General features: G+C 44.6%; 2 protein-coding genes and 1 pseudogene across 2 annotated transcripts; all 3 read right to left on the bottom strand.

Annotated features, from left to right (window-relative positions):
• Nucleotides 1-18159: 18159 nt before the first annotated feature.
• On the bottom strand, nucleotides 18160-19182 carry LOC132251765 (olfactory receptor 6B1-like). Its single transcript, XM_059731695.1, has one exon. It carries the CDS (start codon nucleotides 19180-19182, stop codon nucleotides 18160-18162), a length of 1023 nt encoding a protein of 340 aa, XP_059587678.1.
• An 11869-nt stretch (nucleotides 19183-31051) lies between these two features.
• LOC132251764 (olfactory receptor 14A16-like) lies at nucleotides 31052-38459 on the bottom strand (annotated as a pseudogene).
• A 9759-nt stretch (nucleotides 38460-48218) lies between these two features.
• Nucleotides 48219-49075, bottom strand: LOC132251664 (olfactory receptor 14C36-like). Its single transcript, XM_059731617.1, has one exon. The coding sequence runs from the start codon at nucleotides 49067-49069 to the stop codon at nucleotides 48458-48460; it is 612 nt and encodes a 203-aa protein (XP_059587600.1). The 5' UTR covers nucleotides 49070-49075; the 3' UTR covers nucleotides 48219-48457.
• Nucleotides 49076-57115: the final 8040 nt, after the last annotated feature.

Here is a 57115-nt window from a genome sequence, read left to right as displayed (position 1 = left end):
TTATGCCAATTTTCAGGCTTTTTATTCTGTTTTTCTCAACTTCTCTGACTAATGGAATATAGATCAGTATTGAAAAGAAAATATTTGTGTGTTCAAATAAATTAATCATCATATATTAAAATGGCCAAATGTTGGTGTTTTAAAATATGAATATTGATTTTTTTGCATATTGAAGCACAACCTCGTGCTTCTGTTGCAGAAATAGCTCATCAGTATACTAATTATATGGAACTTATTTAATTATTGAATTTACATTCATGGGTGATCAAACTACTTCTTTGTATCTATCCATCTCTCTGGCCTTCTCTCTACCTACCTGGCCAACAATTCACCCTAAAGCAGAGGTAATATTATTTAAAGAAATTGCAAGAAACAAGTTGTTTTACCTTAGAAGGATGAAGATGTGGTCTCTTTCATCATCATTCTGGATGATGACCAAAGTAGGGCTTCTGAAATCAGTCTTCTATCCTAATGCATTTCAGATGCATCATTTCTCCCAGGTAAGAGACCTACATATTCTGAGAAAGATGCTGTGGTTCTTCTCCCATGCCTTTGTTCATCTGTGTGAAAGAGACTTTACATAATGTCAGTCTCTCCCTGGAATTAGTATTTATCCTTTGTCTGAGAAGGTGATAATTCTCCAGACATTTCTGTTGATGGACATGTCACATTATTACTGTGCAGGCAAAGCACGATATGAATAGAAACAAGTAATCAAGTTAAAAAAAAAAGCCTCTTGAAATATCAGACAGAAAGATATAAAAAGTGGAACAAAAACACAAAAATAAACCCCTCTACTCTCATTAGGACTGGCACAATATCACTAATGATGAAATAATTTATCCCCACAACAATGAAACTGAATTCCAGGCAGAATTCAACCGTTCTGCAGTGCTGAAATCTCTCTCTGACTATATTAAGAAAATAAGCTTTTCACCTCAAGCAGAGGGGAAGAATTAATACTGGTAAGGAAGGAATGCATTTTTACGTACAAAAATGTTTCATAACGGTAAATCTGAGACAACTTCACTGCTTTGGCAAAGAATGTCCAAAATGATCAAAGAATAATGTTGAGCATGGGCAAGTGTACACATGAAGCACAAGTTGCTGAAATAATTTGAAATGTTGTATAGGACACAGGCCCTTCCCAACTGAAGCACTTCTTACTGTGTAAGAGGAGAACCTACTGAGGTGCTCTACAGTTAGGATACCAGAAAGCAGGTGTCCCAGTATGCTTCTAGGCCTCTTGATGGCTATTCTCTAGATGCTTCCAGGAAGAGATGAGTGGCAACATCAGGGCCTTCTGAGTATTTGACCCCACCAGGCTTTGGCTTAGTGGTTCTGACCCTGGAATGGCAGGAACAGGGGTTTAAGCTAAGGTAAAGCAACTGGTGGCCATGAATAGTGCTGGATAGTGCTGAGTTGTGGCATTCGGGGCCACAAGCAGAGTGGAGTAGGAGAAATATTCATTTCCTAGGTCCTATTAGACATCTAGTGTTGAAAGAGGAGTTGGTTCTTCTTTGTGTCCTGGTGGACGCAAGTTTTCTCTTGAAGGCAGACATTACAATAAGCCATCAGTCTCATAAGAACGAGATCAGCAAAAGCAGCTGCCACAGGGAAATGCCAAGATGTTGTCTATAATGATCTACCAGATCTATGAGGTTCTCTGTATTCTAGGGTGACCATGGAGTATAATTGGATGAATACATGGTTGTGTTTCCACAGTTCTGTAATCATCTTCCCTGTGGTCTGCCAGCAGAAAAGGGGGGTGTGCTATTAAGGTGAAGCTGTGAGTGGGACAATCTGTGAGTGGAACAATCTCACTTTTTTTTTCATTCTTTCTTTTCTCTTTTTTTTTGCCAATAGGACTTCGTAGCGTGGGCTATGCTCAAGAGAGAATGAGTCTCTAGCCTGTTGGTTTGGGCACTCTTATCAGCTTTAGAAGAATACAGGATAAGCATTTGGTTCTACCAGCCTGGGCAGAATCACATCTGGATACATTAGCAGCTGTAAACACTTTTGTAATTAAATACTGTCACCCCTATTCAGTTGCCATATTCCTAAGTCCCATAGGGCTGGATTGAGGCTTCTCCATGCCCCTTCCCCTGTCTCACACCCCTTTGCCACCCCAGGCAAATCAGGGCTGGCTCATGCCCCCTAACCATGGCTACATGGCTGGATTGGCCATGCCCCCTCCCCACCATATGGCAAAGTTGGGGACAAGCTGTTTTCCTTTCTCCACCATGTGGCTGGAGTGAGGCAAGACTACCACCCCTTCTCCTACATGGCCCAATTAGTACTGGGCTCCTCCCTAATGCCTCAGGCCCTGCAGTTATCTACATGCACAGGGCTATGCATCTAAGAAGAAGATTGCCTCGGGTAAAAGTGCCCTAAATGCCCTTTATGTGGCCCAAAAATGGACACACAGAGGACTAGGAAATACCATAAAGTCACCCTACTTGCAATGATATAAATTCCAGAGAAAGCTTATATGTGAGTTTGGAAGAATACCCAGGTTTATGACCCAGATACCTTGTTCCAGGCAGATGCAAATCCTCAGACTGGCCACAACCTCTGCATTTGATAATAGGGAAATGGTACTGATACACAGTGATAGCAGAGAATATAAAATGTATGTTTTTCATACAACAGCAGTTACATCCGTTACAAATTACTGATTTTCATTCTTTGCACTCAAAACCTCTGCTCTATTAATTCCGTCATTGATTCACATGAGCACAGTGTGAAGCGACACAGGTTCATCTCTGAAGAAATGAAACACATATTTAAAAAACAAATAAAGCATTTGACAGTGACACAGAAATAGAGTCGGGTTCTAATTAAGACGTTTGAAGTCATTTCCAGACATTATTCTGGAAAACCTGTATTGTTTGAAGGTTAGAATACAAGAGTGTGAGCAATGAGTAAAAGGGGTTTGGTTTTTACCACACCATAACTGCACATGCACGTTCTCACTGTGTGCAGCTAGAAGGAAGACTTATATCTAAGCCTAAGTGTAGAAAGCCTCTCATTGAAGAAAATGGATGTATAGTGGTTTGAAGAATATAGAGTTCATGTGGCAAAATCCATTTAGTATTCTTATTGGGAACAATTTTTAAATGAACACTGTGGTGTCAGTACAAGCCATTCATAAGAGCTAGGTGTGGAATATATTGAATCACATTAATCTTTCTTTTACAGTTCACCAAAACTGCTGGAGCTACTTGTCATTCATGCTGCTTTCACCACAGGTTCAGGCAACGGTGAAATATTGACAGCTGTACCTGGCCAGTGACTGTGATCTTTCTCTGAGTTCCCTTCCAATCACAGTGTTGTGGGGGAGAGATGTAGAAACAACATATAAAGCTGTGTCTGAAGCGATCTGTGCCTTTTGTGAACTGTCTCTCTCTCGGAGCATCAGTGTCTGAAAGGCTCTGGCTTGCTAGCTAGTCTCTCTTCTTGTAAGTTATATCCAATCCTTTCCTACTTATCCTTGCCTATCTTCCCTACTGTTATCCCTATCCATTCCTTTCAACTTATTCTTCCCCAAAATTCCCCAAAATTAGTTGTTCTTGTTAGTCTCTTGATTCTTCCCCCCCCCCCACAAAAAGAAATTAGTGTTTTCCCTGACAGTGTGTCATCACTGTGCAGGAAAGCACACCATATATTACACGCATAAACACACTTTGCAGCACACCAAACATTATGAAGCATGCTGGAAAGGCAGGTGCCAGGTCTTCTGGCAAAGGAGGGAGAGAGGGCAGAGAGAGAACTTCAAATTCCCCCCACCCCAAACATAGACACACACTCTTTCCTGTCAGCGATGAGTCTTCTGCCACTTGTGGGAGCAAGGAGGTGGTAGCGGTGCCTGTACCTGCACCACCACTACTAACACCACTAACCAGCAGCAGCATGACATTCTCCACCCCAATTTCAGTTCCCAGCATGATCCTTCCAGTGCCAAAGGAGGAGCTGAATCTGGAAGCAGGGCAGCTGAGGGCCAAAGCAAAAGAAATTCTGGGAAAGGAGCAGGAATCTGAGTTTGTCCACCCACCCCTGTAACATGTCCAGGTCCGATTGCAGCCTATTCCTCCCTTCTAGCATGCCTAATGCTTCCCACATCTTAGTGTCGTCTGCAAATTTGAACAGGGTGCTTTTTACCCCCTCGTCCAAGTCACTGATGAAGATGTTGAACAGCACGGGTCTGAGGACCGAGCCCTGGGGGACCCCGCTGCCCACGTCCCTCCAGGTCAAATAAGACCCATCCACCACCACTCGCGGGGTGTGGCCCTCCTGCCAGTTAGTGAGCCATCTGACTGTGTAGGTGTCGATGCCACAGTCTCCTAGTTTTTAAATGAGAATGAGGTGAGAGACAGTGTCAAAGTCCTTCCTGAAGTCCAGAAAGACTATGTCCACCGCGACACCTGCAACTGAGGATTTTGTGACCTGGTCATAAAAGGCCACCAGGTTGGTCTGACAAGACCTGCCTCTAGTGAACCCCTAAGCATGTTGGTTGCCCCTAAGCATAATCGTCCCTGCTGGCCCCTCGTGGACATGCTCCAGGATAATTCTCTCAAAAAGCTTACCCAGGACCAAGGTAAGACTAATTGGCTTATAGTTTCCTGGGTCCTCCTTCCTCCCTTTTTTGAAAATGGGAACCACATTGGCCCTTTTCAAGTCCTCCGGCACCACACCAGAGCACCACAAGTGCTCGTAAAGCCATGCCAGGGGTCCCGCAATGACCTCTGCTAATTCCCTCAGGACTCTGGGGTGGAGATCGTCAAGACCTACTGATTTAAATATGTCCAGTCCCTTCCAGATGGTGAAAAAATCAGCCAAAAACTGCAAATGACCGAGAGAAGCCAGGTTCTCGGTCTTGAGCATGCTCTCATAGCCAAAAGACATGTAAATGAATGAAATGCATATGCAATTCCATGCTAATGATGTAAGCAGTCAACAGAGGCAGAGCTTGAGATAGGAGGGAATATGGGTGGAATAAAGGCTGGGCAAAGGTGGGGTCTTTAAAAGGAGGCTGGGTGAACACCTAGCCGGGGTCATTTGACCCCAGTACTCTTTCCTGCCATGGCAGGGGGTTAGACTTGATGATCTGCTCAGGTCCCTTCTGACCCGACCAAGTATGAAACTATCTCCAAGGTCTTACTTCTGCTTATCTGCAACGATAGCTGGTGGGCTGCATCCTGTTCTCCTTACACAAGGAGCTGTCTATTTTACAACATTGTCACATTGTTAGGAAAATGCTTGCCCAAGCATCTTGCAATGCTACTTTTAATATATCATTCTACCTTGTGGTCAGCAGCTTTGCTGAACCACAGATTAAATCCCTTACTGAGCTGCAAATCCAGTGCTCCCCAAGATCCAAATATTGTCACCCTAACAGTGCCCATGGCTCTTATCATCAGGCCAACCACTTCAGAGGTGACCTCAACCTTCCTCGGTGTCTGGAAGACAGAGCCTTGGCCTGGGAGATTCTCCCTTCTCAACAATTTGACACCAGTATCTTAGAGAACCAGTCTGCTCCAACACCTCTTCTTTCTATGTATGTGACCAGGTCTGCAGGCATTTCCTCCTTGCTATTCCTCCTCCTTACGTGTAGAAAGTTCTGGGCTTTTTTTCAGAGCAGTAAGAACAGCTGTTGCAGTCGATCTGGATTTTTGAATGAGAATAAATAGAGATGGAGCTGCTGTTAATGACTTATAAGAATTGCCAACTTCAAGTAAAAGTACTGCATTGCTACTTAGAGCTGCTGCTCATTCTGCAGCCTCTCAGAATGCTCTTTACTCTAATGCTATTTATTCTAATTATACTGATTTTATTTGTTTTATGAGATGATGCTTTGCTCCAGGATCTCTGTCTCTTTATTGTTGACTCTCTCTAGAGGACACTGTAGGCAGCCATATGTCCTAAACTGTGGAAGAAAGAAGGTTTCAGAGGACTAGAAAAGGGCTGAGAGAGTACCCCTCCATACAAAAGGCAACATGCAAGGCAATGACTGCAAGGGATCCCTCCACATGTACACTGCAGCCACAATGGCTAGCAGAAGAGTTATGTCACGATGCAAGGCAGATAGTTCAGGAGTGGCCTGATCTAATGTCTAGTGTGTGCATGTCATTTCTGGCAACTCTGAGAGAGTACTCCTGAGGGCTGCAGAGCCCTACCTGCTACCCTGTGTTGGCCCTCCATCCCATTCAATGTCCTCCTCCATGGCCTTGTGTCTGTGCATGCCACTGCCAGAGATGTTGTCCAATGTCAATGGATTGTGGGACTCAGGGTATCAAGCAAGGTGATGTAGGAGCAACATTACAGTATTCATTTCCTAAGTCCAATTCCACACACCAACTGCTGAAACTACCTTAGCCTGACGAAGGGTTTTTGAACTCGAAAGCTTGCTTAATAACTATTCTCCAACTATTTGGGTTGGTCTAATAAAAGATATCAAATTCACCCAAGGAACCTTGTCTGCCTAAGTCCAATTAGACACCAGAAGTTGAAAGAGGAGTTGGTTCTTCTTTGTGTCCTGGTAGAAGAAAGGTTTCTCCTGATGGCTGAAAGGAATATAAGCCATTTGTGTCATAGGAATGACTTAATCAAACAGCAGTAGCAATAGGGAAGCTCTGTGATTGTATGTACAACTAGATCTGGTCAGGTGTTTGTGGTTCCACTTAATCTGCTCTGAACATGGGGTGCAATTGGATAAAGGCAAGGTTGTGTTTTCACATTTCTGTAGTTGGCTTCCAAGTAGTCTGTTAAGAGAAAAGAGGGCGTGCTATTAAAGGGAAGCTGTGAGTGGTACAATCCCACTTTTTTTTTGCCAATAGAATTTGTAGCCTGGGCCATGCACAAGAGACACTGAGTCTATAGCTTGATTCATAGACATTAGGGCTGGAAGGGGCCTTGGGGGATCATTGAGTCTAGCCCCCTGCCCCAGGGGCAGGAAGACAGCAGGGGTCATAGGATCCCAGCAAGATAGACATCCAAATGTCTCTTGAAGGCGTTCAAAGTAGGTGCTTGAACCACCTCCGGCAGCAGTCTATTCCAAACCTTGGGGGCTCGGGCAATAAAGAAGTTCATGCTTATGTCCAGCCTGAATCAGTCATGGAAGAGTTTGTGACCGTTCAGTCTTGTCATCCCTTGGGGTGCTCTGGTGAACAGAAGTTCCCCCGATCCTAGTGGTCACCCCTGACAAACTTATAGGTGGCCACCAGATCACCCCTGAGCCTGCCCTTCTCCAGGCTGAAGAGTCCCATAGCTCGCAGCCTCTTATCATAAGGTCTGTTATCCTGACCTCTTATCATGTGCGTGGCTCTCCTCTGCACCCTCTCAAGCTTCTCCACATCCTTTTTGAATTGTGGAGCCCAAAACTGGATGCAGTACTCCAGCTGCGGCCTCACCAAGGCCGAGTACAACGGGAGAATGATGTCCTGGGATTTTCTCGATAAGCATCTATGGATACAAGCCAGTGTTTTGCTTGTTTTACTAGCTGCAGCATCGCATTGATGATTTGGGCATTCTCATCAGCATTGAAAGAATAGAGGATAATGTTAGGTTCCCATGAGTAAATGACGATACAGTCCACCAGCCATGGCAGAACCACTCCTGGATAGGTAAACAACTCTAAATACTAGTATTTTTAAGACTGTCACCTCGTCTTCCTTAGCTGCCATATTCCAAAGCTGCATGGGGCTGGTCCAGACCGCTGCTACTTCCCCCTACCCATTTCCCATACTACACGGCCAGATCAGAGTTGGGTCATGCCTTGTCCATGTCACATGGCAAAACTGGGGCCAGACCATGCTCCCTTCTCAACCATGTAGCTGGATTGGGGCCAGACCACCTCCCCATCAGGGCTCGACCACTTCCTGATGCCCACATGTGGTTGCATTGGGCCCAGCCTTAGGCTGGATCTGCACTGTGGATGGAGTGAGCATTTTCCATCCATCCTCAAGGGGTAAAAAAGTGGGCACTGGGCACCGCTGCCCTAGATGATGGGCAACTGGGTCCTAAGACCTTTAGCTTCCTATAGGAGTGCCCTAGTTATTAAGTTTTGGGGGGAAAAATACATTTTTGCTTCTGAGACTAAGTTTGGGGTGTTAACAAATTTTTAATAGGGGTGGATGGGTAAAAGAACGTAAACAGATGAGTCATTCCAACTAATGTGAGAAGAGTATTGATCAATTGACAGAGCAAGAATAATAGCTGAGGAAAAGCACAACCTGATGGGATGGATCTGGACTGCCATGAAGTGACTTTGCCCGGGCTCACGGTCTCCAAAGCAGGGGGTCCTCCAAACAGCCCTGCCAGAAAACAGCTCACCAGGTGTCACAAAGAAGTTCCCAAATTTTCTCACAGCCTATACCTGCTATTGATAGCTGGCTGATAATCCTAATCTTTACATTCCAGTAAATGATCCCTGACTGGTTTTAATTAAACTCCTTTTTTTCACTGAAACTTTACAAACTGGATTAAAGCAGATCTCTTCTGGGCCAGAAAAGTGTATTTGTTAAGATTTGTATCTTTTAGATAGCAAAAAAAGACCATAAGGGAGACTTCCTTATTTCCTTATGCGTGTTTTTGTAGTATTCCCAGCTTTTAAAGATGTTAACTGAGTATCTGCTGCTCACTTCGAAATATAAATGTAGCTCCCTACTTTCTTATGCCACAACAGCTTGTTTAACAGTGTGGTGACCTCCCTTGCTACAGGTCTGTTAGTAGCTCCAGAATCAGTTAATGGACTCATGCATTTGATGTCTGTGCTAGGTCTTTGCTAATGTGGGTTTTGGCCAAATTTGTTTGCAGGTGTCTTAAGCTTACACATGTACAAGGAGTGTGTGCTTTGGCAGCTAGTGGCCATGCACCATCAGTGACTATAGTTAGTGATGCATAGTCATTCATATGGACTGGGGTATGCATTCAAAGACAGGATTATGTGGGAAAAAAGTGCTGCAAGTGCCCTGCACATGGCCAAAAGATGAACACACATAGAAATAAGAAATAGTACTCAAAATGTCACCCTATTTATATTGTGAAAATTGTGAAAATTGTCAAAATTGTAAAATGTCACCCTATTTATATTGTGATGAATTCTAGAGAAAGCTTGTTGTTGAGCTAGGAAGAATACGCATAATCCTGTGGTTTCCTACTCTTCCTTAATGCAAATCTGTTCTTGCTTTCAAATCACAGGGTGTTGGGATTCCCCCTGAAAGCTGGAACTTTTGAAAGCCCCTGAATTAGTTAGATATGCAATGTAAAATAGCATTTGAGAACAACACTACAAACATGGGTTACAATCTCAGGACACGTGTATTATTGAAGGCTACAAAAAGCAAGCAAATAACACAGAGGAGCTTCACTATGCCTGTCAATGACCTCTTCCCCATTTATAATAATGCATAATTGGGCATTCCCATCATTATCACTTTTCTTATGAGGAGCTCAACACAACAGCAGATAATTCATCTTCCTAAATTCCTCCCTTTGCTCTGCAGTATAATTCCCAGGTTCAGCAAGAAAAAGAAATGATATATGACTAGTATGTTTTTCATGGAACAGCAGTTACATCAGTTATGAGTTCCTGATTGTCACTGTTTATACACAAAGCCTCCATTCATGTAGTTCTGTCATTCTTTCACCAGGGCAGTGTAAACATGTGAATTAAGTGAAACACATTTACAAATGAACTATTTGTCAGTGAGCTAGAGATGGAGTAAGGCTCTTGTTGGATGTGCTCACATCATTTTCTGACATTCTTTTAAGCAAACAAAATAGTTTTGGGGTTAGGATACAAGACAGTAACCAATAAGTAAGCAAGGCTAGGTTTTTACCACATTAGCCACTGTTTGATAACAGCCCATGCACGCAGGGAGACTTCTATGTGTAGGAAGTCTAAGGTTGAAGACAATGGGTGCATACCACATTTCTGACATCCTGCTTTAATAAAAAACAACACTAAATAGTTTGTGAGTTAGGATACAAGTCTATGACCACTAAGTAAAAGAGGTTAGGTTTCTACCACATCAACCACTGCTCGATAACAGCCCATGCATGTGCTGATTGTGTACAACTTAATGGGAAACTTCTATCTGGGCGTAGGTGTAGGAAGCCTGAGGATGAAGAAAATGAGTGTACACTGGCTTGAAACATGGAGAAGTCATCCTGCAAAATCCATTCACTATCCTTATCTGGGACAATTTTAGAATGAGCACTGTGGTGTCAGGACAATCCATTCTTCAGAACAGGGTGTGAAATGTATTGAATCTCTCTGAAGTTCCTCTTTCTTCTAAAATTTCCCAAAATACCTGGGCCAGGAACCATTCATTTTCCACAGATTTGATTTCTGTTATTTCAATAATTCCTTACCATGCTAATAGAGTTTAGGGATGTTTGCAATCTTTTCCAATTCATCAACACAAAGACAATTTTCCTTATAGCTTCCTTTACTTCCTTGTTTCTCAGGCTATAAATGAGAGGGTTGGCCAATGGAGTCAGCACAGTGTAGAAAAGTGACAATATTTTGTTCAGGGCTCTAAGGGTGTTGGTTCTTGGGAACATGTAGACCATAGTTACAGACCCATAGAAAATTGTCTCCACCATAATAAGTGAGGAACAGGTGGAAAAGGCCTTTTGACTCCCGGTATGGTGGTGATAATGCAGACATAGGACACAAGAGTCAAAAGGAATAGGGGCGCAAGTACTATACAGCCAAGACTGAAAACTACAAGTTCAACCTCAAAGGTGTCACTGCAGGAGAGTTTAATCACTGCAAGAAAGTCACAAAAGAAATGGTCAACTTCATTGGGTCCACAGAAGGTTAGTCATAACAAGAAGAGATATCCAATGGAGACAATTATAAATCCACTGATCCATGAGCCAGCTGCAAGGTTGAAACACAATCTGTCACTCATAAGGGCTGCGTAATGCAATGGTTTACATACGGCTAAGTACCGATCATAAGACATCACGGATAAGAGAAAACATTCTGTAACTAACAACATGACAAAGACAAATAATTGGATGAAGCAGCCAGGGAATGAGATGGTTTTGTCTCCAGTGAGGAGGCTGGCCAGCATCCTGGGCAGGAAAGTGCAGGTATAGCAGGTCTCCAGGCCTGACAAGTTCCCTAGGAAGAAGTACATGGGGGTGTGCAGATGCTGAACAGCTGTGCTGATTGCAATGATGAGGACATTCCCAGCCATGGTTGCAATGTAGTATATGATAAACAGCAGGAAGAGAAGTTTTTGCAACTCTGGAAGAATTTCAAATCCCAGGAGGATATATTCAGTGACGGACGTTTGATTTCCTCCTTCTGCATCTGCCATGGCAGCAGGGAAATTCCATACTGCTCTGCAAAATTATATTAAAAAATCAGATACCTTTGTATGCCATAGAATAAGTCCATCTCCCGAGTTTTCAAGAGATTAATCTTGCCTGAAAATGACCTTTCTAGGTAGACTTTCCAGCTAGGAGAAGAATAGTTCAGCATATTAATTTCTAGATACTCTTCAGTGAACGATTGTCCCACTAATGCCATTATAGAAAAGGTAAGGGCAAAAATCTTTTTGATAAAAAAAAAAAAAGTTTTACAGGATGTCTAAACACTACGTCCTCACCTAACACTGTAGGGCAGAACTATGATTCTTCTAATCAGGGCAGTGTCAGTGTATAAATTATGAAGTCTGTGTTTTAATTAGAACAGCTGACAACATTCAGTCCATTCACAAGCTTTCTTGTTAAAAAAAATACTGCTGTGCTGGAGAAGCTGGTTTTGATCTAGAGTCTGGCTCTAAGAAAAGTAATCAAAGGTTAATAGTTTTCAGTTTATATTTCAGAAACTCCAGATAATTCTGATAAATCCTTACAATATAAAATGAAAATGTCTCCATAATCTATCATAGTTAATCATATGAACATAGGCTTCTTAGTGTCGTGGCATCTTCCTGACTCAAGAATCGGTGCACCATGAAGATAATGAATAGATTCTGAGTCAGAATCTCCCTACTCCTTCTCCATTAGCAGATAGATGGCATGCTTTTCTTCTTTTCTGATTATTAGGATACTCTGTTACTTCATTAGAAAATGCTGCCATTTACAAGTGGCAGGAACACTTTTTTCAGGCTCCAAAAGTCATGACTTTGGTTTAAATGCAAGGATTATTTTTTTTTCTGTGAGAAAAAATAATGTCTTGTCTTTTCCAGAAACGCATGCTAGTTATAAAAAATGGGACTGAAAAGCAAAATATGTACTTCTGTCAGCACTGACACTCACCCCAGATACATAGGAACAATGCTCAGAACAGAGTGTAGAAGATTCATTACACAGGTTCTGCATGCCAGGCTAAAAAGCAGAGATGCAACTGGACGCCTGAGCATCCTGAATGGAAATATCATGCAAGGCAGTATCAGTGGCTGCTGCTTCAGTGCGGGGTTGACTGAAACCGTGGTCCACTGCTTAGCAGAGGTAATTGCCCCAAAGACCAAAAACACGTCATAGAAAGATGGCATTGAAATGTAGGATGTTACCAAATCCAAAGAAAAGTAAATAAGTTATTTGGCTACCTTGAAACACCACTCTTGGGTTAGGCCAAAAAGCTTTTCAGTGCCACCCATGGCATCCCTTTAACATGCACGGATAATGATCTGGTTGGGGTAATTCCCTGGGCAATAAGAAAATAATAACCTGTCATGGGTACACAGCTCACCGTTGTAGAGCACCCAAAGCTGAAGGAAAGAAAGAAGGGTTGGCGGATTAGATTTATGGCTAAAATAGGAAGATGGTCTGAAAGGTCATTTTGATTCTTTTAAAATCAGGTTCCAAGATTATCCTAAAAATCTGGAGCTGTCATGGTTTTTCATGAGGCAAACCCTCTGGGCCCCGGGGAAAGAAAACAGGCTGACTCAGGTGGTGAGTGACCTCTTACATCAAGAGGCAACACATAATTGTCATCTGCACATTTATTTAGTGCATACGGCTGAACGGACAGGGAAAACTTTTAGCAAGTTTCTTGTAATGGGATTCAGAAGAGACTCTGAGAATTTAACAAGTATTAACACTCTTAAGAAAGCCCATTCAAATGATCAGAAATCTTTCCATTGACTGCAGTTTATTTTATATCACAAAATATATATTCTGTATGAAAGGAAATACAAACATGTGAGAGAGAGGGAGGGAGTACATTTAGAAGCAGCATTCCTGCATTTGTGCAGGCAATTTTATCAAACAACTTTTGAGGTCCCTTCCAGTTCCTATGAGTCTATCACGTGCCCATTTTGATAAAGTGGATATTTTGTGAAGGCCATTTTCTGCTAGAAACTGATGGATAGGAGAAATTTTTGTCCAGCTCTTTTCAACGTTTAGTTTCTAAAAATCATTTGTACTATTACTGTCAATCCTGCATGTCTGAGAGATCCAAAACTTAAGGTACTGAAGCTACGCTAAGGAGCCATAATTTAGTATTGGAATCCAGATAATTTCCAACAAGAGTTCCTCAGGATTATTTGAATATTATCATGAGAGCTTGTTTTATTCTGAGTTGTTTTTTTTAAACTCGCATTTTAATCTAATGTGAAATAGTTATTCCTTTAAACTTCTAAAATGCAATCATATAACTATATTTCTTTTTCTGTCTGAGATCACATTTCTTGACATTCCTGTAATTCTAATAAATGTCACACCTTGATAAGTTATTTTCCTTGTATCACATTTTACATAATTAAAATGTTCTGAAACTAAGAAACTGCCTTTAAGAAAATAGAAATTGAAGGATGGATATTTTCATGCACATGAAATATGCAAGTGTTTATTTTTTCATGTACTAATGTATATAAATATTGAAATAATTTATTCATTTATTCATTTTCTCTGGATCCTGGGATATGGGTTAAATTTGAAAAGAAATCTTTATCTTTTAAAAAAGTTAAGTAATAGGTAAAAATGTCCAAAAGCCTATGATATATTATAATATTGATTATACGTTGGAATAAAAAAGGTAATCTAATGATGCTGTAGCACAAAGAGCTATTCAGAATATTACTTTATGGAACAGGTTTGATTATAGCATTTTCATCCATGAGTGGCCAAATTAGATCTCTCTCTATAGCTCTCCATCTTGTTTACATACCTATCCAGTGACCCATCCTGAATCTTACACTATATTATTTGAAGAAAAGAAGAAAAAAATGGTTCTTTACCTTACAAAAGTGAAAAAATCTGGATTCTTTGCTGTGATGCCTTCCCTCTTCCCTCTGGAGACCAAAGGATTGCTTCTGTAGTCAATCTGCTCTCCTGATGCATTTCTGTTGCATCGTTTCTCCCAGAAGAGACATGTATATATTTTCAGAAAAAATGATATTGTTCAGCCCTGCTTTTGTCCATTTGTATGTTAGAGGCTTCACACTGTCAGGCTTCCCCTAGAATCATTATTTATCCTGTCTTTGACAAAGTAATAATACTGCAGACATTTCCACAGGTGGGCATGTCAAATAATTTTTGTACAGGCTAAGCCATAGTATAAATAGTACTAACTACATAGCCTCAAAAAACCAAACCCCCACAAACAAACAAATAAAAAAAAACCAAAAAGAGAGAGTGAGGGTTGGCAGCTTGAAATAGCAGGATGAAATGGATAGCAAATAAAAAGAAAAAAAACCCACAACAAATCTCTAGTCTCATTAGGACCAACATAGTGTCACTGATTATGAAGTAATTATCACCTCCACAACTTATGAGGTTCGCAGACCCAGTCAAACATCCCTTAAGGGCAGAAATCTCCCATGGGGTATTTTTACAATTTCAGGCTTGCTCTAGAAGGACACTGGGTGAACTAACAAAGGCAAAGAATTAATACATTTTAACATGCAAACATGCTTCATTTAGTTAAATCTGAGACTAATTCACTGCGTTGGAAAGAACATGACAAATAATCAAGGAATAAAGTTGGGTATGGACCACTGTTACACGTGAATCACTTTAGATCCTCCTTTAAAATGAAGTGCTTTTGTACCATACAGTCCCATACCAATCGAAGCACTTTGTATTGTGCTGGAGAGAGTGCTACCGAGGTGCTCCACAGATAGGGGTCCAGAAAGTAGGTTTCCAAGCTTGCTTTGAGGTCTCTTTACCTTCCTCCAAAGGGTTGCAGGAACAGCTGAGTGCCAACATCAGAGCATGGTGAATCTTTGACCCCACCAGGCCCCTGTTCAGTGGTTCCTCTTGTGGAATGGCATGAATAGGGGTTTAAATTTAGGAGTGGCAACTGGTTGGAGATGATTTTGCTCAAGGCCTGGGGTGATGGCTGTTGGTCGGAGAACTTCAACTTCAGTAGGGTTACTTACATGGAGATCTGTTTTGAGACCCATCACATTAGAACCATGCCCTTAATATAAGGGTGCTGATGACACCCTGATAGATTTTAATCTGTTCCCAAAATGTGGGGAAGTCCATGACCAGATCAGCCATTCAGGGGATGAATCATTACATTCAGAAGGTGCTGGCACTGCATTTCCTCCAGGGGATCAGACCTGGATTTGCCCAGATGAGCTTCCCATTTTGAAGTGGAGCCATCAATGGCACCCACCCTATGATCCAAAGAACTGTAACTCAGAGTACCTCAGCTTCAAGTGTTAATTATTAATCCTGTTGCAAGCCATTATGGACCCCTGGAGATAATTCACCTAGGCCAGCCATACCGTGTTCAGGCAGGGTTCATTACACTATAGTCTTTGGGTACACAATGTTGATGCTTTGTCAATGGGATGAGTGCTTGCTCATGCTGGTGCCAAGACAGTACTGGAAGGAGTGAATATATTTCTCAACCTGCAATGTCCATTTCTTGGGTACCCAAGATATGTGCTCCTCCCCTGGCTCATGAGGCTGTACAGCAGACACCTGGAGTAATTCTCCTATAATATGAGCAGCTGGTCTGTGAGCAAAAATTGCACATCATGCTACTTGGTATTGTTTTGGGCAGGGTGTGGTGTCCTCAGGTCACAGGTGCCCACAAAATAAGCAAGAGGGAAACATTGGGGATGGGTTCATAGCAGACAGGGCAGGTTTTGGTCTGCTTGGTTTATTGAAGTCAGCAGATCCTCATGAACTCCACCCCTGGATGCTGAAAGGCTGGGCAGGGGGGATTTTAGAGTCCTTGGCAATCATATATCCGAAGTCGTGGGAGGCAGACAAGCCTTTCTAGAAAAAGGCTGACATAGTGCCCTCCTTAGAAAAGGCAACAAGCCAGGCAATGACTGCAAGGGCTCCCTCCATACACATGCTGTAGCTAGTATGGATAGCACAAGAGTTATTCATGATGCAGGGCAGACAGTTAAGGAACAGCCTGAACTTATTGCCCTGTGCATGTCATTTCTAGCATCCCTAATAGAGTGATCCTGAGGTCTGCAGATCCCTACCTGCTACCTCCTACGTTTCATGAAATGTCCTCCTCCACAGCCTTGTGTGTCAGACTGTCACTGCTGTAGATGTGGGGTGATGCAGAAGATGTGTGGGACTCAGGGTCTGAAGCAGAGTGGAGTACGAGCACAGTGCTGACCCCAGCCTCCCCTACCAGCCCTGGGGTAACTTGTGAGGCACCAAAGTGCATGTGGCACTTGTCCCAGGGGAATCAAATGTCCACACTCATCTGGACATGCCCCAAGAGTTGAAAGAGATGTCAGTTCTTCTTTGTATCCCAGACCTGAAGCAGTGGGGAGTGGGGACCAGGATCAAACCTGAACCATGGAGGTGGCATCACATCCAAGCCGGGGGGGGGAGCGGGCAGGGTCAGACCCGAACCGGGGGGAGGGGGTGGAGTGGGGTCACACCTGAACCAGGGGGGTTGGGGTGGAGTGGGGCTGGACCTGAACTGGGGGCAGGAAAGGGAGATGGGGACAGACTCAAAGCAGCAGGGGATGGGGTCGGATCTGAATTGGGGAGGCGGGAGCGTGGGGAGTGGGGTCAGACCCAAAGTGGCTGGTTGGGGAAGGTATGCAGGGCCGGACGTGGGCAATTCTTGACGGGCAATTTGCTAGTATATTTATAAGACTGGTATGTTAATCATGGAACAGCAGTTATATCCGTTACAAATTCCTGTTTGCCACTGTTTATACCCAAAGTCTCTGTTGTGGTAAATCTGTCAGTCATTCACCACCGACTAGCATATAGGGACACAGGTACATCTGTGAAGTTAGTGAAACACATATTTATAATCAAACTACTTGGCAGTGAAATCGTGATGGAGTAATGTTCTTGTAAAACTCTGTTCAAGTCCATTCGGGACATTCTTCTGGACAAATTAAACTGTTTGAGACTCAGGGTACAAGGATGTGAACAATAAGTAAGAGAGATTAGGCTTTTGTCAAATCAGCTACACCGGATACCTGCCCATGCACAGGCTGACTGGGAACATGTACATAAGAGGTTTACTGTGCAGTAGATTAAATTAGCCACACATTAAATATTTTAGCATCTACACATGTGCCTCTTTTAGGTTGGAGAAACTAATTTACTCCACAGCAGGATACTCAGAAATATAAGTGCATACACTTCCCTGTTGCAGAGTAAAAATCTCTGCAGCAACTCATATGGAGATGCTGCGGCAGCTGGCTGGGACATGAGATGCAGCCCCATGTCCCATGTCCCATGTGCATCTACATGTGCACTTAGATGTTTTTTCTAATGTGCACTAAATTGAGTACCTCTAATGGCAGGTACGAATTAATGTGCATTAGGCTGCCTTAATGCACTGTAATGAATGTGCATGGTTATTAAGTGACAATTCACAGTAGCCTATTTTACTACACATTGGCATAGTGCCATTATTTTTAAGTGACTTTTTAATGCATAGTAAAATTGGCTACTGTGCATTAAACTGCACATGTAGACTCACCCAGGGGTCCTACAATGTGTGGGGTGCCTGCCAGCTAGCCCTGTACTGAAGCACCCTCAAGTCCCAGGTAGCAGAGAATGGATGTGTACTGGCTTAAAGCACAGACAGTTCATACAACAAAAATTCATTAACTTATCTGGAACAATTTCAACATTTACACTGGGGTGTCAGGGTCATGCCTTCATTAGAAAAGGGTGTGAAATGTATTGAATATCTCTAAACGTTCTCTTTCTTCTAGAATAGCCCCAAACCCCTAGGCCAGGACCCATTCATTTTCCAGAGCTCTGATTCCTGTTATTTCCATTTTGCTTCAACCTGCTCATAGAGTTTAAGAAAGTTTGCATTCCTTTACAATTCATAAACACAGAGACAACTTTCCTTACAGCCTCCCTTACTTCCTTGTTTCTCAGGCTGTAAATGAGAGGGTTGGCCAATGGAGTCAGCACAGTGTAGGAAAGAGAGAATATTTTGTTCAGGGCTCTTAGGGTATTGATTTTTGGGAGCATATACACAATAGTTAGGGTCCCATAGAAAATGGTCAACACAGTAATATGAGAGGAACAGGTGGAAAAGGCCTTTTCTCTCCCAGTAGAGGAAGGGATTCTCACTATGGTGGTGATAATGCAGACATAGGACATGAGAGTCAAAAGGAAAGGGGGAAAAACAAATATACAGCTAAGACTGTAGTCTACAAGCTCAATCTCACAGGTGTCACTGCAGGAGAGTTTAATCACTTCAAGAAAATCACAAAAAAAATGTTCAATTTGATTGGGTCCACAGAAGGTTAATTGTAAGAGGAAGAGATACCCAATGGTGACAACTATAAATCCACTGATCCATGAGCCAGCTGCAAGGGTGAAACAAAATCTGTCAGTCATAAGGGCTGCATAATGCAATGGTTTACATATAGCTAAGTACCTATCATATGACATCACAGATAAGAGACAACACTCTGTAACTATCAAGATACCAAAGAAAAATAATTGGATGAAGCAGCCAGAAAATGAAATAGTTCTGTCTCCAGTGAGGAAGCTGGCCAGCATCTTGGGCAGGAGGGTGCAGGTATAGCAGGTCTCCAAGCAGGACAAGTTCCCCAAGAAGAAGTACATGGGGGTGTGCAGATGCTGAACGGTTATAATGAGCACAATGATGAGGACATTCCCAGCCATGGTTGCAAGGTAGATTATGAGAAACAGCAGGAAGAGAAGTATTTGCAACTCTGGAAGAATTTCAAAGCCCAGGAGGATAAATTCGGTGACGGAAGTTTGATTTCTGACTTCTGCATCTGCCATGGCATCAGAAAGATTTCATACAGCTCTGTAAAATAAAATGAAAAAAACAGAAAACTCTGAATGCCGAGGAATCAGTCCACCTCCTGAGTTTTCAAGAGACTAATCTTGCCTGAAAATGATCTATCTGGTAGGAATTTGCCAGGTTCCACCTAGGACCTGAATAGTCCAGGATACTCATTTGTAGATTATCTTCAATGAAGCCATTGTCCCACCTACGGCATTATGAGAAAAGTAAGGCAAAATTCTCTTTGATAGACATAGAAGAGCTGTTGTACGGGCTGTCCAAACACTTTACCATGTAGCCTTCGTCCTCACTTCCTAGACCTATAGGGCAGAACTATGGTTCTTCTAACCAGGGCAACTTCTGTGCATAAATTAGGAAGGCTATGTTTTAATTAACACAACTGACAACATGAATTCCATTCATATTTCATACACATAATTCCTAGTGTATGAAATATTGTTGTGCTTGAGAAGCTCTTTGTCCTTTAAAAGCTGGCTTTAAGAAAGGTACTCAAAAGTTAATAGGGTTTTCAGTTTATAGTTCAGAAACTCCAGATAACAATTCTGATTAATCCTTATATTATAAAATGAAAGTGTGTCTATTCCTATGAGAACTAATCCTATGACCAGAGGCCTCTAAGTATCCTGCAATCTTTTTGATTCAAGAATTGGTGCACCATGAAGAGACGTTTCTTTGGGTCAATCTGATATGTTTTATTAGACCAACTCAGATAGTTAGAAAAATTCTTCATTGCAAGCTTTTGGGTATAAATACCCAATGGATTTCGTTGTATGAAGTGTCTGTGCTTTGTCAGGCTGAGGAACCATGTGCAGGTGGTGTGTGCTGATGTTAATGAGAGACTGGCTGGTGGGGGTAGAGAGAAGAGAAATGAATGTTGACTGGCACATACCAACTGCAGAAGCTTGCCTGATGAAGGGTATTTATACCTTGAAGCTTGCAAAGAAGAATTTTTCCAACTATTTGAGTTGGTCTAATATAATATATCAGATTTACCCAAAAAACCTTGTCTGCCTGTGTCCTTAGACCAACACGGCTAAAACCTATACCCCTGCACCATGAAGAGGAATGAATAGATTCCAAGTCAGAATTGATCCCCAGTCCCGATCCATAGGCAGATGGATGGCATGATTGTCTCCTATGCTGATTGTTAGGCTGCTGAGCTATGGCACTAGAAACTGCTGCCAGTCACAAGTGTCGGGAAAACTTCTGTCAGGCTTCAAAAATTATGACTTTGGGTTAACTGAAAGGGCATTTTTTGTGACAAAAGAAATAACATCTTTTCTTTTCCACAAACACACATTATTTTAAAAAATAATATAAGTGTCTGAAATGCAAAATTTGTACACGTGTGTTGTTACTGACACTCACCCCTGATACTTAGCAACAATTCTGAGAAGGGAGTGCAGAAGATTCATTACACTGGTTCAGCACACCAGGGTGAAAAAACAGAGATGCAACTGGAAGTTTGAGCATCCTGAACAACAAAGTCACACAAGGTGTGTTGCTTGGGGCTTTACTGAAAATGGGGTCCACTGCTCAGGAGAGAGGCAATTGCCCCAATAGAATAAAAACGTATGATACACTGATGGCATTGACCTGTACTAAGCTACCAAATCCAAAGAAAAGTATGTAAAGATTACCAGACTACCTTGAAACACAGCTATTTGGTTGCACCATGCCAGCCAAGACAACCCTTTAGCACGCATGGATAATGACTTGGTCAGGGTAATTCCCAGGGCAGTGGGACAAGAATTCCCTCCACGGGTCTACAACCCACCGCTGCAGAGCACCCAAAGCTGAAGGAAAGAAAGACGAGTAGATGAATTAGATTTGTGGCCATGGCAGAAACATGGTCATCTGGAAGGTCATTTTGATTCGTTTCAAACCAAAATAATCCTTGAAATGTGAAGCTGTAAGGTTTTTCATGAGACAAGCCCTCTGGGTCCTGGGGAAAGAAAACAAGCTGACTCTGCTGGGGAGCTACCTCTTACATCACGAGGCAACACATCATTTCTAATGGTTGATTTTTTCTCCCCCTGGGTAGAAGCTTTCCCCACAAAACAGCTCTGAAAACAACTCAGTAACTAACATGTGTCCTCAGTAGATGGGGATAACTAAATGTTACTGCCTGAGACATAGGTGGTAATATCACTGATGAAAGGGACCGGAGCACTAGGAATTCACTCAGCAAATGCTGTAACATCAAGACACATAATCTAGAAATATTATCAACTGTACCATAGTCTGTCACAGAAATGCATTACTAGGGTTAATGCTACAGGAACCAACTGGGATGAGAGTCTTCCTTCAGGTTTCCTGTGCATTTGTGCAAGGGACAGACACCTAACCAGCTTTGCCCCATAGAAGGCCGTGCCTGCTTTGCCAGCATCCTTTTGGGAAGTGAAGTAATGTGTAAAATGTCCAAATGTCTGTGATATATTTTAATATTGATGACATTTAGGTTTAATAAAAGCTAATGTAATGTTTCTGTAGCACAAAGAGCTACTCAGCATAGTCTTTTTATGGAACAGGTTTGATTATAGCATTTTCAGTCATGAATGCTCAAATTAGCTGTATTTCTCTGTCTATCCATATGTTCATCTCCATATCCAGTAAGCCATCCAAATCCGATATTATAATACTTCTGAAGAAAATATAATATAAAATAATATAATAATATAAAAATATTGAAGAAATTAAGAGAAAAATGGTTCTTTACCTTAAAACAGTGAAGAAAAGCTGGATTCTCTGATATGATTCCTCTCTTCTTTCTGGAGACCAAAGAATTGCTTCGATAGTCAATCTGCTATGCTGATGCATTTCAGATGCAACATTTCTCCCAGCTGAGAGACCTGCGTATTTGGAGAAATATCCTGCGGTTCTTCACCCATGCTTTTGTCCTTTTGTATGTTAGAGTCCTTACACCACGTCAGGCTCCTCTCCCTGGAATCTTTATTTATCCAGTCCTTGGCAAAGTGATAAGACTCCAGACATTTCTATGAATTTCCATGTCAAGTAATTATTGTAGAGGCTAAGCCATGATAGAAATAGAAACAAGTGCGGGGAGGAAACCACCCCCCCGCCCAGAGATAGGGACAGATGAAAAACAACCTCTACTCGCATTAGGACCAGCATTGTGTCACTGACTATGAAGTAATTATTACCTCCACAACTGATGAGGTTTCCAGACCTAGTCAAACATCCCTTAAGGGCAGTAATCTCCCATGGGCTCTTTTTACAATTTCAGGCTTGCTCTAGAAGGACAGTGGGAAAAACTGACAAAGGCAAAGGATTAATACATTTTAACATGCAAACGTGCTTCATTTAGTTGAATCTGAGACTAATTCACTGCGTTGGAATGAACCTCACAAATAATCAAGGAATAATGTTGGGAATGGACAACTGTTACACGTGAATCACTTTGGATCCTCCTTTAAAATGAAGTGCTTTTGTACCATACAGTCCTGTCCTGACTGAAGTGCCTTGCCTTGTTCCAAAGGAAAGCTCCACAGATAGGGGTCCAAGAAATAAATCTCCAAGCTTTCTTCAAGACCTCTTGACCGCTATCCTCCAGAGGCTTTTAGGAACAGCTGAGTGGCAACATCAGAGCCTTTTGAATATGTGACCCCACTAGGCCTCTGCATAGTGGTCCCTGTCCTAGAATGGCATGAATAGGGATTTAAGTTTAGGCATGGCAACTGGTGGGAGCGGACATAGCTGGAGAGTTGGGGTGATGGGTGGTGGTAGAAGAACTTTAACTTCAGTAGGGTAACCTATATGGAGATCTGTAGTGAGCTAGACCCATCACTTTAGAACCATGTCCCCCCAGTATAAGGATGCTGATGTCCCGCCGATAGATTGTCATCTGTCACCAAAGGGTGGGGTAGGCCATGACCAGCTCAGCCATTCAGGTGGTGAGTTATGTCATTCCAAAGGTGCTGGCACTGCATTCCCCCAGGGGGTCATACTTGGGATTCTTCAAATGTATTTTCTGGCATAAATTGAAGCCATCAATGGCACTCACCCTCCCATCCTGCCCCCAGAGAACTGTAGCTCAGAGTACATCAGCTTCAAGCATTAATTCTCCATCCTGTTGCAGGCCATTATGGACCCCTGGAAACAATTCACTAAGGCAACCATACTGTGTTTAGGAATGGTTCATAACACTATGGTCTTTGAGTACACCAGGTTGATCAGGGTGGGAAAATATGGCCCATGGGTCAGATGCAGCCCACCCAGTGACTGGATCTAGGCTGTGGCTGGCCCTGCAGCACTCTACATGGGGCCATGCCCTGCCCATTTGTACCAGGGCAGCCTGTGCTGTGCTCCCACTGGTGCTTGCAGGGCTGGGCCCTGGCCAGTGTGCAATTTCTGCCAGGGCTGTTCCTGGTGCAGCTGCAGCTGGGTGCTGGTCTGACCCCCTCTCCTCCAGCAGTAGCTCTTGCCACAACGCATGCCACGGTACCCTGCTTGGTGAGAAGTTTCAGCTGATTGGCACGTACTGCAATGTGTGAGGCTGTGGAGTTAGCTCCCAAGTGCTGGCTGTGGAGCCAGAGCCCCGTACGCCTGCTGGGAGTGGTGGGGCACGGTGTGGCAGGAGCAAGTGGAGGAGCTGCTGCTGGAGACAAGAAGTGCAGAGCAGCAGCAGCGGCCCTGCCCTGGTGGCAGCTGCACTAGGCACAGTTCATTCGAAGCTGTTCCTGCTCCTGCCCCTGCTGTGCCACATCACACCGTTCCTCATGGGCAGGCTAGCAGCTTCAGCCAGGTGACTCCTGTCCCAGCACCTGGGCTCCAGCTTCAGCTCCTGGGCTGCTTCCTGGGAGCTGGAGTCAGATCATGGCAGACCCTCAGGGCAGGTTTTGATCTGCTTGGTTGTATTCAAGTTAGCAAGTGCTGATGTACTCCATCCCTGGATGCTGAAATTCTGGAAGGAAGGATTTCAGAGTCCTTGGCAATCATCTCCAAAGCTGTGGGAGACAGAATCTGGCAGGACAAGTGGGGTGATGCTACACTGAGACACCTGCCTCACTGAGCCCGACCAAATCTCTACTTCCCCTGGGGCACCTACATGTGGCTAACCCCCTTCCTGGAGCATACTCACAAGCTGGGGGTAATCACTGGTACCACCCGGGCTCTGGTCCCTGTTAGGCCTCTGTGCAGCCTGGGGTGCACAGACCCTGCATACCTTGGGCGTGCTTAGCCCCACCGTGGTATTTGGAGGTGCTTCATTTAGCTTGAAGCATTCAAAAGTAGCCTCCTGTACCAGAGGAAAGGAAAGAGCCAAGCCCATGTTGGCTAGCCGAGCAAAGGGAGTTATAAAGGCTGTCTGACCCCTCTCCCCATGGGCAACTGGTACCTCCTAATACTGGGGGTGGAGGGGCACCAGCAGCTAATTGCCAGCCAGGGGTAGAGGGGGGCGTCCCCCAGCAGCCAATAACCAAAAGGCTGGCAGCAAGACCAGAAGTGCCGGTGGCAAACCTGGAATTGCCGCCGGTGCTTCTCTCAAGGGGGCACACCTGCATGCACCCCCTATGCATTGCCAATGCCTCTCCCCTCAGGAATCCACGGCCAGCACGCTGCACTCAGGTAGCCTTTTATTGTTCAGAGAGAGAGAGAGAGAGAGAATGGGGTAAGAGGAAAACCAAGGGGTTTCAGAGAAAACACCATGAGCAATATAGAATACATTCAGTCTCATTCAATATTGAATTACATTACTCTTTTAAAACATGGTAAAAGTTCACTTAACCCTAATATGCAGGCTAAGTTTCTATATCTACTTACAGTATACAGGCAGTCCTCAGACTTACGACAAAATTGGTTCCTGAAAACCGTGTCTTAAGTTGAAACTTTGTAACTCAGAACCAATTTTCTCATAAGAAACAATGTTATAAATGGGGGGATTGATTCCTAAACCAAGGCCCGATCCCCTATTTTCACTGAAAATACCCCAGAATTTTGTACTTAATCAATTATAGACAAGTAATATAGCCACATCAATGTATTTATATTGTAAATAGCAATCATATTGATTTGGAAGGACTTCTTTGAGGTGAGTTTGCTGGACTTTTGAAAGTCTCTTGGTTGGACTTTTTGAAGGGTTCTTGGCTGAAGTCTTCTCAGGAGTCTTGGTTGCAGGTTTTTCTGGAGTCTTGACTCCTTTCTTAAAGAACGTCTCCAAGGAAGTATGGACAGATATTCTCCAGGGAGATGAGCAATGCAGTGAACTTGTTTGCTGGTGTGACGTCGCATCAGATCAAGTGTTGTAAAGCTGAACCTGACGTCATAAAGTTGAAGCAGGTGTCAATTTATAAATGTTGTAAGTGCAAAATGTTGTAACTCAAAACGTTGTAAGTTGAGGACTCCCTGTACTCATCTGGAGCATCCCCCCAGAGGTCGAAGCTTGTCTGTGTCCACACAGTGACTCCCCTGCTTCCCCAAAACTGCCTGCTCCAGGACAAAGGAAAAAGTGAGCTCCGCCACCCCCTGGAATTTCTCCAGCTTGGTCCCATAGATGATGTGTTTAAAACCAAATAGCAGTCAGGTAAAAAAGTCATAGAGTTGTCATCTAAGTATAAATGTATTAGTAAAGGCTATAAGCAGCAAGCAAATATCACAGAGGAGATTCACCATGCCTGCCTAAGACATCTTCCCAATTTAAAATTGATAGGGATTTTCAATATTACCAGTTTCCCTAGGATTATCGGAACACAATATTAGATCATTCAGGTTCTTAAAATCCCCCTTTAGTTCAGCAGTATCAATCCCATATTCAGGCAGGGAAGAAAATATTCATTCACTCCAAAAAAATTCTAATACTAGCATATAAATCATGGAACAGTAGTTACATCAGGTACAAATCCCTGCTAGTCATAGTTTATACTCAGAGCCTCCGTTCTAGTAATTCTGACACTCATTCATCAGGGCATAATGAAAATTGACACAGTTTCAGAGGTGAATTACACAAAACATATTTACAAATGTCAGAGAGATAGAGATGGAGTAAGGGTCTTGTAAGCTCTGTTCAAGTGTCTGCACATTTTTATGGACAAACTAAACTGTCTGAGGGTTAGGATACAAGTGTGCAAACAAGGTGTAAAAGAGGTTAGGTTTTTAACACATCAGTCACTCCCTGGTAACTGCCAATGCACACACCCACAGTCTACAACGTAAAGGAAGAGTTAAATTCAGGCCTTAGGGCAGGGAGCCTTAGGTTGAGGAAAATGGTTGTATCAAAGCTTGAAGCAGAGCATGCTCATACAATAAAATGTTTTCACTATTCTTGTTTAGAACAATTTTGAAATTATAACACTATGACGTCAGGTCAACTCATTTTAGAACAGGGTCTAAAATATATATATATTTTCCATTTTTTTAGGATTCTCCAAAAGAGCAGGGCCTGGGAGCCATTCAGTTTCCCCAGCTCTGATTCCTATTATTTCCATTTTCCTTGAACCCGCTGATGGAGTTTAGAAATGGTTCTATTCTTTTCCAGTTCATAAACACAGAGACAACTTTCTTTACAGCTGCCTTTACTTCCTTGTTTCTCAGGCTGTAAATGAGAGGGTTGGCCAATGGAGTCAGCACAGTGTAGGAAAGAGATAATATTTTGTTCAGGGCTCTAAGGGACTTGGTTTGTGGACACATATACACAGTGGCTAGGGTCCCGTAGAAAATGGTCACTACAATAATATGAGAGGAACAGGTGGAAAAGGCCTTTCGTCTCCCGGTAGTAGAAGGGATTCTCAGTATGGTGGTGATAATGAAGACATAGGACATGAGAGTCAAAAGGAACGGGGGAAAGAGGAACACACAGCCCAAAGTGAAAACAACAAATTTGATCTCATAGGTGTCACTGCAGGAGAGTTTAATCACTGCAACATATTCACAAAAGAAATGGTCAACTTGATTGGGTCCACAGAATTTTAATCGTAAAAGGAAGAGATATACAATGGAGACAACTATAAATCCAGTGATCCATGAAACAGCTGCAAGGTTCAAACAAAATGTGTCACTCATAAGGGCTGTATAATACAGAGGTTTGGATATGGCTAAGTACCGATCATAAGACATCACGGCTAAGAGACAACACTCTGTAGCTAACACCGTACAAGAGAAAAAAAATTGGATGAAGCAGCCAGGGAATGAAATAGCTCTGTCTTCAGTGAGGAAGCTGGCCAGCATCCTGGGCAGGAGGGTGCAGCTATAGCAGGTGTCTAAGGAGGACAAATTCCCCAGGAAGAAGTACATGGGGGTGTGCAGTTGCCGAACAGCTATGATGAGCACAATGATGAGGATGTTCGCAGCCACAGTTGCAACGTAGAGTATGAGAAACAGCAGGAAGAGAAATATTTGCAACTCTGGAAGAATTTCAAATCCCAGGAGGATAAATTCAGTGACAGACGTTTGATTTCCTACTTCTGCATCTGCCATGGCACCAGAGAAATTCCATTCAGCTCTGCAAAATTATATGAAGAATATAACTCTTTTGAAAATGCCATTGAATCAATCCACCTCCTGAGTTTTCAGGATACAAATCTTGACTGAACAGGACTGATCCAGGGAGGTGTTCCAATCCTCCACTCTGGAGGTGAATAGTGCTACATATTCACCTTCACATAAGCCATTGCTCCACCTATACCATTATGAGAAAAAAAAAAAGGGAAATAGTATCTTTGATAGACATACCAGAAATGTTTTATAGGATGTGCAAACACTGCCTCATGTAACCTTTATGCTCACCACCTAATAGCATAAGGCAAAACATAGATTCTTGTAATCCAGAAAACCTCAGTTTAAAAACTCTGTTATACAAGAGATTTTGGAATAAAAGAAAATGGAAAAATAATTTAGGGCTGTGTGAAGTGGCTAGTACTCATTTCAGATTCAGTTGATTTGGGGGACAGTCATTTGATTTGGAGATTCAGCTGCTGCTGAATTGGACAAATCTCCGAATCGAACAGGCCTCATCCTTCATCTGCTCTTCCAGCCCCAACCCCCACCCCCTACTTACGGGCACAAAGCCTGGGTCCAGCTCCCTGCGGTGGTGAGCAGGGACTGCCCGAATCACCAAATCTCCAAATCTTTCTCTGAATCTTTTCTGAATTGCTTTAGAGATTTGAATTGATTTAGATCTTTGTATTGGTCTCCAAATTCGATTCAGATTCGGAGATTCGGCTGCTGAATCAGGCCGAATCTCCTCCAAATCAAATCGGCACCTGAAGCTTCTCACAGCCCTAGAAAATATTGCATGCACTGTAATATAAATGAGGACATCTATGTTTCAATTATCACATCTGATAACAGTAATCCCATTCAGGCCTCTTTTTGTTTCAAACGTTGTGCTCTAGAAGATGGTTCTAAGAAAGATAATCAAAGGTTTATAGCGTTTTCAGTTTATACTTTACATACTCCAGCTACTAACGCTGATCAATCCTTACATTATAAAGTGAAAATGTATGCATTCCTATCATGGCTAATTGTATGAACTTAGGACTCTGGAATATTTCTGACCAACAATTAGGTACACTATGAAGAATAATGAATAGATTCTGAATCGGAGTAAAACCCTGCTGCCTCTCCATAGGTAGATGAATGGCATTATTTTCTTCCATTTGGTTGTTAAGATGCCCTGTTACTGCATTAGAAAATCCTGCCGATTGCAAGCGTTGGGAAAACATTTGTTAGGTTCCAAAAATCATGACTGTAGTTTAACTAAAAGGGCATTTTCTCTGACCAAAGAAATGACTTCTTTTGCTCTCTACAAATACATGATATCTAAAAACTGTAAGGGACTCAGATGCCAACTATGTACATGTGTCTCTACTGAAATTCACCCCTGCTGTTTAGGAAGAATTGCGAGAGCGGAGTGTAGAACAGTCATTGCACTACTTCTTCACACGAGTGTAAAAGGCAGAGATGGGCATGGCACACAGGGCACTGTCAGTAGTGCTGCTTCAATGGCCAGGTGGACTGGGGATGGGGCCATCTGTGTCATTGCCCCCCTCCTCCCTGGTTCACCCCTCAGGCAAGAGGTAAGTTCCCCAAAAGAACAAAAACATATGATAAACTGATGGCACTGACCTGTAGGCTGTTACAAAGTGCCAAGCTAAAGTAATGAAATGTTACTGGGCGACCTTGAATCACCACAATCTAGTTGAGCCAAAACATTTGCAGTGAAACCACGACAGCCCTTTAGCATGCACAAATAATTACAAGGTTGGGGTAATTCCCAGGGCAAGGATAAAGGCATTCTTGCCATAGCTATACAGTCAGGCACTATGGACCACCCATAATTGAAGGAAAAAAAGAGGGCAGGTGAATGAGATTTGTGTCCAAAGTGGAAAGAGAATCTTAAAGATTTTTTTTTTTTTTTGTCAGGATTCAAAATAATCCTAAATTATGAGGCAGAAATGGTCTTTCATGAGACAGACCCTCTGGGCCCCTGGAAAGTTAAGCAAGCTGATTCCACTGGGGACTTTTCCTCTTACCTCAAGAGGCAACAAATATTTGCTTGTGGTTGTAGACTGTCCTCCCAGGTTGAAGCTTTTCCCACAAAATACAGAAAACAACTCAGTAACTAATAAATGTACTTGGTAGATGGGAATTTCTGAAGGTTACAGACTCAGACAGAGGTGGCAATTTCACTGGAGATGGGGTGAAGGCGGTCTGTAGACTAGGAATTAACTAGTAATTATTGTAACATAAAGACACAGAACCTAGAAATACTACCAACAAGTAATGTAGTTTATCACAGAAGCACATTACTGGAGTTAATGCACTAGGAAATAGAAATTGAAGGATTAATATTACCATATAGACAGAAAAAATGCCTCGTTTTCTTGTTATGTTTTGTATTTATTAGTCTATATGAGTAATGAAATATTCAGGTTATTTCATTTCTTCTTCTTCTCTGAGTTTTGGAATATGGGTCAGATTAGGAAAAAAGAGAGAAATGTATTGCTTTACCTTACAAAAGTGAAGAAAAGCTTGAATCCTTGGTTTGGTCCCTTCCATCATAATTCTGGAGAGAAAAGAATAGCTTCTGTATCTAACTAACTCTCTATGCTGATGCATTTCAGATGTAACGTTTCTCCTGCTTCAGGGACTTCCATCTTTTCAGAAAGATCCTGTGGTACTTCAGCCATGCTTTTGACCACTTCTACATTACATGTATGATACAATGACATCCCTGGCATCATTATTTATCTTGTTTTTGAGAAGGTGATAATACTCCAGACACTTCTGCTAATGGTCTTGTTATATTATTGTGCAGGCAAAGACATAATATTAATAGATCTGATTAAATAACCTCCAAGGGGAGGGAGGGGGGTGGCGCGAGAGAGCAAGAGCGAGACAGGATGAAATGAATAACAAATAGGAAGAGAGAAAGAAAACCCTCTCTTCTCCTTAGGACCAGTGTAGTGTCACTGGATATGAAGTAATTATGACCTCAGCAACTTACCAGAATTTTAGACTCAGTCTTCCATTTTGAAGGACGAAACTCCCCATGGGCTATATTTACAATTCCAGGCTTGCTCATAAAGCAGAGATGAAGAACTAAAACAGATACATAACAAATACATTTTAACATGTGACCATGTTTAATTTAGTTAAACCTGATAAAAATTCACACCCTTGATAGAACATTGCTACTGGTCAAAGAATAATGTCGGATCTGGACAACTCTACATGTGAATCACTTTGGATCCTGCATTTCTTTGAAGTGCTTTTGTACCTTCCCAACTGAAGTGCTTCTTGCTGTGTGGGAGGGGAAACTATTTAGGTGCTCCACATATAGGGGACCAGAGAGCAAGAATCCCAGCCTGCTTCTAGGCGTCTTGACCGCTATCCTGCAGAGGCTTTCAGGAAGTAGTGTGTGGCAACATCCAAGCCTTCTGAGTAGTTGACCCCATGTGTCTTCTGCGAGGGGATCTAGTCCTGAAATGGCAGGAACACAGGCTTTACAGGAACTGGTGGGAGTGGATACTGCTGGAGGCCAGGGGGGATGGGCAATGGTAACAGATGTTCAGGTTGAGTATGGTCACCTCCCTGGAGAGCTGTACTGAGCTATTTTCAACACTTTAAAACCATGCCCCCAATGTAAGTGTGACACTGGCATCTTGATAAACTCTCTTCTGTTAGGAAAGGGTGGACGAGTTTATGACCACATCACCCAAAGAGGAGGTAAGCTGTGCCATTCAGAGGGTGCTGGATCTGCATTTCCTCCAGGGGGATCATACCTGGGATGAATTTCCTAATCTGAAGTAGAGCCATCATTGGCACCCACCCTCCCATCCTGCACTTAATCAACTATAGGTTCTTACACACTCGCTTCAAAAGTTTATTCTCCATCCTGCTGCAGACTATCATGAAGGCCTGGAGGCAAGTCACACAAGCAACCATAAGGTGTTCAGGCAAAGTTCATTGCACTTAAGTCTTCACATACACCAGGCTGGTGCTGATCATTAATATGGAGAGTGTTAGCATGTGCCAGTACCAACATAAAAGTGGAAGGAATGGATATTTTCCCACCTGCATTGTCTTCTTCTTGAGTACACAACATACATGCTCCTCCCCTGACTTATGAATCTTTATGGCAGACATCTGAAGCAATTCACTGATGATCTGAACAGCTGTTCTGGGAGAAGAAATTACATAGAAGTCATGTTAAGCCATAGTGGCGAGCACTGGAGGATGTTCCTGGATGATCATGAGCACTCATATCATGTGTGAGCCAAGAAACCAAATGTTCCCAGGGCATGGGCTGCACAGGCTCCCCAGGCTCTGGAATAGCGTGGCCCTTAGGGCATTCTTGCGAGGGAGAACATAGTCAACCCTGGTGCTGTACTGTGTGGTGAGATGAAGGCACCATGGTCATAAGCCCAACCATAAGTTGAGTACCATTCTCTTGCTCTTCTTTATAAACCAAAATCAGTTTTTATTATGAACCAATCAAAGGTTTGTTTAACACTATAGACAAATAAATGCTGTTTACAGTCCTTGTAGAGAAATCCAAGTGCTGTGAAGATGATGGGTAGGGTAAGAGTGAAATCAGGGAGGAAGAAAGGAGAGGTGTGATCCCAGAAAGTTTGCACACTCCCCTGCCATTACAGTCTAGGGGGTCATGGAGGAAGGGGAGGAGTTTCTTGGGCTAGAGAGGCGGCCCAGAATTGCTGCTTGGTTGAATGGAGGGTTAAAGGAGCTGGAACCCCATACTGTGTTGCTTTTCTCTGAAGGGAATTGTCCAAGAGCCTGTCAAGTCAAGGAGAGCTGATCCTGAACCAGCATCCCTGAGTCCCCTGTTAATGATAGTGACTTTAGATGTAGGTGGGGCTAAGATGCATCAGAGCATGATAAATCTGCGGGACATCTGGTTGGGTTGGTTGGAAAAGGCCAGGAGGGAAGGAGAGAGATGCGTGTGACTGACTAAGAAGCTATGTGGTCTGCACTGCGTGTGGGTGAGACAGCCGTGCAAATATTTTGGTATGAGTGGGAGGCGGTGGTAGTTCAGCAGGAGCAGGAAGACCTGTTTGACTTCTTGTTGCTGAAGAACAAGAAGTCATTTGTCCACATTTCTAGTCATTTGTCCACATTTCCACATCTTATAAGCTTCTTTTTGCATCTTAGCTCACCAAATAGTTCTCTGCTAAGCCAAGCTGATCTTCTGCCATACTTACTAGTCTCCTTGTGCACCTGGATGGTTTGTTCCTGCACCCTCAATAAGGTTTCTTTAAAATACAGCCAGCTCTCCTGAACTCCTTTTTCCCCTTGGACTGGCCTCCCAGGAGATCCTGCCCATCAGTTCCCTGAGGTAGTCAAAGTCTTTTGTAAATGTAGGATTTACCCACTGCAGCAGAGTTGGCCTTTGTATGGCACTACTGCCATGTGTGCCCCCTGCTTGACCATCTGGGCAGCTATTGCCTGGAAAATGTTCCCAGTGTGGTGGCCTGCTTTGACCTGTCGAAGCATGTCTTCCTGGCCTGAATTGGCCAGGACGTCAGCTTCCTCCAGCTGGGTTTAACGTGCCAGCTTTGAGCAGGCAGGTCCTGCCATTGGCCTCCCTAGCAGCAATTCTGGTGTTCCCTATTGGAAAACTGAAAAATCCCTTATGCAAAAATCCCCAAGTCACTCTGTAAAATGCCCTGAAATCCATGTTGCTCCACAATTAAAACAAAAGACCACTAGAGAGAGACAGCGATCAGTTGGGCAATGTTTTACTGATACATCTACAATGTTAAAGCAATTTGGAAGCCTACCAGTGTCTATATCAGCATAATAAAGTGAATTCTAAATACCTATATTTTTTGTTGTTCCCCCCCCCGGGGGTTACAGCCCTCCCAACAGAGGCCAAATGGCCTTTGCAGGGGCTATCACCCCCGCTTGCTCCCCCAGGCCCCTGGATTGCTGCCCGGCCTGGCCTCATCCCCCGCTGGCTCCTGCAGACCTCCCGATGGCTACCCCACCCAGCCCCTTCCCCTGCTTGCACCCCCAACCCCCGATGTCTTCCCCCTACCCCCAGTCTCCAGCATTTAAAAATAAATAAATAATTTTAAAAAGTTTCTACTCACCGGCAGGAGCGGGGGCTCTGGGGCCTAATGGCAGAGCCCTCCACATGCAGCACGGGGCAGCAGGGCCTGGGCTGTGGCCACTACGACTATCACCCTGCCCCCGGCTGTGTGGGAGGGGGGGGCAGTGACCCCAACAGCAGTTGCTACTGCCAGTGAGTGCGGGGGGGATGGGACTGGATTTTTTTTTAATTGCTGGGATTCTTGGGCCAGGTGGGGTAGTGACCGCTTTTTTTCCACTACAGGTTTTTTTGACCCTTTGATATCCAGGAGTCTGATTTTGTCCCTGCATGTGGCTTTGAGGCACTGCAAGGCGCACATGTATGCTTGGCTGGACTCGCCCACTGAGGACACAATCCACAAAAATTAAATCAAGTCCAACTCTATATCATGATGCAGCAGTTATTTAGCTGGGACGAGGTGCATCTAGAGTTCTGGTTTCTTCTCATAGGACAGAAGGTATTTAAGACACTCCTAGACAAAGCATTTACTGGGATGATCTAGTTGGGGCTGGTCCTGCTTTGAGGAGGGTGTTGGACTAGATGACCCCCTGAGGACCCTTGCAACCCCAATTTTCTATGAGTTGTATGATTTCTATGGCAGCACAAGCATGTTGCATTAATAGGTCACAGAATAACAATATAAAGAGCGATGTGATCACAGGCCAGGACCCATTGCCCCATTCTAGTTCTCTCAATCTCTCCTTGCATGGCTTGCCTTCCAACCATTTATCACTTCTGTCACCTATCTCTGAACTTCTCTAACTTCTTCATATTCCTTCTTAAAATGTGGAGCCCAGAAATTCACCCAGTAGTCTAGGTGAAGCCTAACCAGCACCATGTCGAGTGGTACTATCACCTCTCATGTTTTATAACTAATACTCCTGTTGTTGCAGCCCAAAACTGCATTAATGTTGCTGTAGCTACATCAAATTGCTGATTCATATTGAGTCTGTTAGCCACCAGACCCCCCCCCCCCGACCCTTTTCAACAATTATACCACCCAGCCATTTATAACCTGATTTGTATCTGTGCTTTTGATTATTCTTCCCTAGGTGCAGCAACTTGCATTTCTATCCTTGGACTTCATCCTGTTCTTTCAAGCCCAGCTCTCCAATCTATCCAGATTCATTTGAATTCTGTTTCTATCCCCTAAAGTATTTGCACTTTCTTCCAGTTTCACATCATTTGGATATTTACCTTTATATTCTGTGATCTGAATAATTGATTACACCAATTAGCAAACATAAGCCTTCAATTCTTCATCATCTTGCAATTGATGGGATTTATTTTAGGTGGCACAGACAGTAAAATTGATGCATGAAACATTACGTTCCTGCCTCAACAGTGTTAACACAAAATGACCAAAGTCAAGTGTTATTGTTCTTACAAAGCTACAGAATTTACCCACCACCTTCATTTTTTGTAACTAGGTTGCACACTAAAACAATAATTTAATGAGTTAATTCTAAAATAAATGTAAGTAAAGCAAAGTCATAAAACAAAGATGTGCATATTGTTTTTGGAGAGGATCAGCCTGTGGAGCAGCTGCTTGAGGGCAGCTTGGATCTCCCTGTTCCTCATGCTGTAGATGACTGGATTAACCAACGGAGGCACCACACAATACAGAACAGTTGCCAAGAGATCCAGAAGTTATGGGGAGTCAGAGATGGGTTTCATATAGGCAATGATGGCAGTGGAAAGAAACAGGGAGACCACGATAAGGTGAGGAATGCAGGTGGAAAAGGCTTTCTGCCGGCCCTGCTCAGAGGGGATTCTCCACACTGTGGTGAAGATCTGAATATATGACACAACGATGAAAGCAAAACAGCCTAAAGATAAAAATGCACTGAAGGCAAGAGTTGCCAGCTCTCTGCGGTATGTGTCAGAGCTGGAGAGCTTGAGCAGCTGGGGTATTTCACAGAAGAACTGGTTGATGATATTTGAGTGGCAGAAGGGGAGACTAAAGGTGTTCCCAGTGTGCATTGCAGAGTTGATGGCACCAGCAGCCCAAGCACCGGCAGCCATCTGGATGCAAGCTCTCCTCTTCATTATCATCTCATAATGCAGTGGCTTGCAGATGGCAATGTACTGGTCATATGCCATGATAGTTAGGAGTGCAAAATCAGCTGAATGAAAAAGGAAGAAGAAAAAGACCTGGAACACACATCCAGCATAGGAAATTGTCCTGGTGTTTAAGAGAGAATTGGCCACGGACTTGGGGACAATGACAGAGATGGAGCCAAGGTCAAGAATGGACAAATCTGCCAAAAGGTAGTACATGGGGCTGTGGAGGTGGTGGTCCGTAGTAACAACAGTGAGAACAAGGAGGTTCCCCACCAGAGCTGCCAGGTATGCTGCCAGGAAGATGACAAAGTGCAAGATCTGTAGCTCCTGAGTGTCCAAGAAGCCCAGGAGGAGGAACTCGGTTACAGTGGTCCCGTTGGACATCTTCCTTCCCAGGGCACTGTGCAAGGACTGGGTAAAATAGAAGAAGGGCTGTGGTAAGGAAGAGAGTAACAAACTCAGTAGCTTTGATATTCCCATCAATAATGTGTCTAAATTTCATACTAAGAATGAAAATATTCCATTTTTTGCCTCATGGAAAATTTGATTTTAATAAATTATTTTTCCCTGGCAATACCCTACATAAAATAAAATATATTGATATTCCTTTAGAAAGTGAAGAAAACAGCCCAGCATCAACTCAGGATTTTTATTTTTATTTTTTTTTACTGTAAATCTGAAAGTCTATAAATTATCCATCTCACCTAGAAAATGTATGGGAGAAACAAATACATGTGAATAAATATATTATATAACATTTGATTGCCTTTGAGGTTCTATTTCCACCCCACCCTCCACACCACTCCCTATAAACCGTTTAACTTTATCTGAATTAATAGCAAAAACATTGAAAATGTCTTTATTCACTCTTGGAGCTTTGAATCTATTATACATAAAATGCAGTATGATTTCCGTAGCCAGGTTTTCCAACTTTTAATGTTTTATAATCTCTGCATCTTACTAAGACAGGATACTTCACTGATGCATCAAACTTACTGAAATTGTTTTTGTGGAAATGTCCTGATCTTCTGTCACATTCAGGCTTCCCCTGCCGAGATCCTTTGCTCTTGTCCAGTTGATCTCTCATCTCTCCTCTGCACCAACCACTAGTCTAGGTCCCCAAAAGCACAGTTAACTCAGAGGTCTTTCTCTGCTCCGTCTGACACTGAACGACTTGGGTAAATCCAATCAGGTTTCTGAGTGTGCAGCTGACTTAAATCCTGCCTTGTAGAAAAGGACTGAAGCAAGACGGCAATTTTGCAGTTGTTTTCTTCCAAAGGCTCCTGGGACTTGTTCCCTGGAGTCCTGCACAGCTCAGAAGGAAAAGCCCAGATGTAAACAGTCTGAGCTGTACAGATGTTAGCAGAACAGAAGCACCCACACCCCAGAAGCGAGCAGGTACTGTGGTCTGGGATCATGTTGAGCTGGCACATGATCCCACGTATGCTATCTGCCTGCACTGCCAACCCAAAACCAGCTAGGGCAAGGGAACAAAACATACGAGCACCACAGGGATGCTCATGCATCTCTGCAGAAACCACCCCCTTGCCCTTGCTCCTCCTCAGCCTGGCACCAGCAGGAGCGTGCCCAAAGAGAAGTCCACCGCTCGCTCCAAAGCCCCCGTCCCCTCAAAGCAGAGGCATGCCACCCTGGGACAGTGGTGGAAAGACAGACAGAGGGGGCACAGTCCAAAGGCAAGCGAGCTCACTGAGAGCATTGGGGAGATGCTTGCTGCCAATGGCCAGCTATTCTCCCTAGTTGAGCGGCCAGGGTTCAGGCGGCTCATGGTGCTTGTGGTCCCATCATACCAAGTGCCCGTGTGTACCACCTTCAGTAGGATGGTGTTGCCATCCCTGTGTGAGGCATGCAAAGAGTACTTGAGGGAGGACCTGTGCAAGGCATGTCCAGAGGTGACCTTACACTTCACCTCAGACATCTGGAGCAGCCGGGGTGGAGATCATGCCTACCTCTCCCTCACGGGGCACTGGTGTGACCAGTCAGGCTGTGGGTGGGTTCTCCTTCAAGCCGAGGTAATGGATGAGTCCCACACAGCAACAGAGATCATGGGGGCCATGAACCACTTCCTGCAGGCATGGCTTGCTGGGAAGGGTGAGCTCATCCACGGGTTCATGGTCACTGAGCATGGGGCCAATCTGGACAAGGGGGTCCATGATACCAACTTTGTTGGGATCCGCTGTGTGGCACACAAGTTGCACCTTGTTGTCAGGGATGCCTTGGAGGGGGACAGGGCTGCCGGCCATGGCACTGCCCCTACCAGCAAGCTCATTTCAAAATGCAGGAAGGTGGCTGGCTACATGCCCAGGAGGATCAAGGGGGGCAAGATGCTGCGGGATAAACATAAAGAGCTGAACATCCCACAGCACAAAATCATGCAGGATGTGGAGACTCAGTGGAACGCCACATACCTGAGGTTTGAGAGGCTGGTGCAGCAACAGACGGCATCCATGAGATGGTTTTCCACTCAGCTCTGTTCAGGGGGCCACTGATCCCAATATCCCTGATCAAGGCCATCTCCCAGATCTTGGTGGTCCTAAAGCCCTTCCCCAAGGTCACCAAGAGCCTCAGCAAGTCTGCTGCCCTCTTCAGTCGGGTGATCACCATAGTGAGGGGATTTGCGAGCCAAATGGAGAGCTTCCAGATCCATGTTCCTGGCTGGGGCAGGCCACTGTCACCAGACATGCAGGCACTGGTGAGGCAGCTGAAGGAAGGCATCAGGAAGTGGCTTGATCCCTTGTGGTCCAGTACAGTCCATGCGCTGGCCGCCATGTATGACCCAAGGGTGAAGGGCACCGTATGCAGCAGCCAAGCACTGAATCAGTGGACAGAGGTGCTGGTAAAGAAAGTCAGGGAGGCAGAATGGTGGAGACAGGGGGCATGGAACAGGGGGATCCGCTATCTCATGCTAGCACACTGTCCGTGAACCAGTCTTGTCCTCCACCACAGGTGCTGCCAATATGGGCTAAGGGCCTGGCATCTATGGTGGGGTCCAGAGTCACTAGACCCTAGCATCAGGCAGGTGGTGCTCACTCCTTGGTGGTGGCATATCTTGCCAAGGATGTGAAGCCATTGCTGCGTGACCCCTTGGCCTACTGGGCAAGCTGCAGCCAGGTGGTGCTGGATCTCCCACAGTTGCCTGGGAACACCTGTCCTGTCCACCGACCAGTGTTCCCAGTGAGAGGGTGAACTTGGAGGTATGGGATAGGGCTATGGGGAAGGAGGAGGCCCCATGTCCTGGACATGACCACTAAAACTGACCCCTACCAGGGTAGGGAGACCTGGTGGGACTCCTGGTGGGATGGCAGCCCCGTAAATGCCATGCCCAATGATCCCCTGGTGAAAGACAGGTAGGAGATGCCATAACCTCTAGCTAACCCTGCACTTACACAGTCCTGGCTGGGGAACGGCCAGACCTGTCACATCTTTGACAGGCCTGATGCTTGCTAGTGGCAGTGCAGTTGTGAGGCTCGCAGTGTGCTTCGCTTAGCTGCCCAGGATGCCAGCTTTCAGATTGAAAAACCCTTTGTCAGGCTGAGGAAATACCTGCAATTGATGTGTCTCCTGGTCCTGGATGGAGGGAATAGTAAAAAAAAGCCAGAGGCCAGCATGGCATGCAATGCAGGCAAGAAAGCCAGTCAGTGAAAATGGAAATGGAGGTGTCAGGGGGTGAGGGACAGGCTGGGGTGGAGGGTGTGGGGGTAGGGGGATGTAGCAGCACAGGTAACAGTGCAGAGGTACCTGGGCAGTCAGATGTCTGGCGGTTTGCAGTGTGTCAGAACCACACTGTCTGATCTCCATTGAGTCCATGAGTTTCTGTCCCTGGGAGACTGATGAAGTGCAGTTCATAGGTCCGGCTGTGAAAAGTGGTTTGTAATTTGTTCCCTCGCAGGATCAGGCTTGAGAGACTGAAGGTAGAGTGTTTTTTTTGGTGAGGAATGCACCCCCGCAGGTAGCTGGATATTGTTGTCTTGGATAGATGCTGGTGTGCAGTTCGTGGAAACTGGAGATAGTTGGCAGGTGTTGTGTTTGGAGCTGTAGGAAGTTGGCTTCGGTGCTGGTGATGAGGTTAGGTGCCTGTTTGAATGTGCAAATCACTTCTCAGAGCTGGGTCTATGAACTGCACTTAATCAGTCCCGTAGGTACAGAAACGCATGGATTCAATATACACAGTCGAATTTGGGCACATTGCAACCTGCCCAATATGTAACTCCCCAGGTACCTCAGCATTTTTTCCTGAGCTGCCACATCCCCTTTCCCCCCCTATCCTCCACCCCAGCCTATCCCTCCCCCACAGACGCCTCTATTTCCATTTTCACTGCCTGGCTTTCTTGTCTGCGTTGTGTGCCAGGCCAGTCTCCACCTCTGTTTTTAATATGTAGGGTTCATACAATACTATGAAAAAACCTCATTTTTTTTCTTTTATTTCATGCATAAATTATAAGTAAAGCAAAGTCATGAAAGAAAGATAGACATGTTGTTCTTGGAGAGGATCTGCCTTTGCGGCAGTTTCCTCAGGGCAGCTTGGATCTCCTTGTTCCTCATGCTGTAGATGACCGGATTCATCAATGGAGGCACCATACAATACAGAACAGCTGCCAGGAGATCCAAGGGGGACGGGGAGTCAGAGATGGGCTTCGTGTACGCAATGCCGCCAGTGGAAAGAAACAGGGAGACCACGATAAGGTGAGGAATGCAGGTGGAGAAGGCTTTCTGATGACCCTGCTCCGAGGGGATTCTCCACACCGCGGTGAAGTTCTGAACATACGACACAACGATGAAAACAAAACAGCCTAAACATAAAAACACACTGAAGGCAAGAGCTGCCAGCTCGCTGCGGTATCTGCCAGAGCAGGAGAGCTTGAGCAGCTGGGGCATTTCACAGAAGAACTGGTTGATGATATTTGAGTGGCAGAAGGGGAGACTAAAGGTGTTCCCAGTGTGCAGTGCAGAGTTGATGGCACCAGCAGCCCAAGCACAGGCAGCCATCTGGATGCAAGCTCTTCTGTTCATTATTATGCCATAATGCAGTGGCTTGCAGATGGCAACATATCGATCGTATGCCATAACCGTGAGAAGTGATAAATTTGCTCCCAAGAAGCAAAAGAGACGAAACACTTGGACAACACATCCAGAGAAGGAGATGGACCTGGTGTTCAAAAGGGAATTACACATGGATTTGGGCACGGTCACTGAGATGGAGCCAAGGTCCACGATGGACAAATTAATCAAGAAAAAGAACATGGGAGAATGAAGTTCATAGTTAAGCATTACAGTTGTGATGATGAGGAGATTCCCCATCAGGGCTGCCAAGTATGCTGCTAGAAAGATAACAAAGTGTAAGATCTGGAGCTCCCGAATATCAGAAAAGCCCAGGAGAAGGAACTCGGTCACAGTGGTTTGGTTGGACATTTCCCTCTTCAGGGTGTTGTGCAAGGCCTGTGAAGGAAGGACAAGAAAGTGGCCAGGATCAGAGTTACAAATATAACAGGAGGGAATCTCATGTCAGAAACAGCTTGTGAACTAACTGCCAGTACTGTCTGTCTTTAAGTGCTGTAAAATTGTCAGTGGAAAGTGCTATTGCTGGGAATACATTTTTTGGAGTATAAAGAAATTCCACAAAATTCCTTATCTGTGAGCATGTGTGTATATATAAAACCAAACAACCTAAAAGAGACTATTTCAGAACAAAACAGTGTTTATAATGATGAATATTGGAAATGCAATATCTCAGAGGGTTTGCCTTTTAATTGCTTCATGCTTTCATTCACCTCATTTCAGATCTCACTATGAACCCATCTCCCTTCATCAAGTTAGCAGACCACAGTGTGGTATTTTGTTTTTGATTTTTAATAGCAACAAGAGGAAAAGCAAGAAGCTGAGCAAACATCAAGATGAGGCACGCTGAACACAGCACTTGTGACTACGATAAGACGCTGGTCAATAAACTGCTAGCTCACCCCACTTTCCCCTTCCCTGGTATATACAGCATACGCACAGACAGCATCCTAAGTGTCACCTTGTCTGAAATGAATCTATACGATGGTTATAAGCTAATTTATATGGTCCCCATCCTGACCTGGACGGTCATCTCTATGCCATGGTAGGCCAGTACCTTCCTTCTGTTATCTCCACATTGGGTCATTGATCTGTGTCATTTGGGTACAAGAACTAGAAGCTCTTTTGGGCAAGGGATGCCCCTCACTGTGCATTTGCTCATCACACTTTGTTGGGTCCCCTGACCTTAATTTGAGAGGCACTTGGCTATGTAAAATACATTTTCGGGGGGATCACCTGCGGGACTTACTGATTTCTCCCTCCTCCAGGCATTTTTCTGGAAAACAAGAAAATCTGGATGCAATGACTGAGGTGGGATTGTAATCCTGGTGTTGCTGGGCAAGACTGAATCTCTGCCGTGGGGCTTAGAATTTAAGCCTAGAAAAATGGTTCTTATAAATATGGCTTTTGCTAAGCACATACTTTTTCATAATGTATGTATTTTCTTCAAAAACATTAATTTATGAAGAACTATCAATACAGGGATGGAGAGATTAATTTGGTTTAAAATATGCAGCCTCCAGGAGCTTTTGATTGAAAAGTCTCAAGTTACCAAAACATTGAAATATGTGGGTTCTTGGTAGCAAGTTCAGATTTCTAAAGGGAGCTGTTTTCTTTTCTTTCTTTTCTTGTTTTTCTTAAACCAGCTAAAGACTTTTGAGCACCTTGCTATTAAAATGCTGAGAGCTTTCCAATTGAATGTCATTTTCAGGTTCTTCAATACCCCACACACCGCCCTTCTTGCCAGCCAACCATATTTAATTGCAATTAAAAACCTAATGCAACATACTTTGGGAAGTTTTTTCTCAGCTTATGATAGATCCTACAGATTCCTTGCTTATTTTCCCTCTACTGATCTATCTAATTTCCACACACATCCCTCTTCTTACCAAACACCCACAGTTAATTTGAGTAATAATCTTACAGCAATATGAAGTTTTTCTCAGCTTGTGATCTGATCCTCCAGTGCCAGGAGTCTTTGCTTATTTTCCTTCTACCGATCTGTCTGATTTCCCTTTTCCCTGCCACTACCAACTCTTCACAAGTCAAAATATCTTAGTAGGAGCTTTCTCTCCACTCCAAGACTGACCTGGCAGAAGTAGATCCAAACCAGTTTCTTTCTGCAGACGATAGTGAGCTTCACTGGTTTGGAAGAACTGATGCTGCAGGACGGTGATTTATTCCCATCTCTCTTGTTAGGGCTTCTGGCACTTATTCCCTAGAGCCCAGCTTACCTCTGAAGCACACAACCATGAACAAGCCTTCCTGGATTCATGCCTTTTTAAAGCCCAACTGTTTTGTTTTGATTCTTTAGTTTAATCATTTTAATCTATTTTTTCCCAATTCTGGGCCAGGCTATGTATCATCTGCGGTAGGTGTGTGCAAAGTGGCTAGTATTCACTTTGGATTCAGCCGATAGTGATTCATTTCAGTGATTCAAATCACTGTCCTGAATCGATTCAGTCAAATCTGAGTTGGAGATTCAGCAGCTACCAAATTGGCCGAATCTTCAAATTGAACAGGTCGGATCCCCCCTCCCACTCTCCCAGCCCCATCAATGGCTGCCCCACCTGGCCCCAGCATCCCTGCACCTAAAAAAAATAAAATAAAATACAATAAAAAAGAAAAAATGCCCCACACTCAATGGCTCCTGCCAGTCAGGGGGGTAATCCCCACTGCCACCCAATATTCTGCCATGTGTTGGGGTGCTCTGCCATGAGCCCCGAGAGGCTGCGACAGCTGTTGCAGCAGCTGATAAGTGCAGGGCCTTTATTTTTGTTTAAGTATTAGTTAGCCTCAGGGTTACTGTGCCTTAAGAAATGGCCCAGTGGGTGCATCTACACAAGACACTACTGCCCAGTGGTTACTGCATATTTATTTAGTACCTGTATAAGTTAAGTATTAAATAAATGTGCAGTAACCAGAGTTACTACACAGTAGCACCAGCAAACCCCTTTTATGTGACACTACTCTGAAGTAGCTTAATACTACTGTAACCTGCGCCAGCGCGCTAGCCCGGGTGATATGCCAGATTTCAGATCCTCAAGGTGCCGGTAGCCCTGGGATCTCCCTCAGGCAGGTCTGCTGACTGGGGTGTCCCTGGGAGAGGTGTGGCCCTCACCCTCACTGTCCAAGCATTTGCTCCAAGCCCAATGAACAGATGGGTTTCTTTATTTTATACATATATATATATATATAGAGAGAGAGAGAGAGAGAGAGAGAGAGAGAGAAAGAGAGTAATAAAATAGAAGGCATATACTATTATATATTATCAATAGAGAAGAATACAACCAATCATTTGAATACAATCTAGCAATGTAACTATAAGTGAATAATTCTTACACAGGGGTTTGTTCCCTTACACCAGACTCCGGCACTAATTACATTCGCCTGGTTGTATCCTTTTGATTAAAAAAAAACACACCGGATTCCTTTTAGAATTAAACCTCCCCTCTCATTGTAATAAATAGCAACACATGAATTTCTAGGATCCACCACTAGATGGTGTGGACACAGCTTCTGTCATTCTTGAGGCTCTGAACCCCCTTCATCAGTGCTGCAGCCACTTCTGGGAGTGCTGTGGCCAGTTCCAGGGCCACCGTGGCTGGTTCCCGGTTGATGCGATCAGCCATGGGGGAACGCCACCCCCAGTCAAAAAGGTTGGCTGCAAAGAACACCCCCCTACACACAGTCGCTGACCAGTTGCGGGCGGGGCACATGCCCCCCCTGACTGAGGTGGCACCAGTCACCCATGCCTGCAGGGTTCTGACCTGGCAGCTCCCAAACAGCCTACCAACTCAGGCTGGCCATTCCCTTTCCCTCTTCTCCTGGGGACACCTGTGTCTGGAAGCTGCACAGCTCCATACCTGGTGAGGAGATTATTTCCTGATGTGCTATACAGGCTCTTCCTTGTCCTGATGCTGGCTCCCGGAGCAAGTCTCCGTTCCCGTTCCAGTGGCGAAGTGGGGGTCACCACCTCTGCCCCCATCTCTCTCAAAGCTGGAATTTGATCCTCCTCTCCAGTCCTAGGATCCTCCTGTGCGGCTTTTACACTTCTGTTTTGTAGTAATCCCACACAATATGGCAAAATAGTGTTGCATGGTAAAAACTATCAGCCCACTAAACTGCACTTGTTCACGTGTACTCACGTGCACCTGCATCAGGAGCAAATCTGGTCCCAGTGGGAGCAGCTGAGTGTGGGGCTGTTCCTGCACACCTGCCCTGCTTTGCCTCCCTGCAGCAGCCAGGGGGAGCTCCAGGCTTCCCCAGTGCCAGCCCTGGGCTGGCAGGGGGCACAGGGGCCAAGCCTGGTTTTCAGAGAGAGGGGAGAAAGTGTCCTGAAGTGGGGGGCAGCTCCCAGAGGACTCTGAGCTGAGGCCAAGGCCTTTTCTTCTGAGCAGATCTGAAAGCAGCAGAAGTACACACGTCCCTGCTGCAAGGGGATACGAAAATCAGCCTTCCCTTGAATCAGGCTGGGAATGGCTGGGGGCTGCACACCGTGTACTTATAGCCCTTTGAATTGACCAGCACTGCTGTGAGGAGAGGAGGAACCAGGCTCAGACCCACCAGCCAGGTTTGGGATCTCATTCAACAGGACGAGGCTGTGATTCCTCCACGGGTCTGGCCTTTGATTTCTTCAATACGTGTGATCTTTGTTTCCCACCTAGGCATGCTGACGGCATCTTCAACAAAGCCTACAGTAAAGTCCTGTTGCTTCTTCCCCTCATGTCTCCCCTCTCCCTGGTCCTGGCAGTGCTTACTGTCCCTCCCCCACGCCCCCACACTTGGGCACAAGGCATCACCCCAAGCCAGCACCATCGAGCTGGACTGAGATCCTGGTCTCCACACAGGAGCCATGGACAGATCCCCCCACCCACCCCCATCCTCTGTGGCCCCCACTGCCTAGGATGACTGGGAGCAAATTGCTAATCTAACGCCATCTACTCTAATTCTGCACCCAGGAACAAGAAACTCCAGCAAGAACTGTGCTGGGGTTCATTCAGCTGTGCTAATTTGATGAACAGATGCACCCGGAGAACAGCATTGTTGTATTAGGACCAAATATATCATTGGAGGCAGTGATACTCTCCCTTCCAGTCCTAGGATCCTATGAATATTTTGAAACAGGCAAGTGAGTTTGAGACCTTAAATCGCATTTAAAGTAAGCACTCAACTTTCTTTTTAACGGGTTTTCTTTAAAAAAAACAACTTGTTTAAGCAGTGGTGAACAGATATCTATGGCCCTGATTTTTTTCCCCCGGTGATGGAGTAACTCTCCCTTCTTATAATCAAAACACAGTATGAAGGCTTGGAGTTAATGAGACAGCTGTTTCCAAACCAGCCAAATGTAGTTAGGCACCCAACAATGCCAAAACACTTTTGAATGTCCTAGCTCTTTGAACATCGGACCTCAAGGCTTTGGTGGAAAATGATGTGCTTTAACATACAGATCAATGGGAATCTGTTCTTCAGTGGTATGCCTTCCTCAGCCTTGATTAATTCCTTTTGCCATTTGGAAAAATAACCCCTCTGTCTGCATCAGAAATAAAAATGTCATCATAAGCAAATCTACACGAATGTTCTCCTTGTGTATCCTCTTCCTTGTGGTGCAAAAGAGGCTGGTTTAATGGTTTACTGTGGGCCCAAACTGACTGAGCTGCCTAATGTCTGTAGTTATCATCCTTTCCCTGAAAAAAAAATGATGAAGGAGCACTTGGGCAGATGTGGGCAAGGAAGCATGTTCTCAGACTGAAAGAGGGAGCACTTTGCCATACGGAGGTGTAGATAGGATATTACTGTATTCAAAATTTATTTATGGTAGTTAAGGCATGGGCTATTTCCAGAAAGTTTAATGTGATCAGTATCAAAGCCAATCAGGAAATCTCCCTTAAAACCTTTTTTTTTTTTTTTTGGAAAGCGCCATGTTAGTATAACCGGACAAATTCACAAAAACATAGCCATGTCAACTCGAGTTCCAGCCGTTCACACATGCATAAACTATTAGGAGGACTAGTACCCATCTGTCTGTCTACCCTCCAAAAGGAAAAAGCAAAAAAAAGTGATTGTATAATAAGATATACAGTAATCCTACTGTCCCAGTATCCATTCACTTGCCGTTGACTGTTTTTATCCGCTCAATTATTCTCATCATTGTAATAGCATCATGAATATAAACTCATAGAGTTAGAAGGGGCCTCAAGGATCATGCGGTCCACCCCACTGCACAAATGCAAGACTGTTACTCCTAAATCAGCTGTGACCAGTGACTATCCTCTTTTTGAAAACCTGAAATGAAGGAAACTCCACAACGTCCCTGGGCAGTGTATTCCACATCCCCACTGCTCTAGAAACAAGGGTGCTTTTCCCATTAAATCAAATCTAAATCTACTTTGCTGTAATCTAAAGATTGATGTCCTTCCCTATTCAACAAGGGAGAAAAGTTGTTGTTCGCCCTCTTCTTTATGGCAGTTTTTCAGATATTTCAAGACTGCAATGAGCTTCCTCTTAATTACCTTTTCTTCAAGCTAAATATGCTTAGTTCTCTCCATCTCTCCTTAACATGGCTTGCCATCCAACCATTTATCATTTTTGTCACCTATCTCTGAACTTTTCTAACTGCTTCATATTCCTTCTTAAAATGTGAAGCCCAGAAAGTCACACAGTAGTGAAGCCTCACTAGCACCATGTCGAGTGGTACTATCACCTCCCTTGTTTACATGTTTCTTAGCAAGCTTTTGGGTTTAAAAACCCTTCATCAGGCTGGGGAAGCATCTGCAGTTGGTGTGTGCTCTTCCTGGTTTTTAAACCCAAAGGCTTGCTATGAAAATTGTTCCAACTATTTAAGTTGGTCTAATAAAAGGTATCAGATTCATGCAAAGTACCTTGTCTGCCTGTGTCCTTAGACCAACACAGCTACAACCTACATGATCATTTTACATCTAATACTCCTGTTGTTGCAGCCCAAAATTGCATTAATGTTTCTGTAGTTGCATCAAATTGCTGGTTCATATTGAGACTGTGACCCACCTTTACAACCATGCTACCACCCAGGCATTTATAACACAAGCTGTATTTGTGCTTTTGATTCTTCTCCCCTATGTGCAGCAAGTTGCATTCATTTTCTTGACTTTCGTCTTATTGTTTCAAGCCCAGCTCCCCAATCTATCCGCATCCATCTGAACTGTATTCCTATCCCCTAAAGTACTTGCACTTCATTCCAGTTTCACATCATCTGGAGATTTCCCTGTATATTCTTTCATCCAAAAAATTGATTACACCAATTAGTAAATAAAACTCTTTAATTCTTCATTATCTTGCAATTGATGGGATATATTTTAGATGGTTCAAAGACACTAAAATTGATGCATGAAACATTACTTTCCCACTTCAACAGTGTCAACACAAAATCATAAAAGCCAAGTCTTTGACATTACAAAGTTACAGAATTAACCCACCACCTTCATTTTTAATATGGAGGATTCACACAATCCTATGAAAAAACTCATGTCATGTGTAAATTAGAAAACAAAAATATGAGAGAAGGAAAGTCATGAAAGAAAGATGGACATGTTGTTCTTGGAGCGGATCAGCCTGTGGAGCAGTTTCCTAAGGGCAGATTGTATCTCCCTGTTCCTCATGCTGTAGATGACTGGATTCATCAATGGAGGCACCATACAATACAGAACAGCTGCCAGGAGATCCAGAGGTGACGGGGAGTCAGAGACGGGCTTCGTGTAGGCAATGCTGGTAGTGGAAAGAAACAGGGAGACCACGATAAGGTGAGGAATGCAGGTGGAGAAGGCTTTCTGCCTGCCCTGCTCCGAGGGGATGCTCCACACTGCGGTGAAGATCTGAACATACGACACAATGATGAAAACAAAACAGCCTAAAGCAAGAAACACACTGAAGGCAACAGCTGCCAGCCCCCTGCGGTATGTGCCAGGACTGGAGAGCTTGAGCAGCTGGGGCACTTCACAGAAGAACTGGTTGATGACATTTGAGTGGCAGAAGGGGAGACTAAAGGTGTTCCCAGTGTGCAGTGCAGAGTTGATGGCACCAGCAGCCCAAGCACCTGCAGCCATCTGGACGCAAGCTCTCCTGTTCATTACTACCTCATAATGCAGTGGCTTGCAGATGGCAACGTACCGGTCATATGCCATGATGGTGAGGAAGGCAAGATCAGCTGCACAAAAGAGGAAGAAGAGAAAGACCTGGGCCACACATCCAGCATAGGAAATTGTCCTGGTGTTTAAGAGAGAATTGGCCATGGATTTGGGGACAATGACAGAGATGGATCCAAGGTCAAGGATGGACAAATTTGCCAAAAAGTAGTACATGGGGCTGTGGAGGTGGTGGTCCGTAGTTATAACAGTGATGACAAGGAGGTTCCCCACCAGAGCTGCCAGGTACGCTAAGAGAAAGATGACAAAGTGTAAGATCTGCAGCTCCCGAGTGTCTGAGAAGCCCAGGAGGAGGAACTCGGTTACAGTGGTCCAGTTGGGCATCTTCCCTCCCAGGGCACCGTGCAAGTCCTGGGTATAATAGAAGAAGGGCAGTGGTAAGGAAGAGAGTAATAAACTCAGTGGCTTTGATATTCCCATCAATAATGTGTCTAAATTTCATACTAAGAATGAAAATATTCCATTTTTTGCCTCATGGAAAATGTGATATTAATAAATTATTTATCCCTGGCAATAATACCCTACATAAAATAAAATATATTGATATTCCATTTAGAAAGTGAAGAAAATGTTATCCCTGCCACAACTCCGGATTTTAATGTTTTTATTTTTTTTATTTAAATCCCAAAGTCTATAATTTATCCATCTCACCTAGAAAATGCATGCTGGAAACAAATACATACGAAATAAAAGATTTATAAAATTTGACTTCCTTAGAGGTCCTATTCCCACCCCACCTTCCACCCCACTCCCAATAAGCTGTATAACTTTATCTGAATTAACAGCAAAAACATTGAATATGTCTTCATTCACTCTTGTAGCTTTGAATCTATTATACATAAGATGCAGTATGATTTGTGTAGCCAGGTTTTCCAACTTTAATGTTTTTAATTGTCCTCTGCATCTTACTAACACAGGACACTTCACTGATGCGGAAAACTTACTGAAATCGTTTTTGTGGAAATGTCCTGATCTTCTGTCACATGCAGGCTTCCCCTGCCGAGATCCGTTGCTCTTGTCCAGTTGATCTCTCAGCTCTCCTCTGCACCAACCACTAGTCTAGATCCCCAAAAGCACAGCTAACTCAAATGTCTTTTTCTGCTCCTTATGTCACTGAACGACTGGAGTAAATCCAACCAGGTTTCTGTGTGTGCAGCTGACCTCAACCCTGCCTTGTAGAAAACGGGTGAAGCAATACAGCAATTTTGCAGTTGTTTTCTTCCAAAGGCTCCTGGGACTCGTTCCCTGGAGTCCTGCACAGCTCAGAAGGAAAAGCCCAGATGTAAACAGTCCAAGCTGTACAGATGTTAGCAGAACAGCACAGCTGTGCTCTGGTTTAATCTCCCTCACAACACAAGTCATGGGATCTCTGAGAAGGCCCTGAGCTTTTCTATCTGGCTTTGCTGTGCCAGTTAGCTAGATTGGGCACCTTAGGATGCAGGGAGGCACCAAGTTGCAATTCGGTTAGTTCCTACGTAGTGTTGCATGAGAACATAACATGAGAATAAAAGTCAGGTTTGTAAGGTGCAAAAATTTTTTTTTCAATATAATGAATATATTCCATAACTCAGACAAACAAGCTCCATTGCAAGGCATCACATTGACAACACATGCTACCCACAAGAGGTCACTGGGGGTGCGTATAGCGTGTGGCATTGGCAATGCATAGGGGGTGTACGTGGGAGCATGTGCACCCCCTGAGATTGCTGGTGTCCCCCCTGAAAGAAGCACCGCCGGTGCCTGTGGGCAGTTGTCACTTCCCAGTACCCCCTTCCCCACCGCCCTGACTGCCAACACTGCTGACAGTATCTGTGGACAATCGCTGATTGCCTCTGGCCACTGCAACGTGGCTGGTGGTGTCTGCGGGTGGTCGACGACCACCGGTCACCACTTGCCACTGCCCCCGCCGCTGACACTACCACAGCTACCTGCAGGAGCTCCCCATTCGCTGCCACCACAGCCACCTGCAGGCAGTTGCTGTTCCCCCCCAGCTTCCAGGGGGCACGTGGCATTCATGGCATGTGACATTTGCACCAGGCTAGGTGTGTCTATACAAGATGCTAGGTTGCTGTAGCGATGAGCTACAGCTATGTCGTTCATCTCTGTGGCAATGTAGCATTGGTGGGCACTAACCATGATGCCACCACTACTGTACAGTAGCAATGACCTCCTGAGCATTACTTCATTGCTACTGTGCAGTAGGGTTTGAACTGTCCCATGCACCTTCGGCACGGCACAGTCCTGGCGGGTACTGTGCATTCATTTAGTTCTTGTTAAAGCAAGTACTAAATGACTTCACAGTAAAAGCTGCTCAGTGGGGCGGATGTGTAGCTGACTGCGCACACTGCATCCTGCATGCAGGGTGGGTCAATGAGCCCAATCCAGGCAAACCCCCAGTCTAGTACACAGGGCTCGCCTGGCACAGGTGCCACATGAAGCATACATCCCCGTGCAGCCTCATGCCATGTACAGCCCATGCCAGGCAGGCTCCACAAGGAGCATCAAGGGATCAGAGACTCGTTCATGGACCTGATTTCTCTTGATTTGAACCTGCCAGATGCCAGAGCCTGATATGACAACATGCATCTCGTTCCTTCAGCATCCATGCTAACTTAGTGTACTAGCAGCTCCCACTTGGGAAAGTGGTTGGTTGGAGTCCAGCAGCTAGAAGATTTATGGTGTTAGGAATTTGCTGTCTTCATGGATATTCCCATGGCCAAAAACAATGATCCCATCATGGGAGGAATTTAAAAATATCAACCTTTCCCTTTCCCCAAATTGGGATTTATTTTTATTTTTTTCATGAACCAAACAGTCCCAAAATATTTCATTTTGACCTTATCAGTTTTGTATGGAGTTCATCACATCAGTTGACAATCTAGGGCCATGAAGCCATTGTATCCACCCTGTAGAGGAAGGTCTTTTGGTAACAGGGGCCTTCTCTGACTCTGCGCGGTGCTGTACTGCAGCTGGGCAGCAAAAAGGAGCAGCACTGACGAAAAGTGGTAGTAGTCACCTGGTTTTGGTATCAGCCTAGTTTTCACATCAGGTGGGCCATTCTGGCTTAAAAGTGGAAAAAGTTGGTGATCTCCTGCCTTATCATATTGATGTGTCCATTACATAGAGTTACACTGATATCCCATGAGCCCTTCTTGCAACCTTCAAGAAAAAAATGACTTTGTCTTCCCAATGTGGAAGCCATCACTTTCTGATGGCATCCCTGATTGGGAATCTCCTTGATATCACAATTATAATTCTTGACCACCACCCTCACAGCCCCATGCACTTCTTCCTGATAAATTTTCTATCCCAGACCTCAGAATTATCTCTGTCACCATCTCAGTATCCTTAGCTAATTCTCTGCTGAACACCAGATCCATGGTCTATGCTGGATATGTTGTCCAAGTCCTTTTCTTTTTGTTCTTCTTTGAAGCTGACTTCCCTTTCCTCCCCATCATGGCATATAATCGGTACACTGTCATCTGCAAAACACTGCACTACGAGACAATCATGGACAGGAGAGCTTGCAGATAAATGGCAGCCAGTGCATGGATCTGTGGTTTTCTATATGCTACCTTTCACACTAGTAACACCTTTAGTGTATCTTTCCAGGAAGCTAATATCATCAACCAGTTCTTCTGTGAAATCCCTCAGCTAATCAAGCACACTTGCTCTGACTTTTTCCTTACACAACTTGAAATAATTGTTGGTGTTTGCATAACTTTAGACATATTTTGTTTTCCTAATTGTATCATACATTCAGATCTTCAACACTGTGCCCATCTGAGCAAGGACAGGACAAAGACTTCTCACCTTTCTTCCGCACCTCATTCTGGTCTCCTTGCTTACTAGCATGAGTAGCTGTCCCTATATGAAATGTATCTCCAGCTCCCCATCAGCTCTTGACCTCATAGAAGCCATTCTCTGTTCTGTGCTGGATCCAATAATCAATCCAGTTATGTACAGCTTTGGCCTCCAACCTTTTTAGGTCAGAGATCACTTTTGGACTTGAAGAATAGAAGATCCCCCGCCCCACCCCTGGCCAGCATGCAAGTCTATGGGGAGGGGAGGGTTGGGAGGGTTGTGCAGGGGGAGTGCAGATTGAGGCCCCAGCCCTAGCCCTATCGCCACTCCATCCCTCACTGCATCCCAAGAGTCACCTTGTCTGGAATGACTCTACACCAAGTTCAGCCTGCCACAATAAGCTGATTTATACAGTCCCCACCCCCGGCTGCATGGTGGTCTCTGTGCCACGATAGGCCAATCCCATCTTCCTGTTACCTTCACTTGGTGTCATTGATCTTTGTCATTTGGGTACAAGAACTTTAAACTCTTTGAACAAGGAATGCTTCTCACTATTTATTTGCTCATCAAACTTTGTTGGGTCCCCTGACCCTAATCTGAGAGGCACTCGGATATTTAAAATGCATTTTGGGGGGGTATCAGCAGTGGGGTTTACCGATTTATCCCTACGCCAGGTGGTTTTTCTGGAAAACAGCAAAATCTGGATGCAATGAGTAGGTGGGATTAGCATTCTGGTGTTGCCGGGCGATACTGATGCTCTGTTGCGGGGCTTAGAATTTAAGCCTGGAAAGAGATTTCTTATAAAAATGTCTTGGCTTGAAGACGTAATGTTTCACAATATGTACATTTCTTCAAAAGCGTACGTTTATGTAGAAGAATTAAATTAAAATATATTGGTGGGAGGATATTTTGGTTTAAATCTGCAGTCTCCAGGAGCTTGCTGTCCAGCGCTGGTTAGTTCCTATGCAGTTTTGCATTGTTTACCAGAGCACCCCAAGGGATGACGAGGGCAAGTGGTTATAAACTACTGCGAGGCTGTTTCAGGAAGGACATAAGGAAGAATTTCTTTACTGTCGGAGCCCCCAAGGCCTGGAGTAGCCTGCCATCGGAGGTGGTTCAAGCACCTACATTGAACACCTTCAAGAGAAATTTGGGTGCTTATCTTGCTGGGGTCCTTTGACCCCAGCTGACTTCCTGCCTCTTGGGAGGGGGCTGGACTCGATGATCTTCCGAGGTCCCTTCCTGCCCAAATGTCTATGAATCTATGAAATATGACAGCCACATAGACCACTTTCCCCTGACTCATATACACACAGGGTCCCAGCTTCCCTTAAATCCAGGGGTCTCACACACAGATGGCCCCCTCTGCCAGATCAAGCCCACGGGGTGGCCTAGTGGAGACACTGCATGCAGCTTGCGTTCTGGATTGTCTACATGTGCAGCTTGCAGCATTTGTACAGCTCTATCCCTGCACGCCGCATGCAACACAAACCAGCCCTAGCATCACGCACAGCATAAGATGCTTGGGACCAGCCTGGAAGCCATGCTACAGACAGGATGCAGTGCCAGTCTGGGGTTCATACCGCATGTAGTATTTGCACCAGCCTGGGCGCATCTATACAAGATGCTGCATCACCGTAGTGATGAGCTATGATGATGTAGTTTATCGCTGTGAGAACGTAGTGTTGGTGGGCACTAGCCATGTCACCACCACTGCTACCTAATAAGAGGTAGCAATGAGCTACTGTGCATTCATAGATCCATAGATTCATAGATGTTAGAGTCAGAAGGGACCTCAATAGATCATCGAGTCCGACCCCCTGCATAGACAGGAAAGAGTGCTGGGTTCAGATGACCCCAGCTAGATGGTTATCTAACCTCCTCTTGAAGACCCCCAGGGTAGGGGAGAGCACCACCTCCCTTGGGAGCCCGTTCCAGACCTTGGCCACTCGAACTGTGAAGAAGTTCTTCCTAATGTCCAATCTAAATCTGCTCTCTGCTAGCTTGTGGCCATTATTTCTTGTAACCCACAGGGGTGCCTTTGTGAATAAATACTCACCAATTCCCTTCTGTGCCCCCGTGATGAACTTATAGGCAGCCACAAGGTCGCCTCTCAACCTTCTCTTGCGGAGGCTGAAAAGGTCCAGTTTCTCTAGTCTCTCCTCGGAGGGCTTGGTCTGCAGGCCCTTAACCATACGAGTGGCCCTTCTCTGGACCCTCTCCAGGTTATCTGCATCCCTCTTGAATTGCGGCACCCAGAATTGCACGCAGTACTCCAACTGTGGTCTGACCAGTGCCCGATAAAGGGGAAGTATCACCTCCTTGGACCTATTCGTCATGCGTCTGCTGATGCACGATAAAGTGCCATTGGCTTTTCTGATGGCTTCGTCACAATGCCGACGCATGTTCATCTTGGAGTCCATTAGGACTCCAAGATCCCTTTCCACTTCCGTGCCACCCAGCAGGTCATTCCCTAGGCTGTAGGTGTGCTGGACATTTCTCCTCCCTAGGTTCAGCACTTTGCATTTCTCCTTGTTGAACTGCATCCTGTTGTTTTCTGCCCACATGTCCAACCTGTCCAGGTCTGCTTTCAGCTGTTCCCTGCCCTCCGGCGTGTCCACATCTCCCCATAGCTTTGTGTCATCTGCAGACTTGGACAGAGTACATTTCACTCCCTCGTCCAAGTCACTGATGAAGACATTAAAGAGTATCGGTCCAAGGACCGAGCCCTGCGGGACCCCACTGACCACACCTTCCAGGTCGAAACCGACCCATCCACCACGACTCTCTGGGTGCGAACCTCTAGCCAATTTGCCACCCACCGGACTGTGTAGTCATCCCAGTTACAGCCTCTTAACTTGTTCACCAGTATGGGGTGGGATACCTTATTGAAGGCCTTCCTGAAGTCTAAGTATACGACATCCACCCCTCCTCCTGTGTCCAGGCGTTTCGTAAACTGGTCATAAAAAAAGACTAGATTGGTCAGGCACGATCTGCCTGCCACGAACCCATGCTGGTTTCCCCTCAGCATAATTTGTCCTGCTGGGCTGTCGCAAATGTGAGCCTTGATAATTTTTTCAAAGACTTTGCCAAGGATGGAGGTGAGACTGACTGGCCTATAGTTGCCCAGGTCCTCCTTCCTCCCCTTCTTGAAAATGGGGACCACATTGGCCCTTTTCCAGTCCTCCAGGACTTGGCCCGTGCACCACGAGTGTTCAAATATTCATTTATTGCTAGTGCGCAGTGGGGTTGGAAACGATCCATGCGCTGTCAGGACTCTGCAGTGCTGGCAGGTACTGAGCATTCATTTAGCACTTGCTAAAGCTAGTACTAAATGTCTGCACAGTAACAACTGCCCAGTGGGGCGGACATGGAGATGCACCCATTGACTGTGCACACTGCATCCTGCATGCAGGGTGGGTCAACGAGCCCAATCCAGACAAACCCTCAGTCCAGTACGCAGGGCTGATCTGGCACACGTGCTGCATGTAGCGCGCATCCCAGCCCAGTCCTAAGCCATGTACGGCCCATGCCAGGCAGGCAGGCTGCACAAGGAGCATCAAGGGATCAGAGACCGTGCATGGACCTGATTTCTCTTGATTCGAACCTGCCAGATGCCAGAGCCTGACGTGACCATATGTGTCTCTGTGCTTCAGCCTCCATGCTAACTTACTGTCCTGGCAGCTCCCACTTGGGACAGGGGTTGGTTGGAGTCCTGCAGATAGAAGTTTTATGGTGTTTGGAATTTGCTCTCTTCATGGATGTTCCCATGGCCAAAAACAATGATCCCATCATGGGAGAAATTTAAAAATACCAACATTTCCCAGTCCCCAAATTGGGATTTTTTCAGTTTTTTTATGTTTTTTTTAATGAACCAAACAGTCCCCAAATATTTCATTTTGACCTTATCAGTTTTGTCTGGGCTTCATCACAGCAGTTGGCAATCTAGAGCCCATGGCCCCATTGTATCCCCCCTGTGGAGGAAGGTCTTTGGCCGCTTTTGATAACAGAGGCCTTCTCTGACCCTGCGCGGTGCTGTACTGCAGCTGGGCAGCAAAAAGAAGCAGCACTGGGGAAAAGTGGTAGTAGTCACCTGGTTTTGGTATCAGCCTAGTTTTCCCCTGAGCTGGTCAGTCTGGCCTAAAAGTGGAAAATGTTGGTGATCTCCCTCCTTATCATATTGATGTGTCCATTACATAGAGTTACAGAGACATCCCATGA

This window comes from Alligator mississippiensis, chromosome 7 (genome assembly GCF_030867095.1).
Source record: "Alligator mississippiensis isolate rAllMis1 chromosome 7, rAllMis1, whole genome shotgun sequence".
In the NCBI taxonomy this organism is placed as follows: Eukaryota; Metazoa; Chordata; order Crocodylia; family Alligatoridae; genus Alligator; species Alligator mississippiensis.
The sequence above is the reverse complement of the archived record's forward strand: the minus strand, read 5'-3'. Positions and strand labels throughout refer to the sequence as shown.

What these genes read in the sequence shown, in the direction of transcription:
- LOC132251765 (XM_059731695.1), bottom strand. Translation starts at nt 19,182, where the DNA reads ATGGCAGATGCAGAAGTCAGAAATCAAACTTCCGTCACCGAATTTATC.
- LOC132251664 (XM_059731617.1), bottom strand. Translation starts at nt 49,069, where the DNA reads ATGGCATATGACCGGTACGTTGCCATCTGCAAGCCACTGCATTATGAG.